Source organism: Rhinolophus sinicus, chromosome 2 (assembly GCF_057876585.1).
Source record: "Rhinolophus sinicus isolate RSI-liver-muscle chromosome 2, RSI-T2T, whole genome shotgun sequence".
Classification (NCBI taxonomy): Eukaryota; Metazoa; Chordata; class Mammalia; order Chiroptera; family Rhinolophidae; genus Rhinolophus; species Rhinolophus sinicus.
Genome location: NC_142502.1, coordinates 186,069,937 through 186,141,865, shown reverse-complemented (window position 1 = coordinate 186,141,865; position 71,929 = coordinate 186,069,937). Strand labels below are relative to the sequence as shown.

Sequence of the window (71,929 nt, the reverse complement as noted above, 5' to 3'; positions counted from 1 at the left end):
TCCGCCCCACCCCACCCCCCAGTGTGGATGTTTTGGATTTGGTTTTTTTCTGTTCTTTTTTTCTTTGTAAAGGGGGAAAGAAGAAACATTTAGAAATCCGTCCTTTACTGGATGAATTTCTTCACTTCCCAGAAAACAAGAAAACAATTGTTTCCTGTAATTGGACAGTTTGATTGGAGGCAGGTGGTGCTGAGTAGAGGCGATGAGCCACAAAGCCAAGTTCGGCTTCCAGCACATTTCCTTTCGTTGTAAGCCCCAGCAGTACAACATGTAAATGGGCTCCACAAAAGCCAACGATAAATTTAGTTTCTACTTCTCTAACAAGCACCTTATCAGCCGTGAAGAGTCTTAGCCATCGGGGACAGTGTACAGAGCTGACGTGATTACAAAGCCACCCTGAGGTACCCCAGCATTAATTTCTCAAACACAGTCTTGTTGCCACAAAGCAGGAAATGATGAGCAATTCTGGAAGCCTCGTGAGCTGTCATTGTAAAGTGTGGTGATATATTCCTTTTCCAGGTTAGTTGGCCTTCGCGTTGCTTGAGTTGCATAGTCTTGGGTTAATATTTGCTTTCAGTATTTTTGAGTAGCAAGCCAAATCGGGTTGGCATCACGGATTACAATCATGGGTCCTGAGAAGAGGCCCACGTCGGCAGCCTGGGGAGGAATGGGGGGCTGTGCTCTCCCCAGCCACCTCAGAGCCCTTTCCTCACGTCCCTTCCCAAGCGCTGGCGCAGTCATCTTACCCCCTGCACGGCAGCTGACAAGCAAGCATATTCCTTTTCAACAGAGGGGGAAGCTGAGACCCAGAGGGGCTATTACCTGGGCCGAGGTCACACAGTAAATCAGGGCAGAGAAGAAACCATAGACCCAGATGCTAACTTCCCAGCCCACTGTCCAAAATACATATTTCTCTAATAATTTCCTCCTTACTGTAAACCCCTAATTCAAAACAGTCATGTTTTGAGAAACTTAGTGGGGTGAGGCAAGGCGGGAGGAAATTTACCTGATAAGTGTGAAATTATTTTCCTTTGTATACTGTCCATATTAAACCAATGACTTCAAGTGCCCAGCATATTTATTGGTCATTTCTGGCCCTGCTGACATTTTTTTAACATGTTAATCTAATGTTTATGTAGATGTTGAGCTCCTTATTTATTTTTAGAACTTGAAAATAATCTTTTCTAATCCCAAATGGATTAATGGCTAAAATAACCTCATTCTTTGACAAATTTCACCTGTCGATGTACATATGTGTATAGAATTATTTTGCAAAAAAAAAACAAAAAAAACAGATTGCAGCGTTTGCTTAGAGCCTTGGAATTGCAACAGTGTTTTCCAAGGTGATTACATCAAGGGAAATACCACTAAGCTTTCCTTTCCAAGCCAATAGATACCCGTGGTTTGAAATCTTGACTTCATTAATGAGCCTCAGAATCTAAACGCGGAAGGTTCAAGCGCAAACAACGACCTCCGCCAGCGACTAGGACACTTTTCCTTTGAAACTTTGACTGTAGGTATTCTCTAAGGCACACCAGTGTGAAACAGAGGTGACGTCTCTCCCAGCCTGTTGGAGGAAGAATTCTCCTGCCTCTTCCCGTGGTATAATTACCCAGTTCTGCCTCAAGACAACAGCTTCATGTGGCCCCTACCCCAGTGGCTGCCGGCGGCCAGCAGGGAGCAGAGGAGATGTGCCCCAGTGCTGTGAACATGTTTTAAGAAGGACTACATGCTGATTAAACCTGTCGGGAGGCAGATTGAGTTTGCACAGGGAGGTCTGGTAGACAGCGAACTCAGAAATCTTGGCTTCACTACAGAACCAATATTTTTACAGAGGTGGCACCGTCTTAAACAACGTCCTCAGTGTACAGGACACAGGCAGCCAGCCCTTTGATTGCTATCCAGCCAGGGTGACTTTGTCCTCCACCTTTTCTGAACAAACAGGCTGAGCTGGGAGGGGGCTTGGGAGCGAGAAGGGTTGGGCAGGACGCAGTGGGGATGGGGCAGCCGTTTCAACGCTCTCTTTCCGTAGATGCACCTCAACGCTCTCACGCCACGCTGGCCAAGCCAGATTTGAGCAGGTGGCCGATCCTCCACAACCAGCCCCTCCGCTCTGTTTGTTTGCTTTGACTGACATGTGTAGAAACTGTGACACAGACCTCCATTGAAGCCCAGAAAGCCAAAAGCACATTGCGTCTCTCCTCCATTGGGTGTCTCTGCCCCTTGACTGCCAAGTGCGGCCAACAGAATCACCGTGCCCACTCCTTCCCCTCCTCTCTGGCCTCAGATCCTTCTGGGAAGGATTCTCCCCCATCCTTCGCAGGGTCTTTAACACTGTACCTAAAAGATCTACTTCTTTGTATAATAGTATTTCTTCCTGAAGTCTCTATCTTTTCCAGAGAATGACGTCCACACAAGTGTTGTTTCCAGAAAACAATAACACAAATATTCAAGCTTTAGACAACTCAACCCAGAACGTTATCAGAACTGGGGGTCCCAGCGGGGTACAGTGGAGATAGTCAGCAGCCGCCCTCTGCAAGCTTGGAGGTGGGCAGGTGGGCAGTAAGCTGAGAAGGGAGCCAAACCCACAGCACAGGGCCCTGTGCCCGGGGCGGGGGGGTGAGGGGGAGGTCATTGGTGACATCAACACACTCCGCTGTATCCACTTCCTAGGGCAGCCACAACCAAATGCCACTAACTGGGTGGCTCAAAACAACACATTTCTTCTCTCCCAGGTCCGGAGGCCAGAAGTCCAAAATGAAAGTGTCAACAGGCCCATTGTCCTCTGAAAGCTTCAGGAGAGAACCCTCCCTTGGTTCTTCCTAGTTTCTAGTAGTTTGCCAGCAAGCCGTCGTGCTATGCACTGAAGGTTTGTGTCCCCCCATATTTATATGTTGAAACCTAACCCCAATGTGACGATGTTTGGGGGGGTCTTTGGGAGGTGATTAGGTCATGAGAATGGAGCCCTCAGGATGGAACCAGCGCCCTCACAAGAACAGGAAGAGAGCTGGTGCTGTGTCTGCCCTCAGAGGACGCAGGAGGAGATGGTCCACACCCAGAAGAGGGCCCTAACCAACACCCAGCCATGCTGGCACCCTGATCTCCAACCTCCAGTGCCAGCACTGTGGGAAATGGTTTCTCTTGTGGATAAGCCACATGGTTCTGGTACTTTGTCCGAACTAAGACACTGGCATTCCTTGGCTCAAAGCTGCAGCCCTCGAGTCTCTGCCTCCATCATCACAAGCCGTTGTCCCCTCATGTCTCTGTGCCTCTCTCCTCTTCTTGTGGGATACCAGTCACATTGGATCAGGACCCACCTACTCCAGTATGACCTCGTCTTAACTAATTACATCTACGGAGACCCTGTTTCCAAATTCAGTCATATTTGGAGGTACTAGGGGTCAGGACTTCCACATATCTTTTGGGGAGACACAATGCAGCCCATGCCAGCCCCCCAAACCTTTCAGTGGCTCCTCTCAGAGAACAAGGTCTACACCCCTGGGCTGGCTCCCGGGCCCACCATGAGCTGGCACCTTTCCAGGTTCACCTCCTGACACCGTCCTCATGCAACAACCCTCCCTCCCTCCCTCCCAAGTCCACCTCTGCACTTTGCTTATGCTCTTCCTTCCTCCAGGAAGCCCTTCCCCACTCTCTCGGCACTTTCAAAACTTGTCCTTTCATAGCGTCCAGCTTAAATGCCCTCCAGAGTTTCCTCACGTGACCTCAACTACAAAGAAACAGAACCCCACGTCTCTCACCCTGTGTTCTGCTTTCCGTCAGAATAATACATAATTTCATTTCTCTAAATCATCTGTGGTCTTTCTAGAGTTTTAACATTCCACCATGGTGCCTGTCAAGCGCAGACACTCCGTAGCTCTTTAATAATGTTGATGGATGTGACACCTATGCTGACATTACTACTTGCCCTCCCGTAGGTGGAAGAAGATGGAGGGAGAATGTTCTAGAGTGGGGAGAGAAGGGAGACAAAGGGGGTCTGAAGAACCTGGGACTGTCTCACGTTGCCAACATTTGCACTTACTACTTAGACACTTTGGCTAAAACAGCAACTGGTCGAGGGGTGACTTACCCACCAAAACAGGAGAGAGAGCCCTGTGAGTGCTCTGAGGTATCCAGAGGATTTCTGCAGGGGTCACTCGCTCAGCATGCACTGCCCACCCTTTTGCAAGGCACCTCCTGGGCCCCAGAAGGCTGATTGTACCCCTCCCCAGTGACCAGCTTTTAGCTGATGGCCTCTGAGCTCACCTACCAGCATGAGAGACTGCATGCTGAGCCACGGAGGGGATGGCTGTCACACAACCTAGACGTTGCTCCCAGGACCTGCCAGACCGAGGAAGTCTTCGTCATGCTGTCATGCGGGAGACCCTGCTCGCTGTGCCATTTGTCATGCGGGGGACCCTGCTCGCTGCGCCATTTGTCGTGTGGGGCAGCCTGCGGGTTCTCTGGTCCCGCTCCCCACGTAAGAACCCAGCCGCCAGCGAGAATATAGTGGTATGCCTCCCCTACCTATGGCTCCGTGGGTGTTCCTTTTTGGCCTCACCATATCCTGCGTTCTTACGTGGGGAGCGGGACCGGAGAACCCGCAGGCCGCCTCGCACGACAAATGGCGCAGCAAGCAGGGTCCCCCGCACGACACATGCATTAGCGGGGGACCCCTGGGCAAACAGGGTGGCTCAGGTCCCATCCCAGAACTGCTCGCTGACCTGCTGGCCCTGAATGATCCTCGTCATACTTTGGTATCCATCTCCTCGGGGTGGAGAGAATGGATCTGCATCCCCGAGAGCGGGTTTTAAAACAGATCATGTGTGTACCGTCTTTAGCACAGTGCTTGCTGCATGCCTGGTGCTCAGTAAACAACAATCGTTGTGAGGATTGTCTCGTCACTGCCAATAGTGGCAGTTAGTCCAAAGCCGTCGGCATTCCCAACCAGCCCAACATGCCATCCTGGGCTCCCAGTGTGTCCCCAGCCTGAAGAGTCAGCGTCATCTCCCATTCTTTCTTGTTCTCATTGCCAAGCAGTCTGCCTTCGCAGTGTCTTTCCATCCTTCCACCCCCTCCCCGCCCCCTGCCATAGTACCCTTCCCACCGCCCACCTCTTCCCTCTACTTGAATCCCTCCTCCAGCCCACAGAAAAATTCAAGCCCACAACTTGCACTGAGCCTGTCCCGGTCCAGATGCCACAGGACGCAGAGAAGGATGAGACAGCAGCCTGACTAGAGACATGACTGTTCAGGGGAGAGGAGCCGGGCAGACAAGGCCCCAAACGTCGATCCGAAATCTCTCCTGCCTCTTCCCAAACCCGCTCCTCGCTGAAGCAAGGACAGTTGCTCTAGTCCTTGAAACACACTCTTTCAACCCAGTGGGCTCTTGCTACACCTTTCCAGGTGTCCTAGCAATGACTCAAGGCCATTGAGCACAGCCTTTTCCCAAAAACCTGAACACAAAGCCATCCTGCCCATTCAGACTTCTTACTTCATGCCACTCAATCACACATTGTCCCCTGTGGTTTTGACCTTCCCATGTAAACAGATTTTCCTCTCCAACTAGAACAAGGGGTGTTGACATCAGGGCAGGACCTGGTCCTCATATTTTGGTATCAGCTGTGATGGAAGGTCAGGGCCAGGGCTCCCCAACGCCTGTCCCCGCCCTTGACCTAGACCCTAACCAAGGACATGCCTCCACGGGAAACAGTCCTGCCCCAATCGCTGTGCCCACCGACCTTCTGCTCAGTTTGGCTGGATTTCGAGCTGGTTCCTGCACACAGAGGACTTCCCTATCTGACGTGTCCTAATGCTGCTCCTCAGTTTGGAAGCCTCTCATTCCCTCCGAAAGGCCTGACCACCCGCCAGACCCTGGGCGCCGGTGGATTTGGATTTCCTCGTGTCACGATCTCTTCCATCTGCTTCATCCTATCAAAAGGTCATCTAGCTTGTTCTTACATTTCTTCAGTGACGTTCCCCACTGATGGTGGCAGGTCAATCCATTCTTAGTTCTCATTGTTGGGGAGGAAATACTATTTACTGAGCTCTTAGTGTACCCCAGTGAATCTAGGTGCCTCCAAGTGTATTTTCTTTTTAATCTGTACAACTACCGACCTTGTGCATTTTACAGTATGTTGCTGTTTCCATAAAGGTTCAGAAGGACAAAGGCAGCCCCAGCATCACAGCAATACGGGGTGCGGTCAGAATGACAGCTGGCCCAAACACATCACTTTTTTTTTTTTTTTACTCCACATTTATTAGTGATCATATTATTAATAAGGCCCCTCATTTTTATTGTGCTAAATTTTCCCGTGGCATATTTCCCCCTCTGTCCTCTGCTCTACATCATCATCCTTCAACCACTATTTTAATCTCTTTTATGTTGATCTTCCTTCCAACACTTTAAAGTAGCCAGCCTGTCCCTCTGACTCAACTCTGTTTTCAGAACATGGCCTAGGCTAAGTAAATAGTTACCCACAGCAATTCTGATGAAGGACGACAGGTGCCCAAACTTGGGCCTCACAACCCCAGCTCCTCAAAGCAGAACCTCCCGGAAGCCGTAATACTGTGTCACTTATCATTAAGCTGTGGATCCTCACCTGTAAAGCAGCGCGTTATGGTCCCTAACTCTCTTCCTTGTAAATATCACGTGCAAGCACATGGCACGTAGTAAGCACCTAGCGCACAGTGGCTATCTTCTCCTGTAACCTGTGTACAGTACTGAGCATCTTACCAAAATACCAAGTGTAAGACCAAAAGTACAGGGAAAACAGAAGCCAACTGGTTCCGACACAATTAACACAGACCTAAACGGGGCAGCCCCTTGTTCTTTTTCCTGATGGAGGAGTGGCTGGGCAGACCATGCACTGATGGGGAAAGCATTGTTCTCAGTGCTCCAGTCGGATGAGATGGGAAGAGCCGCCAAGTGGCTCCTTTCTGGACACCAAGAGTGTCGTGTGGTCTCAGCACAGCCACAGAGGAGATTCTGTAGCCCGCCCTGGATCTCTGAGAGGTTTCTCCTGGCCAGCCTCAGTCGCCAGGACCAGGACTTAGCGGCGTGGGACTCACCTGGACCAGCCAGCATCTCATTTCCCTGCAGCGCCCGTGGCACCCATGCCCAGTGCCCCACCCCACCTTGTCTTCTGGAGCCTTCCTTTGGGTCACCCTCACTGGCTTCATTCCTCCCTACGACCCATTCCTCACAGGCCACGCATTTCTACCTAGCACACGTGTTTCAAGGGTTTCTGCCTTTACACCCACAAGTTGGGAAGAGATTTCTTAGCATAGTTTTGACCTTCATATAGCTAACCAGAAAAAGAAATTACACTGCTCACTTCCAAGCCTTCTTGATGTGACCCTTTGGCAAACAGTGCATTGGAGGCCAAGAGTAACAAAACAGGGAAGCTGTGTACTCAGGCAAGGTGAGCAAATCATGAACTGACTCACTAGAACTGAAACATAAAAGAAGCCGTAACTCAAACATATTACATTTTCCGGTCAAGATGGTGGAATAGGTAAGCTCTGTGCTTACCTTCTCTCACGACCACATCAAAATTACAACTAAACTACCAAACAACCATCATTGAGAATCATCTGAATTCTTGCTGAACCGAAGCCCTACAACTATGGACATACAAAGAGAGCCCTGTTGAGACTGGTAGGAGGGGTGGAAACGCGGAACAAGCTGGTCCCACACCCACGTGTAACATTAAAAATCAGGAGGGACATATCAGCTGCGTGGGTCCCCATGCCATACGAAGCTCCCCAGCCTAGGAGTCCGGTGCCAAGGAGAGAAGCCCCCATAACTTCTGGCTGTGAAAACCAGCAGAGATTGTGGCTGAGTGAGACGAAGGGCAGCTACACTCCCAGCTGTTCCTCTTAAAAGGCCCGAGCATGGACTCACCCACTGATGGACTCACTCGCTCCGAGCTCCAGCGCTGGGACAGCAGCTAGAAAGGCACCAGGGACATATGGGAGGAACCGAGTTGTCTGACTTCAGGGTGATGGCTGGAGGGGCAGCTTTCTCCCAGACAGAGGAGCAGGCGGAAGCCACTGTTTCTTTGCTGGCCCTCCCCCCTTCCCAGCATGCTCGAGCAGGCGGCTGCCATATCTGAGTCTCCATCAACCTGGCTAATGTCACTCATTGGCCCAGCCCTGGTGATTCTGAGACCACACCCCACCCAGCTTTCGGACACACCCAAACTCCTTCCAGTGGCTTTTTCATACAAACTGCCTGCCTTGGCTCATGTTGCACTTTCCCAAAGTCTCTCAAAGTTTCACAAAACCCAAACAAGCAGCAGCTGGCTTCGGCATATCCTCTGCCTCTGGCTGAGCTGCCCCAAGCACTACCAGCAGCTGGCCTTGGTTCACAGCTTGGCCTCTCAAGGTACCTCCAAGCACAGTGCAGGTGGTAGCTATCCACGGATTGCTTTGTGGCTCATGCCAAGTGGCCCCAGGTAGGGCACAGGCTGCAGCTGAACTTGGCCTGCAGTGCGTCCCTGCTCAGGTAGCCCTGGGGCTGGCCAGCTTCCAACTGAGCTGGAGCATCACCCAGCCACCTCCAAGGACGACACACCCAAAGGGCACACTGGGCATGTACCAGGCCCTGCTAAAGTGAATCCTACTCTGTAGGATCAGCCCCTGCACCACAGCTCCTCCACTGTAGTCACGGCCAGTCCTCACAACCAATCAGCCTGAGGGTCAGTCCCTCCCATTGATGTGCAAACAGCAACCAAGGCTCAACTACAACAGGAAGGCACACACACCACATATAAGGGACACACCTGGAGCACCTGGATCAGGTGACCCAGGAGACTGCACCACTGGGTCCCAGAAGACACCTACTAAATAAGGCCACTCTACAAAGACCAGGAGACATAGCAGCCCTACCTAATGCATAGAAATAAACACAGGGAGGCAGCCAAAATGGGGAGACAAAGAAACATGTCCCAAATGAAAGAACAGAACAAAGCTCCATGAAAAGAACTAAACAAAATAGAGACAAACAATCTACCAGATGCAGAGTTCAAACCACTGGTTATAAGGATGCTCAGTGGTCTCAGGGAGAACTTCAACAAAGAGATAAGAAACATAAAAATGGAGACAGAAAACATGAAAGAACCAGTCAGAAATAAAGAATACAATAACTGAAATGAAGAATACATTATAGGGAAGCAACAGTAGATTAAATGAAGCAGAGGCTCGAACCAACAATTTAGAAGACAAGATAACAGAAAATACCCAATCAGAACAGCAAAAAGAAAAAAGAATCCAAAAAATTGAGGAGAGTTTTAAGGGGTTTCTGGGACAATATCAAGCATACCAACATTTGCATCATTGGAGAACCAGAAGGAGAAGAGAGAAAGCAAGGGATTGAAACTTATTTGAAGAAATAATGATGGAAAACTTCCCTAACCTGGTGAAGAAATGGATATTCAAGGCCAGGAAGCACAGAGAGTCCCAAACAAGATGAACCCAAAGAGGCCCACACGAAGACACGTCATAATTAAAATGCCAACGGTTAAAAACAAAGAAAGAATCTTAAAAGCAACTAAAGAAAAGCAGTTAGTTACCTACAAGGGAGCCCCCATAAGACTGTCAGCTGATTTCTCAACAGAAGCTTTGCAGACAAGAAGGGGTTGGCAGCAAATATTCAAAATGATGAAAAACGAGGACCTACAACCAAGATTACTCTACGCAGAAAGGCTATCACTTAGAATCAAAGGACAGATGAAGAGCTTCCCAGACAAGAAATAGCTAAAGGAGTTCATCACCACCAAACTAGTATTATAGTATTAGAAGGAATTTTAGAGGGACTTCTTTAAGACAAAAAAACTTTTTTTAAAGATCAAAAATATGAATAAAATGACAATAACCACATATCTATCAACAATTACTTGAAATGTAAATGGATTAGATGCTCCAATCAAAAGATATAGGATGGCTAAATGGATAAGAAACAAGACCCTTACATATGCTGCCTACAAAAGTCTCACTTCAGATGAAAAGACACACACAGACTGAAAATAAAGGGATGGAAAAAGTTATGTCATGAAAATGGAAACAAACAAAAAAGCTGGGCTAACAACACTTATATCAGACAAAATGGACTTTAAAACAAGGGCTTTATTTAACAAGAGACAAAGAAGGACCCAGTAATCCACTTCTGGGTATTTATCTGAAGAAACCCAAAATGCTACTTCGAGGGGACATGTACATCCATATGTTCATTGCAGCATTATTTACAATAGCAAAGATATGAAGTCAACCTGCGTGTCCCAGAATGGATGAATGGATAAAGAGGACGTGGAACATATATACAATGGAATATTACTCAGCCATTAGAAAGAATGAAATCTTGCCATTTGCGACAACGTGGATGGACCTAGAGGGTATTGTGCTGAGTGTAGGAAGTCAGACAGTGAAAGAAAAATGTCATATGATTTCACTTGTAAGTGGAATCTAAAGAACAAAATAAACAAACAAATGAAACAGAAACAAATTCATAGATACAAAGAACATTTTGATGGTTTCCAGATGGGTGAGGGTTAGGGGTGGGTGAAAAAGGGGAAGAAATTAAGAAGTACAAATGGGGGGCAAGGCCGGCCAGGTGGCTCAGGCGGTTAGAGCTCCATGCTCCTAACTCCGAAGGCTGCCGGTTCGATTCCCACATGGGCCAGTGGGCTCTCAACCACAAGATTGCAGGTTCGACTCCCTCAAGGGATGGTGGGCTGTGCCCCCTGCAACTAGAAAACGGCAACTGGATCTGGAGCTGAGCTGCGCCCTCCAAAACTAAGGTTGAAAGGACAACAACTTGACGTGGATAAAAGGCCTGGAAGTACACACTGTTCCCCAATAAAGTCCTGTTCCCCTTCCCCAATAAAATCTTAAAAAAAAAAAAAAAAAAAGAAGTACAAATTGGTAGTTACAAAATAGTCATGGGATGTAAAGTAAAGCACAGGGACTATAGTCAATGACATGGTAATAACTATGTATAGTGCCAAGTGGGTACTAGACCAGTCAGGGGGATCACTTCTTAAATTATATAAATGTCGAACCACTATGCTGTACAGCTGATGTAATGTACAGCATAGGGAATATAGTCAATAATATTGTGATAGCGTGGTACGGTGTCAGGTGGTTGCTGGGCTTATCATGGTGACCACTTCTGTAGGTATATAAATGTTGAATAACTGTGGTGTATACCTGAAACTAATATAATATTGTATGTTAGCTATATTTTAATAAAAATCTTTGTGTGTGTGTGTGTGTGTACACTAATCCAAGGGGAAAAGAAGCTGTAGCTCAGATTTCAGCTGGATTGAGGAGATGGACAGGAACATACAACATGGCATTCTCAGGACGAAACTCCTGAGCCCCAGGGTGCTGTGTTCTGAGTTCCAGTGTGCTGTTTTCCTCAGTCTTGGGAAGCTGTACCCCTCTGTCCCAGAATCCTGCAGGCTCAATGCCAGCCTGACAGCAAGTCCCTTTGCCAGACAGCTCACATTTCAGAGAGTTACCGGCTGTGGAGCACTTCTACAAGCCTTGTTCATTCCATTCTTACCACAATTCTACCCTGTGTCCCCGAAAATAAGACCTAGCCATACAATCAGCTCTATTGCGTTTGGAGCATAAATTAATATAAGACCCTGTATTATTTTACTATAAGACCCGGTCTTATATTATTTTTTGCTCCAAAAGACGCATTAGAGCTGATTGTCTGGCTAGGTCTTATTTTCCAGGACACACGGTATGAGCTATCACTATCACCTCCACTTTACAAATGGGGAAACTGAGGCCCAGAGAGGTTAAGCAACTTACTCAAGTTCACCTGCAAGTAAGTAACAGAGCCAGGACTCAAGGCCAGGTGGTTGGATCCCAGACCTCATGTCCTGTCTGCCTGAGCCACGTGCCCCACTTATGGGAGTAGACACTGACTGGCACACGTTTTGAGAAATTGTCTGTAGCCATCTGGATTTCAAATAAATATGTTCATATACTTTGACCTGTTAAGTACCTTCTGGGAATCCATCCAAATGAAATATCCCAGAATATGGGGGGTGGGGGGAACGGGGGAAGCTTTACGTACAAGGATGTTCACTGTTTTATTATTTATTAAGAATACACTGTATTCCAAAAACCTGTAAAACACCTAAATGTCCAACATCAGGGAAACGGTGAAGTACATTAAACTATGGCTCTATGTGCTTTTATTAAAAAGATTCTAGTTAGGAAAGGAGGAGAAAAATATATTAGAATTTTAAATGAGAACAGAAGACTACAAAACTGGATATATTTTATTGTTCTACAAATATATTTAAAACCATTTATTGAGCACCAACTGTTTGCTGAGCACTGTACAGGGATAAGAAATAAAATGGAAAATGAGAAAAACGTAGATCCTCTCTCCTGAAGCCTACAATCCAGCGATGATTACAACCAGGAAAGAAAAGTAATGTGTAGGAAAAAAACAGGCCCAAACACTAAACACCAAAGAGTAATAGCAGCGAACTTCTGATTCTGAAAATAAAGCTAGTTTCTTTCTCTTCCCTTTCTACTGTTTGCACTTTTAAATTTGCAGCAACAAGTCCATATTGCTTTCTTTAATAACGTATACTTTCTTGTTTAAAAAAACCTGTGCTCCCACCAGTCCCACACCCACAGCTCTCGGGAGAGGCACCTAGTGCCATGTGGTGAGCTGCCCGAGTCGGGGACCAGGTCTGCTTCGCAGGGGACCAAGTCCCTGCCAGGCCACGGGCATTCAGTAAATGCCCCAGTGGGAGCAACGAGGTTCGATGAAGAATCTCAGCTTGGCAATAGGGCAAGTCTGGGTGCAAACCCCAGGTCAGACGGTCCCCCAGTTGTGTGGCCATGGGCACATAGTTCCCCAAGCCCTCTGGCCCTCATTTTTCTCTCCTATGGGATGGGCAGCCCTGCAGAGGGGTGTGCACACCGCAAATGAAACACGCACAACAGGCTCCCAATTATCGAAGGTTACAGTCTGTTGAAATTAGTCGAGCCCCCGTCACCTTCAGCAGCTGCCCTGGTCTGATTGCTCTGTTCCTGCTTCCATTGGACAAATGTCACGAAGTCCATTCATCAGAAAGACCCAGGCTGAAGCGGCCTGGTCTAGGAGGGGCTCAACAACCACAGAGCCTTCTGGCACTTTCCATGGGAAGTAGGGGTGCACATCCTGCTTCCCTCCTGTGGCCCTCGCCTTGATGCACGTGAAGAAAGGCCTGTGTGCTTGGCCTCAGCTCCTTTCAACGTAAACAAGCCGGGTGATGAGGGTACTTGTCAGAGGAGAGAAGCGTGTTAGTTTTTCTCTGACCTTCACAGTCATTCACACACAATGGGCGGATGATAACATTTAACTGTTTCAAATAACTCCTCCAGACAGCGAAGAATGAACCTAAACAAACAAGCAGAGAAGACTTTTAGAGTTTAAATGTGTTGTTTTCTCTGCATTAGGCACTTCTGAATCTGAAGAGAATCCTTTTCATCCCTTTTCCTGTTCCCCAAATCAGTATGACCTGGTGAAAACCACCACAACCTCTGCTCAGGAGATGAGTGGTTGGGTCAACCCTGCCTCAGGCAAATCACCTTTCCTCTTGGGCCCCATTCCCACCTGAGAAGTGCACAGTCTGGACAAGATAATGCCTAAATTCCACTGGTAGGAAGCCAGGGGTAACCCCTCATCCCACTCCCGTTTGGTAAGACCATTCCCAATTTTTCTCTTTGCTATTTCAGCACCACTTAATAAGTCACTGTGCTTTCCTTCCTGTCACATTTAACTGCTCATTGGAGGAAAATCTGCCAGGGACGTGGAGTGTTTGGGGCAGAGAAACCACCCGCACCTGTCCGGCCGAGAGGCGTCTGGGAGGGGCAGCCTATGGTGAGGAAAGAGACAACAGACGGTGTCTTCTGAGAACCAATAAACGCCAATCCTAAGACCTCAGACTCCAGAAACCTCTCCAGACACAATCTCATTGGTTCGACTCCCAGCCAACTGCAGCCCATGGATAGTTCCAGAGTCCACAATGACCAGCAGCAGGAAACCACGTTTCCTGTACACTATGGAATTATCTCATCTGAATTAGCTTGCCAGGGTTGCCACAACGAAGCACCACAGGCTGGGGGGCTTAAACAACAGAAATTTACTTTCTCTCAGTTCTGGGGGCTGGAAGTCCAAATCCGGGTGTCAGCAAGGTTGGTTTCTCCTGAAGTGTCCCCTTGGCTTGTAGATGGCAGTCTTCTCCCTGTGTCCTCACATGGTCAGCCCCCTGTGTGCCTGGGTCCTAATGTCTTCCTGTAAGGTCAGATTGGATTAGGGCCCACCCATACGACCTCATTTTACCTTAATCACCTCTTTAAAAACTCAGTCTCAAAATATTCACATTTTGAGGTCTGGGTTTAGGACTTCAATGTGTGAATTCGGGGTGACAACTCAGATCCTAATATCATCTAAAAGTTAGTTTACAGATGAGAAAGCCAAGGCTTTTCCTAGATCTCAGAGCAAACTGGTGTAAGAGGCCCGAGTCCAGTGCATGTCCCCTGAGCCTACAGCCTCTGCCTCTCCCATCACCCTTTAAATCATGCTGTCAGCTCTCTGCAGGCCTATAATCAATCACCTTCAATCCCGAATAAAGTTCCCACTTGCTTCGTTGTGGAAGAGTATTGGATTGGAGGACAAAAGGCTCATGGAGCAGAAGCAGTCACCAGCCCTGGCTTTTTGCAAGTCATTTAAAGCTCACCAAGCCCGAATATCCTTGCCTGTGAAATGGGGAGGTTACTACTAAATTCCTAGGGTGTGACGTCTGCAGGGTTCAGCACCCTGCGGGAAGAAGGAAAAGCCCAGAGGTTCCAGATCCTGGTGCCATGTCGGTTCCTGATGTGGAGAGTACATCTCTAGACTTCCGGTCACTCACCTACAAAATCAGAGAAGAGGAGGCACACGCGCTGCTGCTGATGAGGGAGAGCGCATGTGATCTTGTGGCCAGGCCAACCCAACACCTGAGCTCCTGTGCGTCTTACCCGAGTGACGGGGGCGGCGGGGGGGGGGGGGGCAAGTGCCACAGCTTCTCCAAGCATTGGCTTCTCCACGTGACAGATGAAGCTCACCATGCAGTTGTGCATGACAGTGCAATTGCTTACGACAAGTCCTTACGTAAATGAGCACGATGTAGTGTTGTCAGGAGGTTCTGCCAGTATCTGCAGTGTCGGCATTTTATATATATATATACATACACATATATACCGGGGATGCCAAAAAATGTATGCACATGACTTGTATTCATTTTTTGTTATCGGTATATACTGAGTATTACAATTTTAATACAGTTTTTCCTTTCTTAAAATGTGTCTACATTTTTTTGGCACCCTCTGTGTATGTATTAGTTTCCTCATATGTCCCAGCGAGCAGTTTGCATGTGCAAGACCTGCCCCACTCTAGCTTCTGCATGTATTTTAATATCACCCTCAGTGTGCACAGTGCTTTGCAGTTTAGAAAGTTCTCCATGGTGCCCATCATTTAATAGTGTCCCCAGGATAAAACATCGCCACATTTCATTCTCAGGCCTGCACAGGCGACGTGACCTGCCTCAGCTGCCCTTCACTTGGTCTGCTGACTCCAGATCCAGGGCCCTTTCCATGACAAACAAGTACAACTTTTTTTCTTCCCCTGCAGAAAGTCTGGTGAGCTTCCCTGCCTGACACCGGCGCTGGAGTGCTCGGCCCGAGCTCAGACTGCAGGGCGTGCTTGCTGCAGACGACTGGGCTACCTCATCCTTCTGAAGTTCTCCTTGAAGTTCATGTTATTCGATTCCAAGCATTCTCCTAGCTTGGCTCTCATTTCCTTATTTTAAGCTATGTGCTTCCAACCATAAAAATAAAAGGAAGGAAGGAAGGAAGGAAGGAGGGAGGGAGGGAGGGAGGGAGGGAGGGAGGGAGGGAGGGAGGGAGGGAGGGAGGGAGGGAGGGAAGAAAGGAGAGGGAGGGAGGGAGATTATATCTTTAAATCCTCCATTTTCACCTTAGTGTTTTATTTTCCTGTTTCTTTAATGAGATGTGACGATAAACAGAGATTTGAGCATTTCTTTCAGCCTGGAGCCAATCAAAGAAATACACCTGCCCCCCAAACTGCCATGGCCCCTTTCTAACCCTCCTTGTGAGTGTCAGGAGGCATGCAGGTGGGCTGCCTGCAGAGAGGACAGGGAGCTGGCTGCATCCTCCCCAGCCTGCATTCCACTCGGTGAGTCAGGCCTCCCGGCCGGCCTCCCGCTCTATTATCACTGGAATGTGCACGCTGGGCAACACTGATAGTTCCTCGTCCTGTTTGATGAGGTTCCGATAAGGGTGACTCTACCTGTGGCAGGTGTACTTCTTCACACCCGCTCACCGACTGCTGTGGGTGTCGCCCGGCTCCTCCCCAGCCTGCAAGGACAGCCACTTCCAGCTCCTGTGGGTCAGGAATTCAAGAACTGGGCACCGCTGGTATTTGCTCGCAGGTTCAGTGTGTGAGAGTCCCGGTGAAATTCAGTAATAACCCCACAATTTCACCAAAAAAGCATTATAGTCATTACTGAGGTATGTTAGGAGCTTATTTAAGATAACGTCTTATTTGCACAATGTAGTTCAAATAGATGGTTAGCGCAGGCAGTGTGGTTGTTAAACTCCTAAGTACATGAGCATAATCGCTCTGGAAGTGTGTGCTGCTTCTAAACGTATGAACAGCTAAAGCCGAAAGCATAAATCGATGTCATTTAAGGTGGTAGTGCTGTTAGAATAAGAGCGTTCAGGTTGATATGTAAACAGGAATTTAGTTGTGTCTTGTAGCGCAGTGCCATAGGTTGGAAAAGTCTCTCCAAGACAGCTCTGCTCAGAAGGCAGACCTGCTGCCCAGACCGCTGGGTTTTCATAATAATCATAGTTCCTGGGTGCCAACTACCTTCCGTGTGCCCGGCAGTGTGCTGGGCACTGAACGTAAATGCCTCAATTCGTGTACTGATAATACTAAATATTATTCTCCCCACTGGAAGAAGGTAAAGTTGAGGTCTCGGAGGTTAGATGACGTGTGAGGCCACACGGCTAGAACTGACATTCAGACCTCGTTCTGAGGTCTGGGTTCTCTCCTGTTTCCCTGCTCCGTCCTTAGCCACCACCATGTGTGTAGTGCCCAGGTGGCTACACACCACCTGGCCAGACAACCAGTGAAACGTCGGCAGGCCTCGGGGTCTCAGCTGGCCCTCCCCAGGGTGCTCTAAGTGGTCCTGTGTTCCAGGACCCTCACTCCAATACAGAGCATGGAAGGGACCAGAACCCAGACACCTGAGCCACTAACCAACCCCCTGAGCAGCTGCAAGGGGTCCTCAGATGATGGAATGCCCCTGGACCTAGTGACTGTTGGAACTGCCACAGAGGCTCCAGATTCCCACCCTACCATTGCCCACAATCACCCCCCTCTGACCCGGGCAGGGCGGCTCCTATCTGGCTAAGAACCACCACTGCACCAGTGGTTCCTGTACCTCATCATCACCCTAGCAGACGGCTTTCCGGGCTGGATTAGGTCTTTTTCCTAACAGAGAAACACGATCTCCCTCCTTTCACACATCAGGCACCACGCTGCCCTGAGAGGCACAGGGTAACGCTTCAGGGCCTCCTCACCGCACACCAGCCTCCCAATCCCGAGATGCTACGCCTCACCTGCGTTCAGACTATTGCTTCTGAGTTTCCAGGTCATTCGCAGATAGTCCAAATGCTAATTCCCCAATGTCAAGGCTCGCCCATAATTCCTTCCAATGACAGCATCCACCTTTCCCCTCTCTGAACTTACTGGAAGTGCTAACCAGTAGTTACATTGACTAATTTGAGTTTAACTCTGACCCCCTTGCAAGAAAGCTGTAGGGCTGGAAATTAACTGAGACACCAATTATACAATATATAATAGAGCTAATTGTGTGTTGTATTTCACACATAATATCCATTCATGTAATGCAACACCTTGAATTATATCGCAGGGGAGCGATAAATCTGCTAAACTTCTTTAAAAAGTATTTTCTCTAAGCACACTGACCACTCCACGGCAAGGTGATCCCACTGTCCCCGCACCTGCTGCTCAGGAGAGCGTCCTGTTGGCCCTTGGAGCTCTCCACCCTTCACAGGGAGGCTGATGCTCTCTCCTACTGTCTCCTGGCCTTAGCCTGAGCTGCTGACGACTGCACAGGGGGCTCTGAGGCCCCCACACCAGAAGCAGCTGCTACAGAACAGCAGGCCCTGTAATCTCTCACACCACTCAGAAATGTTGGCAACAGATGGCAAAGGAGACAAGATAGCCCCTGTCTCCAGGGGTCCCTGGAGAACCCCACTCAGGAGAAAAACTGTTATCAGCAAGTGGGGCAACATGCTTGCCCGCTCAGCAGCCCTCACCCACAAAGGAATTACCTCCAGGACGTCTGTCTCATTATAGCCAATTTGGAGTGATAAGTGACTACAGCAAAATCACATCTCTGCACAGCGGCAGGTCGGGTCAGAGTCAGGAAGGATTCACATAGGTATGGGCCTTGGTCACTCGAAGGGACATGTCATTGAGATCTCTGTTCACACCCCAGCTCTGCCCTCTCTCAGCTGTGAAGCCTTGGGCAGGTGTCTTAGCACCTCTGTGACCTGGAGGTGACCCAGTACCAACCAGAGAGCTTGGTGGGGATACATGAGGGAGCTCCTGGGAAGCCCCAGCAGCCGCTGTGCCAGCCTTTCTAATCCCCCTGCATCTGGCGTAGCCCCACTGTCAACACTCGATAATGGGATGCGCACAGACCCATTCCCACAGCCCCCAAGCTGAGTTCGGTGCCCCTTGCCCGTATTTCACACTCATCACTGATCTGCAGTCACTTCCACCTCAGACAGTCCTCCGGCTGAGGCCATGCTGCATTTCTCCCTCTCTCCAGTTGCCCTCACAGGGCTAGCACAGAGAAGCTTGGCAAATGCCTACTTACTGAGCAAAGTTGCCAAGCTTTCCCCTGGCTGACGATTTAAGTATACGTACAAGTTTTAGATTGATTCCTCCAATAGCTGGCCAAGGGCGGATTTTAAACTGACAAACACACCTGGGTTTAGCACTTATTCTAAGACTCCACGCTGGTCTTAGAACAATCAGTCTTACCATAAAAACACCAAGAGGAAACTTCAGCTCACGGAATGCCCACAGGCACTGCCCACTGCAGGGGAGGGCACAGGATCGTTGGGTCCTCTGCCCTGTGAGGTAGGTAGTGTCAGCTCCATTTTACAGATGAGCTGACGAATGCCCAGCAAGTCCAATCTGCCAAAGGTCACGCAGCTGCTAAGTGTGATCTACACTTGAGAATAGAAAAGCCTCTGATGTCTGTTCTAGGAATCAGGAAAGCCAATGCTGAGAACACTTCAAAATAGCCCTGTGCATTTTCCCATTCTCGAAACAGGTTTGCTAATCAGGCACATGGCTGAAACATCCAGCAACATGACTCAGTTTCTAGCAAAATGTCATTTCTCCACATCACTGTGGGGCAACCCCAGCAAAGGCTGCAAGCATAGAAACAGAAAGTGGGGGAGAGGAGAAAAAGGGAAGCAAAGGGTGCCTCAACGTGAAGGCCAGAACCATTTCCTCTGTGTCGCCCTGCAGCCTTTCGGTCAACTCGGGGAGCACTCATGAGGCGAAACTGGTGAGTGAAGTGCAGGCTGGAGGGCTCATTTCCTGTCTTCTAAATACACTCGCACACAGATGGTATCTTGCCCCCTGCGTCATGGAGGACACCGCCCTTTACATTGCAAATGTCTCAGGAACTCCTCAACCCAAGGGAAGCTCTGGCGGGGATAGCTGGGCTTCCTAAACGCCTTCAGGAACAGCGTGCTCAGGCCCTGCTCCGCCGCCAGACAGGGTCGCTCTCTTGCCTCTCCTTATTCCCGTCCCTCCTCCTCCTCCCCAGCCAGGACACTTCCGGCCCTCAGGATGGACAGCGAACGTCCAGCCATGCTGCCCTCAATGAATGTTATCAGAGGAAACACTTGAGAAACACAGAGCAAACAGAACCTTTCCGCACCTGCTGTCCCTCGGCCACCTCCGGCGCCCTAGCCTGCGTCCAGGTGCCCTCTTGGAAGAAAGGGCCCATTCAGGACTGTGGCAGGTGGCTCCTCACACATGGCAGAAAGAAAGGAAAGACACAAGAGGAGACGGCAGAGCATCCTCAGGACTCAGAGCCGGGCCCTGCAGACGCCCACCCCAGCTGTGGCCTGGCTCTGTGGCGCTTGGGCAGGTGGCGTGGCCCCCAGCCTCAGTCAGATCACCTGCACATTGGGTTCCTAAGAACTGGGCCTCCTCGTAGGGCTTTATGAGGATGAAATGAGATAAACCACGTAACACAGCTCTTGGCGCTAGGCTTGCAGAGGCCGTGGGTCTGGGACAGTCCCATGATCTCATCCCATGTTACAACTATGCCTCTTTTCTCCTCACAACCAATATCAATATCGATGACTATAGTTCATTTCATTGCTACAGAAAGGAAACCAAGGCTCAGAGAGGTGAAGTAACCTGCCCGATGTCACAGAGCTCGGACGTGGCAAGTCCGGAATGTCAAGGTCAGGTGAACCGAGGCCCCCCTGAGCTCTGCTACTCTTCAGCATATCCCCCCAGACAGTGGGGGCTGGATTATCATGGGGATGAAGGGACACACAGGCTCCCAGGATTAGGGGGCCTGCCACGAGGAGACTGTGACATCACCCTGAGGCAGAAGATGGTCTGAAGTCACATGCGTTCACTGTTCTCTAGAAGCAATGGCTTGTGGGTACCACTCTAACGACTTTCTATCCAGGCCAGTGACATCAGGGACTTGTCCAAGGTCACACAGTTAGTGACTGCCTAGCCCAAGGCTTTTGCCTCAGCTCCACGAAGAAGCTGTCATTTCTCTCATGAGTTATGCGAGATTTCACCAGTAGGTAGAGTGGTGGCCAGCCTAAATCAGCGGTGTGCTGGAGCCATATCACTAGAGCCCAGTGTGAGTAGCACGTCCCCAACGGGCACTTCGTTTTGGGACGGGAGCGGCCCACCACTGGAGCCCATGGGTACACAGGCAGCAGGGGATCCCAGCCTAAAGCGTCCACGCCCATGCCTATCCTTGTCACACCAGGGAGCCCAGCTGGGGACTGGTGGACTTCCAAGGGGACAATGTCCTCTACTACGGCTGGTAGAGTGCAGGTATCACAGGACCAAAGCCCTGGGACATGTGTTCTCCTCCTCGCCCCACCAGTCATGTGGTCTCTAAAGCATCATCTCTAAGGTCACAGAGTGGGCCTAGCCGGAGTCTCCTCATCGGCAGAAGGAGGCTACTGCTGGGAAGAGCATGTGACACAGGGCCTTGGAAATTATGAAGCCCGGCATTCAACACCAGACATTGTCACTTGGGCAGCAATCCACTTCTGTTTGGGCTTCACCAAGCTTTCCACAAGCTTTCTTCCTCCTAATTCACTTTGATCTTCACGAGCTCTCAGAAAACTCCCCAGTGGAGTGCACTTGAAATCTGGAAAACTAAAGAACAAAGAGCTTCTGTTCACAGAAGTGTTTGTAAGAATTCCCAGCTCAAGATTCAAAGTGTGAGCTAAATGATACTGTGACAAATGGCCCCAAAGCTGGAGGCCACCTTCAAGTTTGTCACACACCCTCACTCGACAACCGGGGCAACTGAGGTTTGTTCAAGGCCATGTATGAACATATGGTAGAGCTGAGACCACAAGCACCTAGTATTGCGTGTGGATTTGGGAGAAATGGTTGCTTTTCATAACTTACCCACCCAAAGCAGAACACGTTCCTGAGTCAAAATCTGCCTAAAGAATCAATACTGCAGAAATCTAGTTTAGTCATCAGTACCCTTAGCATTGTCCTATGAGCCAGACTCTGTGGAATGACCCCTCTGACCCCTCCTTCCACCCAATGTAAGAGTTGGAAGGCATTTCCCAGGCCTCCTTGCATCTAGGATTCTTGCACCCAATGACGCCTGCAGAAGGCAGAGGTGAAGTGGATGCCCTCTTCCTGCAGAGCTTGACTGCTGCAAATTAGGTCACGGAGATAGAGGGGTACAGCAACATTAGAGGGCCCATCTCCCGGCTCCTGGGTGTCATGGTCTGTCTTCCTAATCCCTGGATCTCAGCTTCAGATGACCATTCTCCAGGTAGAAGCAGAGGCTGCAGCCAGGTCTCACTTCCAGCCGCACTCAGGGGGGGCCTCAGGGGTTCTCCCCATGGCCAGTTCTGTATTCTAGGAGTCATGCCAGTGGCCCAGTCTAGAACCTACTCCTTCACCCCTTCCATCCATTTTATAAAGACCAAATCCTCTGTATTAAGACCCTTTGTACTTAATATATCTAGAATGGTTTGTGTTTCCTGCAATGAGCTCTGACAGGCACCCGTCCTTGGGTTCTCAGATGTAGGCTACCTGCGCTCTCTGTGTGTTTCAGGAATGGCTACCTGAAATACCTAGGAGCTGCTATCAAATCCTTCCAGAACTCCTCAATCAGCCTCATACACTGTTGAGGGTGCAATGGAGCGACCCTGCCCTGGCTTTTCTATTTGCAAGCACCAGATTCTCATGATACTGGGCTTTCTCACACACACAAGCACAGCAAAGCCACACTGGTACAGATTGATCCTCTACTAAAGAAAAGTTCAGGGTCTCCGACGAAACTCTATTCCACCTTAGACTTTGATGGGGGGAAAACCCCCAATAGACAGAGCAATGGAGAGCTGGGGGACCATTCTACTTCTGAAAAATCCTGCAGCTCAATTTTAAAACCAGGGCAAGGCCAGAGCTTTCCATTCACTGATCCACAGAACATGTCTTGTCTTGAGTCTAGCCATGACATGTCCCCCAACAGGGCGATTACAGATCACTCACTGGACGGGGGAAAAACTCGAGTGGTACTGACTCGGGCAATTGGCCTCTGCTCCTCTCTGGACCCCACCCACATGTGCAGTGGCACAAACGCCCACCGGAAGTGAGACCACTCTCGGGAAAAGCAAAATCACATGTTTCTTTGTTGTCTTCCAATATCACCCCAGTCATCTGATTCAAGGACTGACTGAGATCATGTTCTCGTTTCTGCTTCACATTGTGTTGTCAAGGACACGTGGGCAGCTGGTGGGCAGAACGAGAAACACATGTCAGTCTCTACAGCCGGACAGAAGGGGTTTTCCTTAGATGGTGGTTTCAACACTGCCTTCTGGAAGGGGAGGCAGCAAGAAAGCCATGAACACCCACCAAGTAAATGTTCAAAAGATGGAGTATCCATCTGTCCCCGCTCCTGCCTCTGCCTCCCTTCTCTCCCCACTGTGGCTCATGACCTGGGTGAGCCCCACCCCACTCTCCGCTTCCCAGGACCCACGGAGCAGGGTTTTCCCTCACACTCACTCCTGACCTCAGCCACAGGAGCCCCATAAGTGACCATGCCCCCCACAAACAAGAGCCTTGGGGCTCTCCCCAGATTCTGACTCCTGAATCAACTTGCTGCATCTGCAATATTGCATCCGTTGCATTTCATTATGTTTTTGTCCTGTTTTAATTAAGTTTTTTAATTGAAAAAGTCATACATACACATAGTAACAAAAAAGTCAGAGCATGAAAGAATATTTAATGAAAAAGCAAGCTACTCCCCCCCTCTCAGACCCCACATCCTATTCCCCAGAAACATTACTACCATGAGCCCCCTGGAGACTCTTCCCAACCAGACCTTTACATGCATGAAGCAATCACCATTGGCCGTCTATTGAACGACTTTTTCAGACTCTCTTTCTTACTATAGTAGCTGGAAAGCCAGGTATTTGCCAAATGTATGTTTCTCATCTTCTTTATCCATCCATCTATTGATGGACACTTAGGTTGTTTCCATGTCTTGGCTATTGCAAACAACACAGCAGTGAACATGGGGGTGCAGATATTTCTTTTCGATTTAGTGTTTTCATTTCTTCAGATAAATACCCAGAAGTAGGATTGCTGGATCATACGGCAGTTCTATCTTTACATTTTTGAGGAACCTCCATACTGTTTTCCATAGCGTCTGCACCGATTTACATTCCCACCAGCAGTGTCTGAGGGTTCCTTTTCCTCCGCACCCTCACCAATACTTGCTATCTCTAGTCTTTTTGATAATAGCTGTTCTAGCAGATGTGAGGTGATATCTCCTTGTGGTTTTGATTTGCATTTCCCTGATGATGAGTGATGTTGAGCATCTTTTCATGTACCTGTTGGTCATCTGTATGTCCCTTTTAGGGAAATGTCTATTCACATCTTTTGCCCATTTTTTAATTGGATTGTTCTTCTGTGTTTTGTTTTGTTTGCTATTGAGTTGTATGAGTTATTTACATACTTTGGACACGTGATTTGTCAGACACGTGATTTGCAACTACTTTCTCCCACTCAGTAGGCTGCTGTTTCCTTGGCTGTGCAGACATTCTTTAGTTCAACATTGTCCCACTTGTTGATTTTTGCTTTGGTTGCTTTGCCTTTCGTGTCAAATTCAGAAAATCATCGCCAAGACTTATGACAAACAAATGCTTCCACAAACCCCTAGGTAGATGCATCTTTATGCACACGTAGGAATTCATCTGTACACTAATTTGTGCAATAATAACTTGTACAAAAGGGAGACTACACATCCCCTTGGAGTCTGTCTTTGCTGTCACTCACTCCCCTGCCCAGCCCTGAATCCTGGGTCAGCCACTGCCTTGGCCCGAGCCCTGGGCTCCCACTAATCTGCGAGTCCGTTTGGATAAGCGCCTTCGACCTTCTTGCTCCAACTGAAACTCGTTGCTCTAGGCAGGCCCTCCGTTCGGCCCACTCCCCACCGACCCCCACCCCGTGCTAGACCAGAGGAGTTGTGGGCACCTGTGTCTGCTCGCCCAGCCCTCCCCCAGAACTGTGTCCAGAGCCCGCCCTCCCGATCTGCCCTTTTCCTGCTCTGGTGAACTGGCCCCCATCGGCTGACTTAGCCCCAGTTCCCACAGGAAGCTCAGTGAGAGGCCACACCCCACCTACAGCCAGGCCCTCGCCCCTGGTTTCAGAACCCGTAACCAACCTCAGAAATTCACACCAGAACCCAACCTCACACCCCAACCCCAATCCCAGTTGTTGACAGAAGCTAACAGATACCACTGCTGGGTAGAGAGGGACACAGAGATGGAAGGCCAGATACTAAGAACCTAGGAAACATGCGTGCATATTTGTGCGCCCAGGAAAACAACGGTATTTCACGTTCTATCAGTTCGAACTTGTTCATTATCTCCAGCTTGTGCCTAGCCATCCAGGCTGTGCTGAGCTGACGCACATGGGTGGGGGGAGAGGGGCTCAGCCCAGACGTGCAGCTGACATTTGCAGCGTACAATTTTGTCTTTTGTCTTCTAGGGCAAAAAACTATCATCTCTGATTGGCAGATTGGCGAAGCTGATGCCAGTGGGGCCGGGGCTGGCCATGGGCCAGGCCGCTGAGCTCGCGGTGCCATGCTGGCTGGCCCCTCCCCCCACTCCCCCATCCCCAGCGGGCCTGCTGGAACCTCAGGCAGGGTTCTGCTGAGCTCATGTGGTCCATCGCCTGATTTTACAGATAAGGAAACAAAGTTTCAAAGAGGTCAAAAAGTTTCCCAGTCACTCCGTGACAGAACCAGCAAGGCATGGCAAAGCTATTCCTACGGGCACCTCCCCTATGGCAGGCCCTGCCTCCACGGCCTCCAACGCTCACAACCCTTCTTCGAGTTGTGCAGTGTGGTCTGTCACAGATCACAGGCTGGACAGTGAGGTTAAGGAACGTGTTCTGTCACACAGCTGGTGAGGAGCAGAACTCGGGTACATACTCAGCCCCGATTGGCCATCCCTGCTCCTTTCTCTACCCCGTCATGACATGATACCACGCCTGGGACAAGAGTGACAACCGTGGGTCAGAGAGGAAGAGAGAGTATAAACAAAAGGAATGAATGTTGTTATTAAACAGTGAAAATGCAAATAAGTGCCTAAAACAGAAGCCAGCAGCCCTTCCTTCTTGAGTAAAGAAGGGCCTAAAAACCCAAAGGATGGGGTGTGTCCCGGGACACAGGCGTCAACCCCCAAGTGACCTCAGTGGCTTAAGCTGGGGCAGTGTGAGCAACAAAATAAGGGACACAGGATTGGGTTACAACCCTAAGTGTAAAATACACATGGATGACACCAATATAAATAAAAGATTGAACAAGTAAATAACAGGGAAAAGAGACAGGTGGCCCTCACAGACGAATTCCAAATAATTGATGCAGCTACTGCCCCCTCGGGTGTGGGCTCTCCTCTGTGACTTACCTGACGAGGACACTACAGGAAGTGGGGGGGCGACTTCCCAGGGGAGAACGCTGATGGACCACTGCCTCAGGCCCCAGCAACAGTGATACGTCACGTGACGGTGCCTTCCCTTCATGTGATGTGACGGAGATGGCACCTCACCTCTGTGGTCTTCCCTCCAAAACCCATCACCCCAGTCTAACCATGAGAGGAACAGCAGACAAAACCCCTGACCTCAAAACCATCAAGGTCATCCAAACAAGGAAAGTCTAAGAAACTGTCACAGACCAGAGAAGGCCTCAGAGACATGAAAGTAAATGTAAAGGGGACTTGGAAGAACTAGGGAAATCCTAGTCACCTGTGGAGTCAATAGTGATGGGTGGCGGTTCCTTGAGACAAAAGCACTGTGTCACTGCCAGCTGTTAGCAAGAGGGAACCGCAGTGATGGGGTGACGGAGTGGGGTGGATTCCCTGTGCTGTCTTTATACCTTTTCCGTAAATGTACAGCAAGTCTAAATACGAGCTTTATAGTAAATACAGAGCGGAGAGGTTTGGCTCTCCTACCAAAGAAATGCATCCTAGCTCAGCATGCAGTAGACTGATTCAGAGATGAAAATGTGTGGGGCCCGGGCTCCCTCAGGTCAAGAGAAGGAGAAGTCTTGGGCCGGCGCCTGAGTTGCCGGGGCCTGAGCGTCCGACATTCCCAAGGTTGCAGGCAGTATCTGGTGTAGCCAGCCCTGAGACCACACGCCAGAGTAAGACACGAGTTAATCCAGGGGGCTTCCGTGAGGCAGGTGGAATTCTGAACAAGTTTTAGAGCTTTTGTGGCATGAAAAGGGGCGCCACTGAACTGTCCCCGTCCATGCCCCCCCCTCACCCACAGTCTCTCTGAAGGTTTCATTGTCCGGTCTTTCCCATCTCCTGCTCTGATGCTGCACTGGCTGCTGTTGTAATCAGGTGGTTAGGGGTTCAAATTTCCTCCCAGTGTGAAAATGCAAAGTGACCTGGGCCAGCTAGGAAAAGAGCAGGTGTCCTCTTTCATCCAGCCGGGGTCACTGTCCCCTAAAGGGGCCCAAGTCTGCACTTCCTGCCACACTGAGACCTCAGGCCAGGACTTGGCTGAGCTCCAGGGGGCCATCACCCCAGCACTAAGGTTGCAGCAGGTCCCAGGAGGACTCGGCCTCCAAGCCCAGGGCAGAGGGGGAGGCATTTCTGAGGGGCAGGCTGGCCCCCAGCCAGTGGGTCCGCAGATGCCATGCAACATACACCTGAGCAGGTAAGAGAATAGGTGTGTGTAAACAGTGTTTGAAAAAGAAAATAGCTGTACAAATACAGCACTTGTTAACACAGGTGTTTATAGGTGAAATTATTTTTCCAGGGCTGCTATCTATCTACCCACCTTCTTTGTAAGTCTCAGCTCACACCTGCAGGGACTTTCCTGTTAAGTAAAGGCACCAGGGGAATGGAGAGTCCACATTGTCTTCACGAAGTAGGAGGTCAGTGGTTGGCTTAAGATGGGGCTAGTTTTCACCCAGTTTCCCTTGCTGGAGTTACTTTCATTTTTTTAACCTGCTCTAACAGGATTCGGCCTGCTCAATACTTCCTGCTTGGCTAGGAAATGCTCATGACCACCCGAGGGCAGTCACAGCAAGAAGTACTTTTCTTGGGGCCAGCGGGCGCTGCCTGCTTTCTGGGCACGATCTCATTCTATTCTCTCTCCCCAGGAGAAGTCTCACTATTTAAATTTTATGGGTGACAAAGCCAAAGACCCTTGTCTGAAGTCACAGAGCTAATAAGTAGGAGACATCAAACCTGGGCGGGATTCAACACTTCACCTCGAAAGGGCTCCAGAAGTGGCCCGAGATGACTGACGACAGCCCCGGCCACGGTGCTCTGTGCGGGAGCACAGACACACTTCCCTGGGAATGGAGTGCCTATTATTCTGTTCTCCCTGGTAGAAGAAGGTGGTGCTGTCGGGTGGGGACAAGTAACCAAGTGTGAAAAATTACAAGAGAAACTCAACACTACTGAGCTGCACACATAAATATGGTTAAGATGGTCAATTTACATTCTGTGTATTTTGCCACAGTTTAGAAAACCTTTATGGAAGAGAAACTTAGAACATTCTATTCTGTACAGAGACCTCACACAAAGAGCGTGACTTGCGTTCTCAGTTGGTCTGTTTTTGGTAAGTGCACCGGTGTTTGCACCCTGTCCTCTGGAGAGATGTGCGCTCAGATCAGCCTTTGCTTCATGCAGATGGGGGGGGGGGGGGTGAGGATTTCCCCAGTATTGGGGGGAGGCCCTAAAAGGTGGAATACCCCAAATGTAGATTCTTCAGAGTGAGGTGTTAGGTTTCCCAGTCGCCAAGCCAGGGGCAAGAGCAAGGAGGAGGGAGAGCAGCCCTGGCCACAAAGAAACAAGGAGACTGAATGGCCAGCAACGGACCAGGGGCACAAGCTGAAGCAAAGGTGGCCTTTCCGCTAGTCCTGTCATCAGCCTTCATGAAGCCAGTCGCACATGGCAGCCTGGGGAACACAGGCAGGGCTCTGTCACTAGTGAAGAAGAGCAGGACTGAAAGAGCAGGACTGTGACCAGCTGGCCAGAGGCCACTAGTGGGGAGGGCCAACATGGGGACCTGGCTGGCGGTGACGGGTGAGCAGGGTGGGCGGGGAGCCTCTCACTCCCAGAATCCTCAGGGAAGCCTGAGAGGGGCGGGGTGGGCTGCAGACACACAAGACGGGGCTCAGACGGAGTCCCTGGGGCACCCAGGACAATGGACCCCTTGGGCTCATTTGCCATCTGTAGCCTTTGAAGTCACTATGTCTACAAACCAGGGGGAAACATTATTATTTGGTTTTAGCAGCAAAACCCTTCCATCCAGCTTGAAGAATAAGGTTTCCAGAAATATTTAGAAAACGTTGTTCTATTCCTGCCTCCCACTTTGACCTCCACTCACAGACCAGCTCCATTTCACAGACAAAGAACCTGAGGGTCCGAGGGACAGGGGCAATCACAGACGGGCCTGGCTCTTGAAGGCTGTCCAGGGTACGAGCCCAGGGCTCCCGAATCCTAGCGTGGGTCCTGCACCCTGTGTGACATTCAATCCTGGGAAGAGGGGCGTCCCCGTGAGCAAGGCACTAGACTGGCCCTCCCTCAACATCCCTCTGGCTCCTCCTTGGGCCACCGCCTGTGTGGCAGACTGGCCAGGACATAGGCCTGAGCACACACTGGAGGCCAGCGGCTGGTCTGCTCTGTCACTTGCCAAGCGGGAATGGGGGGGAGGGGGGAAAGAGAGAACACCAGTTGAGAATTTAAGAGCTCACCACTGAGAAGCTGTGAGGTTTTCCATTTGAATCTATGAAAAGATCTATGACAAGCCTCTCAAAGATGGGATGGTGCCTAATTAGACATTATTTTATGTCATTTGGATCAAGATGACCTCATATCATAATTACAGACCTGCTCCGTTACTTGGAAATAATTAGAATGCTAAAATGTTCTCTCTGCCCGCCATGTTGGAAGCTCCAGGCGTCACGCTGATGACCTCCACCTCGGTGGCCTTTCAGAAGGACAGAACATAGCAGAGTTGGGGGACAAGCAGCCATCTGTCCAGCGTGTGTCCCAGTCAGTGAGTAGGTCTTTGGGGAACGCTGTGTGCCAAGGAGGTGTGTGGTACAAAGAAGTGGCTGTTTCTTCAAAGTACACTCTTCCTCTTACTTACTGTCTATCAGTTAGGGGCTACCACAAATGTGCAACATGCACACACACACACACACACACACACACACACACAGTCACACACTCACTTTTCTGACATGAACTCTAGGTGTCCAGTTTTAAACCTAGACCTATGCTCACACCGGGCCACACCTGCTGACCCATTTCTCTATCTCCAGTGCCAGCATGTCACCTGGAGCGTCCTGGGTTCCCTGTGGACATTTATCCCACTGACCAAACCTGAACCAGACAGGCGTCTTCTCCAGCAAATGGTGTGAGAACAACTCTGACTCCGGTTCTAAGGGAGCATCTCTGCCCGGAGCTTCCCGGCTGGGCAAACTGCTTCTCCTCCCTTCCACCCTGAAATGCTACCTGGGACAGCAGCCTATGCATCACACAGCTCGGATGCACCCAGTGACAAGCAGGCCCACGGTCCCCAGGCAACAACAGTCTGTCCACATGTTCCAGGACTGGTGGGCAGCTCACTATGACCACATTTTCATAGCTCCCAGTGCTGACCTCTGACTCTTCGATGTGGTGACATTGGATCCCATGAATAACCAGGCCATAAAGGGAGATCATTAATATTTAGCTTTGCCACGGGGAAGCACTTGGGGGGGAATCGTCTTTTAGTTAGAGAGCTGGTATTTGTCAACTGGAGGGCAGAACTAATTAGACGCATCAGCGGGGATGACAGGGAGCTGAAAAACAGCTTGTCAGCTCCAACGTGACTTCCAGGGACGAGGAAATGACAAATGGCGCAGGCAGAGCCAGCCCACACCCAGGTGGGTCTTCCACTCTGTTTGCACATCCTGGGCTCTGAGGACGGGGAATCAGGGCCCCCACGGCCCAGGCTGCTGGTTCCTTCCCCTTCCTGGGAGCCAGCCACAGGGGTCTCCTGAGCAAAGCCACAGCGTGAGTCAAGTCAGAAGGGCTCACAGAGGCTAAGCCTCTGCAGTGGGCTCAAGTGTGCCCCCCAGCCCCCGCCAAATTCATATGCTGAAGCCCTAATCACCAAGTGTGACTGCATTTGAAGACAGGGCTTTTAGGGGGCAATTCAGGTTAAATGAGGTCATAAGTGAGGGTCGTAATCCACCTGGATTGGTGGCTTCCTAAGAAGAGGAGAGACAAGAGCGCTCTCCAGAACCTGACCATGCCAGACCTTGATCTGGGACTTCCAGCCTATGGAACTAGGAGAATTTCTGTTGTTTAAGCCCCCCACCCCCCACCCCCCACCCCAGTTTTATTAATTTGTTATGGAAGCCAGAGCTGACTAAGACACTTTCTACCCGCCCTCCCAGGACAGAATGCCCTCGATACACCCCCCACTAAGAGGCCATCTGATTAGGCTTGAATACCTCCAAGGATGGGGTGCTCATTCTCACTCCTTTAGCTTCAGGGTAGTGGAATGGAGAGATTTAGGGACTTTGGTCCTCAAAGACTTGGGTCCAAAGTTCCTTTGCCCCCAAGCCCAGCCCTCCTCCTCCATTACAGGGAAGTTCTCAGTGCACACGCAAGCACCCTAACAGGAAGCTGAGTGCCAAGTCAGACGCCCCCCGCTCTCAGCCTCTCCATCCAGTCTGTCTCCTGGTCCTGGCGATTCTGCCTGCCACCAGCCTGCTACGATCTCAGCTTAATCCTGGCTTTTGGCTGCGGCCTCCTAACCGGGGTCCTTCCTCTGGTCCACCCGTCTCACTACTACTCCCAAATCCACACTCAAACTGCTATCAGAATGAGCTTTCCGCAACACACTCTGACCACGCACTTCCCCTTAGAATTGCCATCGTATCTCCTGTGCTCCGCAGGGCAGCAGCCAGGCACCTCAGCACTATGTCCCCAGTGTGCCACACATGGTCCCCAGTACCTGCTTCTGCAGCATCTGCAGTCACAGGGGGACTCACCTTGACCCAGCCTAGCCCCACCCACACAAGTGCATGTGAACACACATGGGCACACGTACATACACTCACACAAAGGAGTACGGGCACACACACGTGCATATATACAGACACATTTTAAGAAAGGAAAAAAACTGTATTAAAATTGTAATACTCAATTTACACCGATAACAAAAGATGAATACAGGTCATGTGTCTACATTTGGGGGCCACCCCAGTATGTGTACACCCACGCACACACATATTTGGGAGTGCACACATTCCCTCTAGCCATTCTGTTTGCTCCCATTTGCTCTGACCTCCAATTCTGCCTGGGCTCCAGCAGCCCTGCCCTGACTGACTGCACAACCTGCAACAAGTCACCGTATGCTCAAGTCTCAGTTTGCTCATCTGTAAAATGGGAACACTACAGTCGTCCCTGTGTCACTAAGGAGTTATGAGCTCTCCATGGAAGAATGCGGCTAACGTCCTTGACAGAGTCTGACATGTGCAAAGAGTCTGGTGAATGTTGGCTGCCTTTCCTCATAAAAAAAAGCCAGGGCTACCTTACAGATCAGAGCGGGGCAAGTGGAGAAAGGGAAAGAAAATCAGAGGGGTAGAGGGAGGGAAGGTGCAAGTTCAAAAGGCAACACAGGACAGTCCAGGCACCCGCCACCCCCAGCAGACAAAAGGTGAACCACCCTTCAGAGCCTCACTGAGAGAAATTGTAATGATTCTTCTGATCATTCAGATTAAAACAGGCACAAGGCAAGCACGTCTGAAACCGAAAACACAATAATTGTTTAGACTAATTTGAGCGTGAGGGTCAGGAATACGGAAGATACACTGAGAGAGGCAGACAGACACAGGATGAGAGGGGGAGAGGAGGAGGCTGAAAGACAAAGAATGGACTAAAATTAAAAACACAGAGGCACAGAGAGAAATAGAGAAGAAAGGAAAAAGGGAGCGAAAGACAGAGAAGGAGAAGAGAGGGAAGAGGGAAGAGACAAAGGAGGAAGGAGGGAGGGAATGACCTCATTTACCCTCCTGTGCCCATGGGGCCGACCCTCCTCTCCAAGGAAAACCGACTTCCCCTTTGTCTTCAGCATCTCTAGGTGAGAGGGTCGGCCTAGTAGCTAAGAGAAGAGTGCTCTAGTTTTGATGACAACAGACCAGAAAGTGCATTTAAGCCCCTCAGCTCTCAACAGGGCAGGGGAGGCCACAGCCTGCCAACCGGGCAGAGGGTGAACATGGCCAAGGCCTCAGGCCTTCTCCTGGTGGACTGGCTGCTTGAGTCACCACATAACTGCCTTGCCCCCGAAACAGGTCTTGCAGGACGCATCCCCCACCAGCCACACCCGTGCTGGACATCCGTCCACTGTCCCTCCCAGACACTAACTACAGCTTGGACAGCAGTGAGATTAGCAACTGGGGGCAGAGAGACCGATTCCAAGGGACACATGGGCTAGACCTTCATGTTCTCTTTTTTAAATTCAAAAGAGAAAGGGGAAAAAGAAGTCCAAGTCAATTGCTGTCTGGTGGCCACGCCTGTAGACTCAGCCAGAAGAAGGTTGGTCTTTGGCATCACGGTTGGATCTGTGTCTGATTTTTCACACAGAGTTCTTAGCCTGCCTGCACACTCCATCAGACTTCTTGGGCCTGGGGGCCACAGGTTCACTGCTTTACACCCAACAACAGCCTTCTGGGTTGTATTTTTATCTCATCTCATGGTAGCAACTCATATGTGATGCTACTTCCAACTGATATGTGATGCTGCATTCCAGACGTGTGTATTCAGGAAGAGCCCGTTTCCAGGTGAAGAGGTGTGGAGATTCGCACCTGAGTAGGCCGGGCTAAAGGTTACCCGGATTCCCACTTCAATAGGTTGACAATGGACTTGACAAGAGTCCCAGGTGACGTCCATAGACCCCTGAAGGTCCTCTCGAGCTCTTTGGGTCCCTGAGATAAAAGGTATTCTCATAATACTACTAAGACAGTAATTATTTTTTCTTCACGATCTTGACATGTGCACAGACGGTCGCGAAGCAATGGTGAGTGAACCATCGACACTATAGCCCCAAGCAAGGCAGTGACATCCAAGGACACCAGTGACCACTATACTCTTCATGGCACACTTGTCAGTTTCCCTGAAGAATGTCCTTGACGAGGCCAGGAAAAGTACTAATATTAGTACATCTCAATCCTGGATAACACATTTTCTTAATATTCCATTTGATAAAAGAGGATGGGCTCCCCGAGCCCTTCTGCTGGACAGAGAAGGGGGACATTGGCTGGAGGAAAAGCACTTGTGCGATAGAGTTACAAGCTGAACTTGCCACTTCCGTTTGTGTAACATCACTAGAACATCTTAACTGACAAACTGCAGCATTTCAAACGTGGGTATTTGGCGGGCATCTTCTTGAAAATAAACACATGAGCCTATTTGATCAAGGAAAACTGAGAGTATGTATTGCCAAGGATCATAGCTGAGATTTCAAGCAAATATTACAATTTTGGACAACGTATATCCATGGTGACTGAGACCTTTCCAAGACTTTTCTGATGAGATCGGTGGTGAATCAATGAAGGTAGTTTCTGGATGTTGTATATTAAAATGTGTCGGCATCTGGAGGAACTGCAGAGCTCAGGACGTCAGTATTTTCCAAATGGCAATGCAAAAATCATGTCTGAGTAAATGATCCACTCACAGAATTAGCCAGACTGCCAGACTTTAAAGTAACAGTACACACATATTGCCATTAACTTGAAGAAACTCTTACTTGTAGAGTTTTAGTGCAGTATCAAAGAAGACCCACAATCATCTGAAAAGGCTATTAAAATACGAACTAAATATCTATGTGAGGCTGAATTTTTTTCATATACTTCAACAAATATGATATATTGCTACAGATCAAATGCAGAAACAGGAGAATCCAGCATCTTCTATGAAGTCAGACATTAAAGAGCTTTGCAAAAATATAAACTAATGCTGTTCTTTCTACTATGTTTTGTTTTGGAAAATATACAGTTTATCTTACAAAAATATGTTCTATAAGGTAATACGTAATGGTTTTGTTAGTGTTTTTTAATGAATTAATAAATGTGTTAGAAATATTTTAAATAAATTCATTAAATAATAATAATATTTTAACAAGTTGTCAGGCATCATTTCTAACGCCGTAAAGAGCAATAGCTATAACCCACATACACAAAACCTCTTCAGGATCCTCAGTTGTATTTTAAATGTACAAAGGTGTCCTGAGACGCAAACTCTTGGGACACACTGGTCTAGTCACTTACTACTCGCAGCAGCTCAGGGATCTCCTTAGAGATGCAGGCTCCTGAGAAATGCAGAATCTCAGGTCCCTGGCCAAACCTACTGAGTCGGACTCTGTGTTCTAACAAGATCACGGAAAGGTTTCACAAACACGCGCCTGTTCACTATGGAGAGGGGCACCCACAGGAGTATTTATGATATCCACGCAATGCTCGTACTGCACTTGCTGGACTACCACTTGTCTGTGACATTTCCCTGTGGAGATATCAACTCCCCAACACACAGACACGAGTCAAGAAATAACCCTGAGGCGAAGCATCTCGGGTCCAACCCATGGAGGCAAGTCTGGGAAGGATGAGACCCCTCGTGGTGAGGACTCTGGGTGGGCCATACAGTCTTCTAGCCATGGTGTCTGCGTCAGTCCTGATTCCATAAACGGCTGCCAGAGAGAAACACAATCATTGCAGTGGAGCCCCACTGGGGCTAGCAGTGGTGGTGGTCTTGCCTCTCCTCCCCACCCACCATGCGGTGCAGGGTCCCTCTGACCGACCACACTCTGGCTCCCTGATTGACTGTCTGCACCCCATACTTGTATCAGCCCATCCCACACCCCGCCTTAGCTCCCTGACCCTAGCTCTGCCCAAAAGCCCACCCTCACTCCAGAGAGACGATGCTGAGACAGGGTCCAGATAGGAAGGGGGGACGTGGAGGGGCCACACAAGAACAAGGCAGGAGCCCCAGGGCTCTGTGCTAGAGGCTGAGTCAGCACCAAGTTTTGTCACTAGAGGCCAGTCAGGACAAGGAAGGGCCACCAGCAGCCAACACAGGGAGGTCCAGGGTCCAGGGTCCTGAGGGGCTGCTGAGATTACACATAAAGCCCGTGGCACAGAACCTGGAACACAAGTGCTTGGCGACCACTGGAAGCTGGGGGAGGGGCCTGGAGCAGAGTCTCCCTCACAGCGGCCAGCAGGAGCCAGCCCTGTGACATCCTGATCTTGAACTTCCAGCCTCCAGACTGGGAGAGACTCCATCTCTGCTGTTTAAGACGCCCAGTCTGTGAAATTTTGTTATGGCAGCCTGAGCACTGACACAACTGTCCGGGAGCTGTGATGACGCCTGCTTTGCAGGTGAGGACACAAGAGGGCTGGGACATTAAGAGATTTGCCAAGGTCACGCGTCTGGCCGCTGTGGAGAGCAGAGCGCCTGGGTGGATCCCAGCCCCACTGCTGACCCCGTGAACTCCAACACACCACTTGTCTCTTGAGCTACCCAAGTAGGAGGCATCCAGTCCAGACCGGCTGGGAACTGCACTGGAGCCCTGGCCATGGTCACCCCTGAAGAAGCAGCTGAGTCAGTTTAACGTGCGCTCTGTGGCCGGTCAGGCGGAAGGGGAGCCAGAGGCCAAGAGCCCTCGGTCATCTCAGCAGCAGAATCAGGACATAGGTCCCCAGCTGCCCGAGCCCTGGGAGATTTCTTAGACTCCTGCCACTTCCCCACTTTTCTCCCTTCTGTCACCACCCTCTGCCCTGCATGGTTGGTAAGGAAGCCCTCACAGCAGCCAAGGCTGGCCTTCGGGGTCAGCGGAGGTCGCAGCTGCAGGAGGCTCCATCCTGCATCCTCCGTGGAGGCCAGGCCAGCCCAGAGGGAGGGGCTCTGGGCAGGGGCTTGGGGGCGGGAGGGCACGCAGGTCGGAGCACTGCAGACAGGGCCCCAGCCCGCTGTGAGAGGGGCCTGGTGAACTGAGGGGGTGAATGACTCCTCTCTCTGGGTGGGGGGGGGCCTGGGTGCTGCTGACCAGCTATCCAGTCCTAACCGCTCAGCAGGGATAGGCCCTGAGCGAGCTGCTCGGGGAGGCCATCTCTGCCCCTGGCACTTTCTTCCCTGTGCCTCCCATCCCATTTGATCCTTCCTCACAAGCACAGAAAGGTCCGGAGGCAGGGCACGAGGAGGGAGACCATCTCACCAGGCCCTGCTCTGTTGTGCCCTGGACCCCAGCAGTTTCACTCAGGCCAGGTGGCCTCTGCTCACCTCGAGAAGGTGCAGGGGAAGTGGGTGAGTGTGGGACAGCAGCAGGTCACTCCCCAAAACACACAGGGATTCATCTGGACCCACAAGAGTGTGCGCTGGAGTGCACACGTGGGCCTTGGGCTGGCAGGATGCCTGTAATATTCCTGAACTAAAAACACAGTTTACGTACATGACTCCCTCTGACCCTCATAGCAATCCCGAGAGGGAGAAATTGTTGTGTAAATACACAGACGGGGAAACTGAGATGTAAACTGGCTTCGTGACTGGGCTGGAATTCAAACCTGCGGGTGGTGCCCTCCAGATGCCGCAAAACCCGTCTTTCAGGATGGATCTTGGCTACAAGGCAGCACCTACTTGTCTCTAAGAGCTTCCGCACAAGGAGTTTCCACGGGGAGCCCGTTCGCGTAGCTAAGCGCCCAGCACACTCCTCTCCCCTACCTCTAAGCAGCCAGCCCTTCAAGCTGGAGTCTGAGCCCGGTTCCCGTGTTCTGTCCAGAACCACCCACTCGACATCCACACTGTGAAAACCCTCACATCTGGGGGCAGCGGTCTGGGGGTAGGAGACCTGCGGGGGGCAGAGAGAGCTCAGGCGAGAAGTCGGCAGGTGCCCTGGTGCCCTGCTGTCCCAACAGCAACAGACCCACTGTCTGTGGGCCACGGAATGAGGTGACCTACAACTCAGCTCTGCGTTGCCACAGGAAAAGCACACGATGAATGGGCCCAGACACAGCAGTACCCAGGCTAGCCCTCCACCCGATGCCCCAAGGGCTCTGCCCTTGGCCCCACTCACCTCGCTCTAGAGCTCACCACTTCCGCAATTCCCCAGGGCCATGTGCACTCAGGCCACTCCTCTCCCAGGCCACTGCCCTCCCCACCCACACTGGGGTCTGCATGGCCTGACAAGTTTCCGGTCCTCTGTCCTGGGTGTTACGACACCACCAAGCAGGCCTGAGCCCTGGAGGTCCCTCTGAGGCCCCCTCTGGGTGGGCTGACACCTGGGGGCTTTGGTCCACCCAGCTTGGGACCCAGAGATCGGGACAAATATGCCCTGTGTCTGGTTTGGGGAGGACAGATGTATGTCACACAGAGCAGAGCAACGGCCTAACTGAATTCAAGATACGTGACATCTATCACTTCCCTGCAATCTGCAAATTTGTCACTCTGCCTGGGAAGATTAGATTAGGGCGAAGCGGTCATGATCAGAAAATCCAACACTAGATACTTAGTATCTTGTTTTCTTGTCTGCGTCCGCTGGGCCGGCATTCTTTTCAAGTGTAGAAACAAAGAGCAGGCTTCTCCTCTCCAAGGTTCTCCCTCTCCCATTCAGCCGTCTCCACAGCATTAACTCTTTACCAGGTGCCTCCTCCAGCCCCTTTCAGCTTTCCAGAACGGCAGCTCAGGCCTGATTCCAGCTACCTCTTGGGGCCTTCCCACTGGCTGGTCATTGCCACCGCCCCTGGGTTTTCTGGAAAGGCCTGCAGTCCCACATGTCACTCCCATTTCTTCTTTGCCTCCCAACTGAAAGGCTTGCTCAACACAACAATGCAAGCCCCCACCCTCCACCCTAGTCCTACCTTCTGTTCCCCAGAATGGGTAACTGAGTGATAAATGCTTTGTGTCCAGTTTGCGTTTCACACGGTTGAGAGAAATTAATAAAGAAATGGTCCTTTTGCAGACAAGAGCAAAGCAACATCTTTGACTAGGATCTGGTAACCAAGTCTCGCCCCCTGGAGAGAATAGAGGACCTTTGGGTTCCACAGTTACCTCCTGGCTGTCAGCCCCGGAGGAGCAGGACCCGGACTTAAGTCTTAGAGATGACTGAACCCCGCGGGGGTCACGCATCCCCTCAGCCACTCCACCTGATATCTCCAAAGGCAGAAGTGCCACTGCTGGGGCCGAGACTGCAGAGGGTGAGGAGCTCCAGGGTCCCAGCTGTGCTGTCCATGCTCCTCATAGTGACCCCTGCCCACGGGGATGCCAGTCTGCCTGCACCCGCTAACCTGTCCCTCTCCCTGACATAAGGTTGCCTGCCCTTTCCCTCCAGTCGCAGCCTAGATGAAAAGATCCAACTCAGGCAGGCTGGCCTCTTCTAAGGGGCTGTCACCACCTGTCTGATTCATAGAGGTAAAAGGGAAGGAGAGAAGGAGGTGTCCACACTGGTTGGGAGATTGAAGTTGACATCCCTCCAGCCAGGAATCTGTGACTCCCCAGGGACATAGGACAATGTCGGTAACCACCCAGCCTGCCCGCCTGCCCCTCCTACTGGCAAGCCACTTCCTGTGGCCTGGGGCTCTCTGGCTGCCTCTGCTGAGAAAATGAACCCAGAATCCTTAAGCAGGGAGAAGACTTTATCCAAGTCAGCTTGACCATTCCACGGCTTTAAAACATCCCAGCTCTTTTCATTCTGTGGTTTCTGGTTTGTCAAGTCCTCTCCTGCCCCAAAACCTACTGCAAGTAAATGCCTGGAATAACTTAAAATTCTCAGAAAATGCTACGGCCCTGCTCCTCTAAGCACATGCTCTCTCCCATTCTTTCTGTCTGTCTGTCTTGCTCTGCCATTGCCTTCTTGTTGCTCTGCCCCTTTCCATCTCTCTCCCTCTGTCTGCCCCTTTCCATCTCTCTCCCTCTGTCTCTCCCCCCCCCCCCCCCCCCCCATCTCCCTCAAGTTTCCATCTCTCCTTCTTGGCCTGTTGGAGCTCTGCTTTTGTGGCCCCTCCCCCCAAATAAATGTCTCAACATTGACAAATAGTAACTTCATTAATTTGGGAAGGACTTATCAGTGCAGAGGTTAATTGTTTTTCCCTGACATGCTTTTACCAAATACATCTGGGTGACAAAATTAATTTCCTCATTAGCTATTTTTAAAAGTGGAACGAGCTAAGGGGGAAATCAGTGCAGAGGACTGCTGCAGTGTGAGCTGCTGTGGCCTCCAGGCCATCCAGGCCCTGCCCAGGTTCCCCTCCCAGGGTGCTCACCCGCCCCCAGGAGCCAGACGCAGCCAGGTCAGGAGTCAGGGGTCGGAAGGACCTCCGGAGGGAAGGAGAGCCTGTGGGGAGATCTAAGGTCTCAGTTCCAGGGCAAAGACTGGTCTCCGTGGTCCCAGGAGCTGCAGATGTAACCCAGTGGCCAGGACTTGGGGCCCACCCTGGCTGCTCCTGACCCCCTTCCCCATGAGGGAAAGCTGCCTCCTAGTTGGCTCTTTTGAGCAAAGTAAGAGTAGCAGATAGAGACACATATATCAAAAGAGCTCTAGCTACAAGGCCTGTCCCGCTGAGCCCAGGGAGACTGACCAACCAGCCCGAGGGACTACAGGGTCTGCGTCCTTCCCTGGGGCCTGAGCACAGGGGCCCACATCTGTTTATGGCCCCAGCCCAGACACCCCAATATGAGTGCCCCTCCCCCGGTGAGGGGGCAAGGAAGGTGTGTGCTCATCCAGGGGTCAGCCCTGGAATTCAGAGTGGAGACAACCCAGACCACCGAATGGAAGGTCACCAAGCTGGGAGGCAGGTGGCATCAGGCCGCTGGGAGCCAGGGTGCCCTGGGCCAGTCACTCAACTTCTGTGGCCTGTTTCCCGGGCTGTGAAGGAAACAGCTGCCCCCACTGCCTTCAACTCTCTGGAACCCGAGGCTCCACACTCAGAGGCCCCAGGAGCCTCCCAGCCACCTGACCCCAAGGCTGCGCCAGCCCCTCCGAACCCTGTGTCACCCTCCTCCCTTTCACGTTATCCCTCTCCTCTCTCCAGGCCAATTTCATCTACGTATCAGTGCTAACTGCTCAGGACACAGGAAATCAAGACTAGGAGACCTGGCAAGACAGGAGTCCAGACTGTCCAAGCCGAGCCCACTCTCCACACCCAGCTCCTTCCAGGCTGCCAGGCAAGTGCTTTGGGCCTCATTCTAGGGCAGAGACAACAGGCGCTGCAGTGGGCCACGGATGGGTCAGAGCCAGAAGCCTCCTCGCCCAGGCGCAGCCCCAGCCTCACAGGGCCCAGCCTCCTGCTATCGGCCCCTTCCTTTCTAGGAAACAAGGCAGCTGGGACGTGGAGCCAATGCAAAGCCTGGGTTTGCTCTTTCTATAAAGTGAGATATCACATGTGTGCGTGCACACACCTGGGGGACGTCCCCATGGCCACTTCTGACCTAGCCCAGAGAAATTGCCATTCTGCAGCAATTTCAGGAACAGGAAAAACCAGATTCAAGGAGCTGTCTGAACGTCACAAGTGTCAGCCTGGGGCTGCCAGCACCACCTCGCCCCTCCCTGTCGGCCTCTCCTTTCTCAGGGCCACCTCTCCCTCCTGAAGGCATCTGCTCAGCTGGAGCAGAAGGATCCCTGGTATCAGGTCACCTTCCAGCTCTTCCCTAAACTGCTGCCCTGGCAAGTCACCGCCCATCCAGACCAGGGCTTAAATGACAGAGAGGGCCCTTCGGGACCAGCAACTGCCCCAGGACAATTCCCGGACTAGGATACACAAGCAGGAGGGGGTCAGACACTGCCAGGAGCCTCGGGAGCCACATTCAAACTGCTTTGGAACCCTTCCCAGTAATCCTTCTGGCCCAGCTCCAATCTGCTTAAAACCTGAATGGGCGTCTCCCTCCACCTGTCCCCAGTCTTGTGACAGGTCCCCTCCCTGCTTCCAGCCAGCCTGGCCCAGGGCTTCCTGGAGGAGGAATTCCAGACTTCCCTGTGGAGGGTACAAATCCGAATCTGGCCTGAAGTGGGATGAGACCTCAGGGTACCTCATGCCTCCCTGCTGCTGAGCCAGAAGATGAGGGAATACAGGTGGCCAGGAAGGCTTCCCAGCAGAGGTGGTCACAGAGTTGGGTTCTGAAGGATGAATAGGAGTTTTCCGAGCTGATCAGAGGAGAAGGGCGTGCAGGGAGTGAGGACATTTGCAGAGGCCCTGAACCCTGAAAGGAGCCCAGCCAGAGCAGAACTTGAAGGACAGCCCCTTCAGAAGGTCGGGGAGGGTGGACAGGAGATGGAAGGAGCCCTGGGTGTTTCTAAACACAGTTGCGTAGGGCACTTAAGCAGGAGAGAAGTAGAGTCTGACTGTGGGTTGGGCCAAGCACTGGGGAGGCAGTGCAGAGGCCAGGCTGGAGCGGAGAGCCACAGTGACACTTTAACCAGAAACCAGGGGCTCTGCTTCGTATGGGATCACTTCCTCTAAGAAACAGAGCGGAGCCTTTGTCAGGAGGATTCTCAGAAAACCTCCGGGAGGAAACTAGAAGACGTCTGGTCCCAGGTCCCAGCAGGCAGGCAGGTTCCTAGCCAGTGAAGTGGTTTGCCTGTGAGTTTTTGTGGAACCAGAAAAGTTAGATCTTGCCCCATTTGAGAGATGGGGAAACCGAGATAGAGGGAGGCTTCGTATCACAGTAAGTCAGTGCCTGCGCCCGGCCCCGCGCTCGCTTATGCTGGACTCCCACACTGGACCACACGCCTTTGATGTGGGCGCAGCAGCTGCTCGCGTGTTCCTGCGAATGCACCTGGGTTGCTGCATAGCCTCCAAACGTGGGCGTCTGGGTGCTTCGAGGTGCCCCACCTGAAATGCCATCGCCCTCCTTCCGAAGCGAGTAGAAGAAAGGGGTTTGTGCAAAACCCAAGACCAGAAACAAAATTCCTGAGGGAGCTACTGCTGACTGTGGCCCTGCAGGCCGGGGCGCCCCCCGGACCCCCGGGGGCCCTCACCCCCGTGTCCTCGTCCACGCCTTCCTGTGGTTATTTGTTGAACGGCCCGTCCCACTAGACGAAGCTCTCTGAGGACAGGCACGTGGAAGGGGCCGGCAGTCACGTGGAGGATGAATAAAGAACGCGTGTGCTGAGCTTGCCCTCAGGCATATGGGGATGAAGATGGTGCTTTCCCCAGGACACCCTGGGCTGCCTCCCAAGGCCTCACTTGTCTGCTACCTGCTGCTCTCCTCTCTCCGCGGTTTTCTGGCTGGAAAGAACAAATCCTGGTCAGCTGTCTCCGCATCATGGTTCAGAGCTGCTCTGGCCAGCATGTGTGGAAAGCAGGTCACTCAGGTGGGCACTTCCAGAGCTGGTCCGTGGCCAGTAGGGTTGGTCAGCACCCCAAAAGGCATAGGCATCAACAGCCAAGGTTCTTGTCTTCTGGGCCTTGTGACTTTCGAGAGGGAAAACAAAAGAGTTATTCTGCAATCTTGTTCTCAACCCAAAGGAATGTTGCTGTGGAAAGGAGTTGGATTCTGCATTTGGTTGAAAGGATCCAAAAGTACAGCGATGGAGGAAAGGGGTGGGGGGGGGGGTAGTGGTGCTTCTTAGGATGTACGATGTTTTTTCACACACATTTTAAACATGATGATAGCTTGAAATATTAATGATATGTGTGTCGTGTGTCTTATGCTCAGCAAAGAGCCTCTACCAGCCTAAAAGGAGAGATGACAGTATTCTCCTCACGTCACTCACCAGCTTAAAATCCTTCAATGGTTCCCTAGTGCCCTTCTAGATGCAATAATTATTCTCTTTATTGAGTTTAGTGAGGGCTGTGCTAAGCACTTTGCTTGTACAGTTGACCCTTGAACAATTCAGGGGTTAGGAGTGCCGACCCTCCCCCCACCCACAGTAAAACTACAGCCAGTCCCCTGATCCATGGATTCCCAATCACAAATCAAAATACAGTTGACCCTTGAACAGCAGGCTTTGAACTACACAGGTCCACTTACACGTGGATATTTTTACATTGGTACAAAATGGACCTTTGCCGTTCAGACGTCTTGTTGAAGGGTCAACTGCATTACCCCATGTAACTCTCCATACAATCCTAAAGGAAATATCATTAAACCCATTATACAGATGAGAAAACTGAGACTGAAAGAAGTGCAAGGACTTGTCTGAGCTTACTGCCAAACAATGTGAGAGCCAGGATGAACCCCAAACCTACTCAGGCCATTCTCAACATCCCACTCCCTCAACACACACACACACACACACACACACACACACACACACACACACACACATAGTATTCTCCCAACTTTCTCCCTTCACCTCACCTAATTACCACCAAGGACGAAGTAGTTCAGGTCTCATCTACTACCCCAGGGAGCCCCTTCCAGACCCTCCCCAAGCCTCCAGGTCCATGTCTGATTAGGCAGCACCCTTATTGTTCCATTTATCTGCTTCCTCCACACAGGGACCCTGAGGACTGGGATTTGAGCTCTGGGTGCCAGGTGGTCCCTCGCTGCATCAGGCACAGAGCCTGGTACCCATGAAGGAGGGCAGTAAATACGTGTGGAATGAATCATTTAGTTCCTTACTAGAGTATCAATTTTATTCTTCACAACCCACGTCTATCAAGAAAGCTAATAAAATGTACCAATGAAATCCAGAGTGATGCTTCTCACGCCTGACGGCAGGACAGGACCACCTGGAGAGTCAGGTAAAACCCAGGCTGCTGGGTCGCCCACAGGCTCAGGCTCAGTGGCTGGTGCCACTGGTCCTGGCCTCACCTTCCCAGTAGCACCTGCTCCCCAGACTGGAACCGTCATTTAGGAATGACACATTAGACAATTAAAGACACGAAATTAACTCAGAGCTTACCACCATTTGAAACTCTGGTCCACAGCATAAAACTATGAATGGACCCATTGTAAGTTTGCTAGCTGAAGGCGTATTTGCTGCAGAGGGGCTTTTCCTCTATACTTTTGGAAATGCCAGGAAGTAGAATTTTAACTGTGACTACAATATCCTAACCTGTGCCCCTGCAAGCTCACCACAGTTACACCTCAGAGAGGACCCGGGGCTCCCCGTGAGAGCAGCAAAGCTCAGCTTGGAGTTATGCTCTGACTTCACAAAACATGATACCATTTATTTTGGCCTGGGTGCGTTCAAAAAAAATTCCCTTATATCACACACACGAGCACACACACACACAATCAGCTTTCGGTTCGCAATGAATACACGGGTCTTTTCTGTGTCTCACTCAGGGGCTGAGGGAAAAGCCCGGGGGACACAGGAGGTGCTGTCCCTCTGTGCGGGTAGGGAGATGCCCCTCACCGCCCGTCAGCGTCCCTGTCAGCCGGAGCTGGGGAATCACGCAGCCCCGTGTCCTTTTCCAGTCACTGTATCTATCGGAGCTGACTGAAAAACCAGTAGCAGCTGTCAGGAAATGGGTAAGAACACTGACCACAGATAAACTGTAGGACCCAGAGAGCAGCGCCGATAGTCTCTGGGACAGGAAGTGGAGCTGTAAGGCCTCAGCTCGCGGGCCACTCCCGGGGCCTCTGAAGGGTACACACAGTGAGAATGCTCCGGGACACAGCTGTGGGTCATGATGAAGTGAGACGCACGGCAGACTGGCACCAGCCCACAGCCCTGGAGGCACAGCAGTGTCCAGAAGAGAGAAAGAGAAAGATGCACCAAGAAAACCCCTGGCTGAGAGGTCAGCGGAGGCCGTGGTTCTGATAATGTGGCCTGCGATGAATGTGGCAGGCGGTCAGGATCAAGTTAACTCTGGCCCACGCATTTCTTACCCAGGGTCCCTGCAGCAAAAAAAAAAAAAAAATGGCCGACTTGGCGAGGGGAGGGCGGTGGGGAGCAGGGCCCATTAAGAAAGTGAGGCGGGAAGTACTGCTTTTCAGACCAGAGTTACAGACCCAACATCTTAAAATACTCTTGCAACTTTTCAAGCCAATTCAAAGGGCAGGCCCTCTGAAGTTCACAATGATGGAGAAAACAATAGCCAGGCAGGCAGTGTTCCAGATCCTTCCCACGCATTGCCCTTATAATGCTCACAGACATCCTAGGAGGTAGGTCAGATTATCCCCGTTTTATAGATCAGCAAACCGAGGCTCGGAGTACAACAAATACCTTGCCCAGGAACACAGAGCTCAGAGGGGCAGAGCCCAGACTCCAGATCTGCCTGCCGTCTCTGTGCTGTACCCTGAGTTAAATCTCCCATTAGTGCTAAGGAGGAAGGGGAGCAGAGCGGAGGTGAGCAAAGCCGAGCGATGTATGCTGTGGTCAGTGTTTAGTAACATCCTCTGTGGCCCCGGGTGGGTGCCAACCCAGTGAGAGGGGAACCCCCTTTGCACCCCAAAGCAGACTCAGGGTTCTTCCAGAGGCAGCCAGAGTAGAGTGGCCTGCTAGTTGCTCACTTCTCTGTCACATACTTTGTGACAGCTGTGTTGGAAGCTCCAGCATCTGTATTTGACTCATGAACCCGGTCACAGCCTCCGAGGAAAAAGCCTCAGCTGATAGGGCTGCCTGGGCCCCTGAGCCCTCTGGCTCTCCCTGCAGTGGGCACCACTGCGGGGTGTCCCCTTCTTGTCTCTGAGAAGCAACTCAGTGCACCTGCACCTAGGGTGTGAGCCGTCCCCTCTGCTGGCACTGAGGCCATCTCTCGGGGTAGCAGGAGGGGGAGTTCAGCTGGGCGACTGACTCACCCTTGTTCCTGGAACTGTCTGAAGGCGGGAGAGGATGCTGTGGGCAGGTTCTAACTGTATCATCTGGGCTGGGGCCGGTAGCAGATGGTCCTTATTAAAAAAATTTAAAAAAAAATACTTCCATGTGGGCTTAAAATAGTACAGCACTCACCATCAGCTGAATGGAGAAATGTACTCGCAGGGCATCACGTGGGGGTGGACGCTGCAGGCTGCAGGTTGGGGCATGGGGCCCAGGCCTGGAGGCCAGAAAGGGGAAGCCTCGGGCACACACTGTGTGCTTGGCCTCATGTTAGGCAGGTGGCACAGTAGGACCCACGCAAGCCCCATGGCCATCCTGAGCCTGTGTGACCCACTGCCACAGAGAGGACCTGGAGCCTGGGGGACACACAGCAGGGCCATGGTCGCAGAACCAAGTGCAAGGCCAAGGACGTTTTGGAGCCTGCCCGGGAGTAAATCTCAGATCTGTCACTCACTATTGGCATGCCCTGGGGCAAGTCATTTCCTCTTTCTGTGCCTCAGAACGGAGTGAACATAGCAACATTGGGGGGGGCGGGGCTGGAGACAGCCTTCCCAGGGGCCCGGCTGCTGGGCAAACAAGTGGTGAGATCCAGGCTCAGGCAGGGCGCTCCCTGACACAGGAGAGAGCCCTGCCTTTTGTCCCCTTTTTTGAAAATTCCTTTGTGTCCTTATTTAAACCACGCTACATGTTGGCAAGTAGAAGTGACAGCTCTGAAAGTCCGAGTCTAAAGTTACACCTCTGGGCTGATGCTGTGTGCGCTGGGAAGGAAAGTGATGACAGGAGAGCCACCGCAGGCGGTGCAGGGAGGTTCCCAGAACGGCAACAGGGTGCAGCCAGGCTCAAGCCTCAGCGCGGGGCAGCAGAGGCTCCCCAGGGCTCCCCTGACTCCCTCCTGCCCCCCACAACTCAGCAAATGGAGCCCAGACCATGCAGTCCGAGGGGTGAAGACCGCCCAGCAGTAGGACCAGGGTGGGGACACTGCAGGGGAGTCAGGAAACCCTCGGATCGCTGGTCCAAGACAGGTTTGTCTGGGCTGGACGGTTTCTGCCCAGTGCACCTTGGTGTCTTTGGGGGATGAGCAGTGCGCTGCGCTGGCAAACCTTTAAAAACTGGCTCTGCAGGGGATTAAACAATAGCTCTGATTTGTGCCAATTTCTACGGTGTAAACACTCCCACTGCAGCCAGTGTCATCATGGAACACGGGGCTGGGGAGAGACCACATAATCACCTGCCAGGAGCGCCAACGGCCAGCACCTCACTGGTGATAAATAAACCAGCCCCCAAAAGAAGGCTCACCACCTGGTAGGGGGTGGGGGCGGACAGACAAAGAACAATGACCCAGACTCTTCAGTAAGACTCTGTAGTTAACTGTGCCTGGTTAAATCTCTATTCTGTTTACTAGCTGTGTGGCCTTGGGCAAGTTACATACCCACTCTGGGCCGCATATATGAAGGGAGGCTGTTCACAGTACCACCCTTGTTATAACATAACCGTTTTCTTGTAATAATCTCTGCATATGTGGGCTCTTAATTTCAGGTCAAACATGTGACCCTCCTAGCCAGCTCTCCTCTGGAAGGAGCCTGTCAGAAGCTCTCCCATTCAAAATTCAACAAATACACACCTTCCCTCAACCCCATGCCCCCCTCCAGCTACCGCTTTATCTCTCTTCCCCTCACACACTTCTTCAAAGCATTGTCAGGCCGTCCGCATTTCCTCTCCTCCCTCCCACTTGTCCACCCACTGCCACAGCCTCTGTGCCCAACCAGCCACCACATCAGCTCCTGCCAACGTCACCGATGACCTCATTTTCTAAATCCAAGAAACATTTCTCAGCCATCCTCATACTGGGCTTTCCACACCACGAGGCTCTGCTGACCACTCAGCTTTGGAGACACGTGTGTCCCTTGGCTTCTGGGACCGTTCTGTCCCATGCTGTCCCTCTCTTGTTCTCTCTCCCCAACTGTGTCTGGGCCGTCTTCCTCACCTCGTACCTCAACTGTCTGGTGGGGCCATGTCTCCTCTTGCGTAACGCCCTCTAGGCGAGCTTATTTACTCCAATGGCCTCCATCATCTGTATCTACACCAATGTCCCCCAAATTCTACCTCCACTCAGACCTCCTCTGGCCCCCACAGTGGCACCACCGAAAGTCTCTTCCACCAACACTCTTGGTTGTCTCAGAGTCACCTCAGGTTCAATTTGTCCAAAACTGAGCTCATGACTCCCCTCCCAGACCTGTTCTGCTTCCAGAGTCCGTAACTTACTGAATGGCCACTGTCACCTGGTCACCTTTGCCTATAATTTATCTCAAGCCCTGCTTCCCTCCTGGCATCTGATAAATCCATCCACTGTATCACCTTCATCCTATCCCCCAGCGCGAGCAAGCACTGTCTCTGGGACCAGGCTGGGCTGTAGCCATCTAACTGGTTTCTCCACCTCTACCCTTCCCCCAACCCTCACCCCTCCCGCCCCCCCAGTCTGTCCTCCATAACCATCCAAATCTCAGGTGTGGTCAGGGCACCTCCTGCAGAAAACTCTTGGGACACAGACCAAAATTCAGCATGGTCTCTTAGGGCCTATGTGCCTAGCCTTGACCTATTTCTCCCAGGCTCTCTCTCTCTCTCTCACCCCGCCTTACTCTTCGCCACCCCTACCCTGCATACAGGCCTCACTCACCCCTCAACCTAGTGCCCCACTCATGCTTCCGATTTCAGCCCAACGTCTGCTTCCTGGGGAAGCCTTCCTCCTTCCTTACACCCACCTCCACCCACCCTAGGAAAGATCTGTGCTACTGCTCCTCTGAGCTTCCGGTACCATTTTCTTCCTAGCAGTTAACATTGTATGTAGTTATTCACATGTGCACGTGGTTAATTGATTAGCATTTAGTTCTCCCTCTGGGCTCATGGAGCTGAGCACATTTTGAGCAGTGTAACGCTCTACCTTGGAGTATCTGTGAGTGCAGGAGGCCCCACCCCACCAGTTGAATGCCTGCAGCACCCCAGCCTCCTGCCCTCGAGGGTAAGAGCCGCCCAGACAGGAATGCCGTTTGGCGTGCCCTGCCCCCATGTCTAGTCGGCCCAGAACGTGGAGGACACTTAGAAAACACATGTGGAGACGGGATGGCAGCTGCTGCCTGTCAGTGTTTGAACTGCCATGGCAGGTGCTAACAGGAAGCCCGGGGTCCAGGTAGCCGTCTTGCCTATGGTGGACTAGGCGGTAGCCTAAGCACCGTGGAGATCGGGTCGCCTTGTGGTACCACCCAGAGCTCAGTTGGGCAGGACTCAGGGTCAGTGCTGTCACCTCACCGTCTATGCGCTCAGGGGGCAGGTGACCAGACAGATCCTCCCTCGGCCAGCGCCCAGGAAGTGCCACTGCTCCTTTCCCTGCTTGTCCTCACCCTGCTTCCTCCCCACCGCATGGCCAACCCTCTACTCTGTCCTGCCTGGTGACCTGGCTGCCCAGAAGAAGCAAGTTCAAATGCACGAGCCAGAACCTCAGGCCACAGCACTCAGGCTCCTGCCCGAAGCGTGTCCCACCCCCCGTGAGGAGCCTCTTTCTCCATCATCAAAATTCCAACCATGTCAACCAGATTCGGTGACCCTTCCCGCCATCAGCCAGAGTTACACTGGGCTTCGTGTTCCCTTCGCTCAGCAAACACTTGTCAAACGCCCCCTTCGTGCCATCGGGTCCCCCCCCTGCGGGGACCTGCGTGTCCCCCTTGTTGGTCTCATGCACAGAGGCATGGCCTGCCTGGTGACTTGTACCTGCTCGCTCCACCCAGTTCAACAAGACACTTTCACACCAGTGCTGTCCTGGGACAGTGCTGGGCCTGCTCACACAGCACGACCCTGGCGTCCACGATTCACGGCTGATCCTGTTTCCCTCATCAGCTGCCCACACTATTTAATCCCAATCCCTTATTCTGTGCCAAGCACTGTGCTGAGTCCTCCTGGAGACCCTTCAGAGCTGGGAAGTTTAGACATTGAGACCATCAGAGAACGAGGGTGTGCAGGGCAGACAAGATGCCATCGAAACTCCCAGAAGCCGAGGTCAGCATGGGTTGGGGTAGCATAACAGAAATTGTAGGAGAGGTTTATGTCAGATTGGCCCTTAAAGTATTAATAATAATGGCAGCTAGTACTGACCAAGTGCTAACACTGCTCTAATCAAGGTATAGGAACTCTCACCTCATTCTCACACTCACCCTCGGGCATAGCTGTGACTCTTACTGCATTTCACACATGAAGGCACATGGAATTAAAAAAGGTTGTCCGGCTTGTAAACAGCGGGGCCAGGATACGAAGCCATGCAGCCTGGCTTGGGGGACAGTCCTCCGACACCATGCAGAGGGTTTGGTGGATTAGCTATCTATGCTGTGTAACAAATGTCCCCAGTTAGCAGTGCGTACGCGTTTACTGTCTCACACTTCCTGTAGGTCAGGATCTGGGAATGGCTTAGATGGTTCCTCTGGTTCCTGGCTTCTCCCTGCAATCAAGGTGACAGTCTGGTCACCTCAGGGCTCAATGGGGGGGATGATTTGGTTCCAAGCAGACTCCTGGGGCTATTGGCAGGCCTTGGGTCACCGCTGGCTGTGGGCTGTAGACAATTCTTTGCCTCGGGGGCCTCTACAGGACTGCTCACAACATGGCAGCCAGCTTCCTTCCAAGCGAACAAGTGAGCAAAGGACAAGACAGAGGTCATGGTTATTTTCTAGCCTAACCACGGAAGTGACATTTCATCACTTTTGCCGACGTCTGTTCATAAGAAGTTGCCAGGTCCAGCCCACGCCCAGGGAAAGCAGATTGCACAAGGTCATGGGCATCGGAAGTGGGGGCCGCTGGGAGCTGGCAGGAGAGACAGAGGTCCACAAACGTGAGGTGTAAGCTTGTCATCTTTTCGTTTGACTCCCCACCCCAAGAATCCTAACTAGTGTTTTCTTAAGCAATAATCCTAGCTTCGAAGTGAACTAAAACTGGACTCCTCGCCTGAGACAATTCTTCCTCCTGTTCTTTCCAGAAACTAAGTGCCAAAGAAGACGAACACTTCTTAAAGATCATGTGCACATGTGCTTATGTAAAGAAACACAAGTGTATTTGTATTTCACTGGCGTCAGGCTGAAAACTTGGCACCACTGTTCACCCCTCCCGCTCCCTCACCATACGGCTTCGGTCAGTCCCTAACACCTCTAAAGTGCTTATTTTTCCATCTTTCCCCTTTTTTCCCATTGCCCATAATGAAGAAATACCTTAATGGTTGCAGTCTTAGAGTTTCCCCCTTCAACCATTTCCAGGGACCACCATCCATGCCACCTTTCGAAAGCCCCTATGTCCACAGGCCAGGTCGCCACTTAAAGACCACCCATGGCTCCCCAGAGCCAAAGGGCAGGGCACAAACTTGAACCTGGCATTCAAGACCGTCTTGTAGCACAAACCTGCTCCCCACACACCCCCTTCGCTCCCGTGAGGCTGGCCCCCGTGCCTGCGTCTTCTGCCTCTCTCCCTCTGCTCACTTCACTTTCTAACCTTTGAATGCTTTTTCTGCTCTCCTCACCCAAATCTTGGTCAATCTTCATGGTCAAATTCATGCCCCATTTTCTCAATGAACCTCTCCATCTCCACTCCAACTCTCCAAGACTGGACCCAGAAGCAGGCAGTGTGTGCCCAACAGAGTCAGTAAGTAAAAATGCTCATGGGAGTGAGCAAACCACTCCAGAAAAGTTGTCTGAGTTCCCTTTCCTAAACCCATGCCCTGCACACATCTTCACTACCCACTTACGCCCCTGGGCACCCGGACTCAGCTTTCTACCTCGTCTGGGCAACGGATCCCAGGGTCCCTCATCGGACCACCAGCTACCACACAGCCCCCCCGTTCAGGAGATGGCTTGCTCCAGGACCTGCACATACATCTCCTGCTTCCCAGCTATTCCCGACTGGACTCCAAGTACTTTCATGGCAGGGCTATGCCCCACCCATCTCTGAATCCAGGACAGGGACGAGACAGAGGTAAATATTGTCCAAAATGAGGAGGAAGATGAGAACTGTCGCTTGCTAGGACACCCTCTAAAAACACACCCAAGACGCTTCCCTCTAGCTCTTCAGCGCTCAGAAATACAAAGATCTATTTCCACTGAAAATCTAAGACCATAAACTCAGTCTGCTCCTGAGGGGGAGGAAAGCACGAGGGTGCTAGAGATCAATAACGCACGTTGCCTTACGCGAGCAGCTGCAGAGCCCGTTGGAGACGTGTATGTGTCTGAGGCCCATTTGCAGACAGTCCCAGGTGAGGCAGCCAGGTAGCAAACGCAGAGGCAGACGTGAAGCAGGTCTGCAGGACATATCAGGAGCGTCACACCAGTATGGCCTCCACGTCTTCCTGGTAACAATGCCTCCCGTTCCCTGGGCACGGCTGGATGACACTCACATTACTCACTGTACACTTACTCTTGAACTTTATGTTCTGCTGTTCTCTTTTCACACATTGTTCAGAAATAAATACTGGTGCCCACATTACATTTTGCTTTTAAATAGCATGCTAAAGAGGAGACATGCCCCATGCTCTCAGAGCCACACCAGACAGGGTCTGGGCCATTTGCATAAAAGGCAGAAGTTAGCTCCGGGGAAAGCCGACAGGTGGAGGGCCTGTGGAGACCTGCCCTTGTTCCTGGCACAGCCACCACACACCTGGGGCCGGAAAGGAAGTCTCTTAACCTGTTCAAAATTGAGGTTGGCTTTTCTGAAAAACACCTTATCTCAGACCACTTTCTACTCTTAAAAATTATGGAGCGTCCATCTGGGTTATATTTGAAGACGTTTACAGTCTTAGAAATGAAAAGATCTTCTGCATGTGTAGCTACATAAAGAAACATGTGTATTTGGATTTTTGAATACTTATCAATTTGGATCAAATATAACAATGGTAGATTCATTACATATTGGCACAAATGTCATCTTTTAAGAAAAAACAAACCATATTTTCCAAAAGAAAAATAATGGTGAGCAGAATGGCAATCGTTTGTCCTTTGCCCAAGTTCAAGGACGTCTGGATTCATAGAAGACAGCTGGCTGCTCACAGCACTTCTGAATTCCGTTGATTTAGTTGAGGTATGCAAAGAAATTCAGCCTCAAACAAATAAGAGTTGGAAAATTAGAGGACAACTTTGTAATAGGCTTGTCAGATCATGGTGGGTATTCTTTGACTAGGTTTTTTTTTCGCTTTCTCATTCCCGAATCCCGAGAAAAGTTGGTCGGGAAATCAGGAAAATCAGCTCTTTGAACCCAGTAATACCCACAATGGGAAATAAACGTACTACTCACAATGTATCTCTTAGACATTTTTCCTATTTATCGCTAGGGTTTCTGGGCAGGAATTCCTGCACGTTCTTGGGAATTATTTTGCTTTCCGTTCCTGAATCCCAAGAAAAGTTGGTCAGGAAATCGGGAAAATCGGCTCCTTGAACACAGGTGGTTGGTAGTATCGGCCATCACTTTGTGGAAACGATTCATCATGGAGAACAGAAAACAGTTTATATCTCGGGATTCAGGAAAGGGAAAGCAAAAACAATTCCTAAGAACAGGCGGGAATTCCTGCCCGGAAACCCTAGCTTTGATGCAACACCAAAGTCAGCAGGTGGTAGTCTCTTCAGAGTTCGTAGCAATGCAAAATCTGAAACCATATGAATTAATTATATTAAAATCTACTTGCTTTCATGCACTTTGAATAGTTGGGTTTTTTTCTACCCATCAACATCATGCATTCATTGGTCATTGGGAAAATACTGATTCATTGAGTCCTGCAGACCTGTGATCTATTGACGCATTTCATTATATAATATCCAGAAATCACAGCATTCACATGACCACTAATCTTGTCTGAGAAGTAGATGTTAGGAAGCTATCAAGGTCACCGCAATGGATACAAGTTTCCTAAAATTCCAGTTGTCACTCAAAATCTTCGATTTTATGACTGGCAACAAACACTGTCAGTTATTTTTCTTGAAGTAATAGGCTCACTTTGTTTATTTGCAAGAAAATGTCTGCCAAACACCCCATCTGAATTCCTAGCTTGTCGGTCAACCATCTTTCATAAATATCATGCTGCATGGAAAAGCCTAGAAAAGAAACCTAGACCCTTGCTGATGACCAGCAGGGTCTGGCCTTGTCAACACAGCTTACTTCATACCTCAGAAGCAATTCCATTTAGGCAAAAAAAAACCTTCCACAATGTTCACAAACATTTCTGTTAACATATCAAAGAAATCGGTTGTGCTTTTAGAAGAAATATGGCCATCTTTCATGGAATTAAACCATTTTGTTCATTAGAAGAAGAATTCTTCTGCATTTAATGACCTAAAAATTTATATAACGCAACTTTCATCCTCATTATTTTTCTCTGTTTGAGGAATGGCAAAATGGCAAGGTGGGTATGGCCATCGACTCGAGCTGGGTTACTGGAGTTGGAATCCTGGCTCTCTTACTTATTAACCATGTGACTAGGTCAAGTTAACTGGTTACTCTGTGCCTCAGGTTCCTCAACTGTGAAATGGGTCAATAATAATAGCACCTACTTAGTGGAAGCGAGCTCTTGTCAATGACGCTCTCAGTAGAAACAATGGTTATCAGCATGACCTCCCCATTCCCAAACATGCTTATCTCTGCCTTCTACTCTGTGGGAAATCCTCCGTGACTGGCTGGCTCTCCCACCCACCCAGGCAGTACACGGCCCCTGTGTCGGGTGACAACATGTCCAGGAATCTAGAAAAGTTAACGGGCATCCTCTCTCCTCCTGTCAGTAAGGATGACAAATCCGGGAGGGAGGGGCCCTTCAGTCTGGAGGAGCTGGGGGGAGAGTAGAAGGGGGCACCCAGAACTACTGCTTCCTTAGAGCTGCCCCAGGTGATCCACAAGTCATCACCTTCTACTGTGGGCACGTGTGACAGAAAGGGTTAATGGCCTAGCACCCACAGGTGTCCATCCAGTGGCCCAAGCGCGGAGCAAGGTGACACCTCTGTTTGGAGGGAAGCTGTGTGAAAGCTCCCACCACAACCGGTGTGATCCCTGACAGCAGTGGAGCGCACCAGCCAGCCCAGCCCAGTTCCCCAGCGCCTCCTCTGTAGGGTTTGTAAGGGAGTCTGCCGCTGGGTGGAGACTCACTGCGGAGCAGGGGCCATGAGGCTCAGTGCACAGAGATGGCGTCATGGGAATGGGCAGCGAGGGGGAGGGGAGGGCTGCAGACTGTAACCTAGACTCTCGGACGGGCATGGACTCAGCACAGCCACCCAAACAGGAAGTACCTGCAAAACAGGTAGTAACACCCAGAGCCCAGACACACATTATGCCTGAGAAAGAGGGGTCCAACAGCCAGGGAGCTGCCAGTGGTTGCTCGTTCTCAATCCATGAGGCTCTTCAGGTGTGCTCTGAACTGGCTTCTGTCCCATCCAAGGTGTCATTCATGAGGAACTTCGGTGACCCTTGACTTGCAGTGACCCTGGACCCAATCTGAGTCTCTGTCATATGAGGTCTTTGTGAAGCAGTCTTTAAAACATGGCCACAAATCCTTTGACCCTTCTTCCATTTAGAGATGGAATCTGTGTCCCTTCTTCTTTCACCTGGGTAGAATATGACTTCCAACCAACTGAAGTGACACCATGTGACTTCCAAAATGAGGCCGTATAGCTTTCTCCTTGTTCTGCTGGGACACTGGCCCTTGGTGCCCTGAGCTGCCATCAAGAAGTCAAATGACCCTGAGGCCTCTGTCTTATGAGGAAGCCCAAGTCACCCAGAGACCACACAAGGTGGTCCCGGTCCCAGCTGAGCCCAGCTTCTCAGGCAGCCCAGCCCAGGGGTCCAAACACATCAGTAAAGAAGCCGCCAGATGGTTCCAGCTCCCTCTGGTCACCCCTCCCCAGCCCACATGTCTCCCCGGAGGCGTCACACACGCTATCCCCATCCTGCCCAAGTTCCGCATCTTCAGAATCCAGGAGTCTGCTGCCGCTGACAGCAATGAGACGCCATTCACTGGTGTACTGAGACTCGAGGGACACTTCCCACTCCCCAGTTCTTTCCATTCTCACATGCATTTTTCTCTCATTCAAAAGAGATGAGATGCAGAAAAATCAAAGAACAGAGCCCGGAAAACGCCAGGATGAGGTTGGCATCTGCTCAGGGGGGAGCACCGGTCGGCCAAGCCTGACCAGCCTGAAGCCCCCAGGCCAAGCCTGACCGGCCTGAAGCCCCCAGGCCAAGCCTGACCGGCCTGAAGCCCCCAGGCCAAGGCGCCTTTCGTCTCCTCTTCAGGCCCCAGTATCCATCCACTTTTGGGTTTGTTTTGCTTGTGTCAGTCACGTCAGGTCTCATCAGCCGTCCCTTGGGGCAGCAGCAGAGGTTCCTTTTCTCAGGTCAATGACAGGCCCCATAGACTCTGAGCTCTCCTTCCAGCCTCTCCTGGGCCCCCGCCCGCCCCGTTTTGGTCCTTGCACTCCTGACCACCTCCGTCACCCCACCCGCCATCTCCTCCTCACCCAGCACCCTCAGTGCACACAGTAGGCTCTCAACGAAGTCTTCTTATATTGAACTAACTCCCTGGACAGCTACAGGTGCTGCTCCTACTCTAGCAAAACATCAGGGCCATTTGCTACAAAGAAATTCACCAGCTAGTGACACGTTCTCGGGACCCCAGAACATCCAACTCCTTGATGCTCTAAGCTCCTTGTGGGATTTTGTTTTTTTAATCTCCTTCAGTTCTTGAAATGGCCTTGACCTTTCAACCCTGTGCTGTATGTAGATTCTGTCCTTCTGAATCCTGCCCAGTCACCCAAGACACAAAATAAAATCAGCTTTGGAAGGCAGAACCCGGCATGAAGAAAACCCCACGCTAAAATTTCCTGGACGGGGCTTACTTTCCATGACCACAAAATGTAGGCATGCTACCTGAACTACTGAGCTGTGCACTTTTGAACAACCTGTCACCACAGCAGTGCTCACATCCGCCATTACCTCAGAAGGAGAGAACACCTTGCGAACGAAATCTGCTTAGCAACATGTCAACTTCCGTGCTTCTTACGGATTCTCTCAGGAATCGAGGCCTGCGTACCCTGGGGTAAATGGTGCTTTCATGAACAATCTAGAAGGCACTGCCACAGCCAGAAGTGGCCTCTTCCTCAACCTGTCCCCACCTGTGCTTGGATGAGTCAGGTGTGGGGCTTCCCCAAAGCCACAGCCCATTGGCTCTGCACGCAGGGCAGTTACACAAGCCAGTTGTTATAAAAATAATAGCTGGTGCTTTGCAGGCACAATCTCACTTAATCCTCAGGACAGCCTAAACAGCAGGCGTCACCCCACTGAGCAATGAGGAGCCGGGGTGGTTCCAGTGCCAGCCCCAGAAGCTCTGGCCCTCCCCAGTGCAATCCGCTGCCATCATAGGCCACCATCCATGCGCTGTGGCTCTGAGCATCTTCCCAGCTCAGTAAGAAGGCTTTTCTATCATCTCCATTTCAAACCAGGGACCACTATCTTGGAGAAGTGAGGAATCGGGCCCAATGCCCCTCCAGGAGTCAGTGGAGGCGCAGGAACATAGGCTGTCCTCCACTGGGGGACCCTCGGGCCATATACCTTTGTCCGGAGGTTTTCAATGCCTAGCCGGGGGCCCAGGCTGCGCCCTCTGAGCCCAGGAAGAGGACACCAGGGCCCACTCCTGCTCAGCTTAAGAATAAACCCCAAACTCTTGCACTTGCTGAAAATCTTCCCAAGCAGGGTGGCCCACTGGCTGGGCCATCAGTTATTCCAGACCTAATATGGAGCTTTTCTGTGTATTTGAGAGGGATGAGGACAAAGGAAGCACATGAGAGACTGGCAGGCCCACGAATCACCTGGGGATCTTGTTAAAATGCAGGTGCTGGAGGAGGGGACTCAGGGGGACGGGTGTTGAGAGTGCATTTCCAGCCAGCTGCCCACTGAGGCTTCTGGTCCTCGATCCCACCTTTAGGGAAAGGGGATAAGGCCCCTCTGCTGAAAAGGAAAGATGCTCGGTAAAAAGACCTGGTGGTGCTCCCAGGACAGCGCAGGACGTCTACGGGCTGTGTGTTAACAAGCTGGTGTTGCTCAGGAAGCCTCAGAGGAGGGGAGGAAGCCTGGCTCTAACCTTCAGGAGACTGACTGCTCCCAGAGCCTCTCAGGCTCTGAGCCCGCCATTGGTAACAGGATGTCTTCTCTGTTCTGATTCCCCAGTGCCTGGACGTGCACCTGGGATGTGCTAGATGCCCAGTAGATACTGACTGAAGAAGAGGAAGAAGGAAGAAAGGAAGGGTGGGCTCTATTTTAAAAGATAACACTTTCATCAAAGAAGCCTCTGAGATATTATCTATGTTTATGAAACTACGCCACACTTGCATTTGTCTCAGGTGGGCAGAGAATGGCTACTCCACGCCAGTTGATTAATTGATAGAAAGAACTCAGGTTTGCTTAGGAAGTTTTACGCGTTGTTGTCGCCCCACAGGGTCTAGAACTCTACCTTGCATATATCACATCAGACTTCTAGAACCAAAGAAACTTCTGAATATTTGAAAGATGGAATCTTAGGGGCTGCAATGATTAATTTTATGTGTCAACTTGGCTGGGCCACTGTGCCCAGATTTGGTCAAACATTATTCTGAATGTCCCCACAAGGTATTTTTGAGTGAAATGAACCTTTAAATTGGTGCTCGCCGAGTAAAGCAGATTGCCCTGCATAATGTGGGTGGGCCTCCCCCAATCAGTTGAAGTCCCAAATAGAAGAAAGACTGAGCGCCCTCAAGCAAGAGGGAGTTCTGCCCAGCAGGCGGCTTTCTGACTTGAACTGCAACATCAGCTCTTCCCCGGGTCCCCAGCCTGCCAACCCTCCCTACAGATATGCCAGCCTCCGTATGCATGTACTACACCTTGTAACAGATGATAAATACTGCTTATCCCAAAGGATATTAAAGGATAGCACACAGACTTGAAAAGAGAGGCTGAGGATATTCATGGCTGATGAACTAACAAGTCCCAGGACATCTCTGACCCAGGGGAACATGGGTTATACCTTCAAATAGTACATAGCAGCAGGCATACTATTAAAAGTGTGTCTGCCCCAGCAACCCTTAGTCAGAGCATTGAATCCATACTTAGTTAAACCCACCTCCACCCCCAGAGGGGTTCTCAGATCACCCTGAGAACCAGTGTGGAGCAGCTCCCGTGGAGGAATTGTCTCAGTCAGAACAAGGCAACCGACACATTCTAATAACACCAAGTTCTGCACGGCAGTACAGGCAGACCTCAGAGATATGGGGGGTTCGGTGCCAGAACACCACAATAAAGTGGGCTGTCATCTTTTTGCTGGTGGAGGGTCTTGCCTTCAATTTGTAAAAAAGAAATGCAACCTCTGTGAAGCGAGGTACACCTGTACAATGAGGTACGTCTGTAATTATGTGCCCTCAAACTACTAGGTGGACCATATGAAACCATATTTGACCCTCTCTGACTCTAATTCCGCCTCAAATTTTAGCTCATATCGAATAAAGGGCAGTCCTCTCTCTTGCAGATCCTCTAGGACGTTCCCCATCTTGCCATCCCGTCAGCAATATGGCATGGAACACACCCATGGGCCTTGGGCAAGTCACTTCCCCTCCCAAGTCTGACTAGTGACAACTGTGGGACCTCAGCAACCAACATCTACCAAGTGCCAGGGGATTCTGGACTCTGCAACAGGAAGGGTCTCAGAAAGCCGTACTGGGAGAGAGAGGAAGGGAGGAGAGACGGGGCTGATGACAGTGTCCCAGGAGAGAAGCCACCCCGTGGACGAGGCCAGCCCTCACTCTAGTCATTTAAGGAGTAATTAAGGAGCTAAGAATACAACACTGTGCAACCTCAATTAATGATGGGTAAAGTGACAAATACTTGCAAACAGTGTCCTTACTGAAGACTTCCCTTTGGTTCTGTTTAGTAATTACTATTTAGAGAAAGTCACGAACACAAACACATACACACACACACACACACACACACACACACACACACACACACACACAAGCAGGTGCTGCATTTGAATCCTGTTCCTGAAGACATGCAAGCAGTGGAGAAAAGGAAGATCACGGGAGACCAGAAGCAACTGCGCAATTCCAAAAAATTGGCTTTCATGACTACAAATTTCAGAAAAATGTCCTCAGAGTGACCCCAGAGCCTAATTCCTGGCATACAAAAGCCCCACGTGGATTTGCCCTCCTTGGAAAGGCAGGTTCTGTAGCTATAGCCGCTCTAGCTCAGTTTGTTTTACTTTCATGAAATAGAGGCTCAGCCAGGGGAGGGAGGTTTGTTTACTCATAGGTTCTTTCATTCCCCCGGGAACACAACGCAGATTGTATGGGGGCAAGTCCTACAGTACAGGGATCACAGAAGCGAGGTCGGCTGCCCCACCAACGTGAGCCGCTTCTGCGTCTCGCCTCGGGATTTCTCTCTCCACTAAGGACCACATGGCAAATGTCATGATGGCTGCTTCCCCTTCCACCCACCACCCTAAACGACAGAATCTATGGCCCCCTTGGGTTACCAGAAGGCACCGAGTCTAGGGCAGGTGCCTTGGAGCTGTCCTGAGGCCTGAGAGCCTCTGGGGCCTGGGAACCTTGGGTCAGACACAGAGGTGACGGGCCCTGCAGCCAGCTGCTGTGCAGTCAGGCCTGGCTTTTAGAGAGCAGCCGGGACGCGCATTCACAGGCACAAAAAGTCACTGGCAGCGCTCAGCAATGTGGCTGGGCACCCAGACTTTCTCACCACCAGACGATGCTGGCTGGACATCACATGCCTACTAACGAGCACATTTCATTAAACAAATCAAGTGCGGATTTGGTACCTTTAGCTTCCTTAGAGACGCGGGGCTTTTGCAGCTGAAGGAGCCTGGCGGCTTAGAGCCTAACCCTTCACACGGCCACAGGGCAGCCATACACCCTGAAAGAAACGAGAACACAAACACCTTTAAGGGAAATGACAGCCACGATGACTGAATATCACTATTCTTCACCCTGTGTTGTCCCCTCCTTTGTTTTTTCTATCTTTTTTCACCCTGCTTTTAATTTATGTTCTGTGCATATATTTTTGTAGCCATAGAAGCCATCTGAAATCCTTTTCTTTTTTGGACAGGAACAAAGAAATACATGAAATGGAATGAGATGAGATGACCGAGGAGCTATCCGATTGTCACCTGACTAAGGAGAGCACTCAGACGCCCAATGTGACATCCATGCACGTGTCCCCGATGGGGCAGGTCCCTGGCAGGGCCAGCTGAGAATGGGTAGTTTCAACAGAGGGCTCCTCAGCTCCCACAGAAGCAGCAATGTTAGAGATTTTAAAGGGTTTTCAGCTTCAATGGCTCCCAGCCCCAAGAGAAGTGTTTCTGCTGTGTCAAGGACCAGCAGCGTCAGAATTTTCTGGGGTGCCAAACACCCATGTGCACAAAACTAAAATGCATGTTCCTAGGCCCCACTGAGGAAAAACATCTCCCTCAGGTGGATGCGATCTTTACCAGGTAACTCCTAGCTCAGTATCACATGAGCACAGCTGCCCTGTAAACGACAAGTGCCCAGCCAGCCTCCACACCGTGTCCTCAGGCCTCCAGGGTGCCCGTCAGGAGGGCTCCCACATCCCCACCTCCGAGCTCTCACAGCTTCCATGCTCTGCCTGACACCCGTTCCTCCTCGAAACTGGTACCCTCCTTTCTGACCTATACCTGCACCCTTCTCCCACACATCCCTCCCTGGCACCCGGGACACGATGGGGGCCTGATGGGTTGGTTCCCCCACCAGCTCACCAGCACCTCCCACAGCCTCACGTTGGCCCTCACGGAGCTTCAGACAGGGTACATGGCAAGTAAGTGTTTATTGAACAAACAAATTTTTACTACTCTCTTCCAGGAACTCACTTGCCCCAAACACACAGTGTGTGACAGAACAAAGCCCAACTGGACCTCTCACTTGATTACCGCTTGGGAGCCATGTGCATTTCCATGTCTCTCAGCCTGGCTCCCATCTTTCTCCCTCCTCTGTCCCTGATCAAACATAACTTAAGTTTCAGCCGTGGCTTAAATGCCGTCTCTTCTAGGAAGCCTTCTTCAATTTCCTCTTATTCACTCAACAATCATTCCCTGAGTGTCCACCCACCCTGGCTCAGACACTTGACCGGGCCAAGAACAAGCAGAAGCGGTCACTGCTCGGAGCCCCAAGGGGTAAGTAAACACCACTGTGACTCCCGGGCCGGCCTCGCCCAGTGCCTCCGCCACAGCCCTTTCCCCAGTCCTCTTGTTTCACGCCTACATCTTTATAATTACATCTCACACACACAACACACACTTAACAGACAGTAAGAAGGGCTGAGTCCTCACTTACAAGGAAAAGTTCCTCTGGAAAGGTTTGTTGAATAAACAAAGCATAGCAAGAAACCAGGCCCAGAGCAGGGGGCTCTGGGGAAGGTTAAAAATGAAAATGAACACGCATTAAAACCACAGTGAGATACCCCTCAATACCAACCTATCAGAACGGCTAAAACCCGGGACACTGGCAACGCCAAACGCTGGTGAGGGTGTGGAGCAGCAGCAACTCTTCCTTCATTGCTGGTGGGAATGCGACCGGGTGCAGCCACTTGGGAAGACAGCTTGGCCGCTTCTTAATAAACCAAGCATATCTCACCATGCGATCCTGCCGTCATGCTCCCTGGTATTTACCCAAAGGCGTTGAAAACTTAACGTCCACGCAAAACCCTGCGCACGAATATTAATAGCAGCTTTATTCACAATCACTAAGACTGGGAAGCAACCAGTCGGGGAGCCCAAGATGCCCCCCAGCAGGTGATGGATAAATAATCTGTGGCCCATCCAGACAACGGAATAGTCTTCAGCGCTAAACAGAAATCAGCTCTCAAGCCACGAAAAGACATGGAGGAACCTTCGATACATATCCCTAAGTGAAAGAAGCCAGTCTGAAAAGGCTGCATACAGCATGGTTCCAGCTACGGGACGTTCTGGGAAAGGTGAAGCCACAGAGACAGTAGAAAGACCAGCGGTCGCCAGGGGTGGGGGCAGGGAGGGATGAGTAAGGGGAACACAGAGGAATTTTAGGGCAGTGAAAACATTCTGTAGCATATTGTCATGGTGGCCACGTCACTGTGCCTTTGTCCAAGCACAGAATGTACAACACCAAACTTGACCCCTAAAGCGAACTATGGACTTTGGATGACAATGGTGCCCCAGTGTACACTCATCCGTTGTAACATGTGTCCCACTCTGGTGAGGGCTGCGGAGAGTGGAGGAGCTTACGCATGTGTGGGGAACAGGGGCCTATGGGACATCTCCGTCTTCCTCTCAATTCTGCTATGAACCTAAAACTGGTCTAAAAAGATCAAGTCTTAAAAAAATGTTTTTAAGAAAGAACACCCGTAATCACAGTAGCCACTCTGCCTTATTCTTACTAGTGACAAAATCGAGGTGCCCGGTTGTAAACGTCTGAGTTAGGAGCACAGCAGCAGCTGTGTCAGGCTCTGAGCACACAGGCCCTACTAACCCCAGCGCGAGGTCCTGGTGCAATCATGCCAGCTGCTTGGGACCCACTGGGGATGTCAGGACACAAGAACGGCTGCGGGCCCTTGCATGCACAGCCTCGGGGGACAGCCTCCTAGGGCAGCGACGTCCTAAGCAGAGCAAGAAACGGGGACAGCACAGGCCCTGGAGCCCGACTGCCTGGGTGCAAACGCACATTATTTGGCTTCTCCATGCCTCAGGTTCCCCATTGGTAAAATAGGGGTGATCATGCTCTCAACATTGCAAGACTGTTGTGCTGTTTAAACGAGGTGGGACTTGCAAGCCTCCCACAGAGCCGGATGTAGGCGACCAGCAGGGAACCACCACTGCAATTCCTGGTAGCTGCCACTTACCAGGCACCATCCCAGACCCTGTATGTGCCTTGTTTATTGAGACCCCACCCCGCCCCCAAGGAAGCATTACTGTCCCCGTGCTCAGAGGACTTTCCCAAGGCCACCAGGTCATGAGAGGGATTTGGACCAAAGATCCCTGCCTTCCAAGCTACCGTATGGCTCTGCCTTTTGGGGTCAAAGTCCCCTGGAAGGTGCATCCTCCTGCAGCTGCAGGGGGCACCCACCTCCCCGAGGTACATTCCCCTAGTGGCCGTGGCCTGGGAACACTGAAGTCCTGGCTGTGGGGAGGGGCAGCTGGACAGAAAAGCCCCAGATGATGCACATGGGAAATCTAACCGCCACCCTGCACCTGGTGGTTTTGCATTTCCTGAGACAGCTGAAGGGACTGTGTGTGAAGCTCCAGGCCACAGAGGAAACGAGCCCGGACGCTGGACTAGGCCCCAAAGCTACTTCACGTCCCAGCCTGGAAAAGCTGCGATGCAGCCTGCTGAAACGCTGTCCTGCCCTCGGGTGACCTGGAAAACACCTGGGAGGGCCCTCCAAGGGCATCCTGCATCCCAGGACTGGGGAGGACTCTCTCGGTTCCAGGGAGGAGGGAGTAATTCTGTCCCCCACAGGCTCTTGGGGAATTAAAGGGAAATCCCAAGCCACTTCTCTGGGCTGCAGACTGTCTGAGGGTAGCCACCCCCAAACTGCCCCCTGCACCTCCAATTTACATCGCTGGGAACCCTGTGCACCTGGCTCCTTCTGACACCAAATATGAGGGCAGCATACCACAAAGACACAGGCCCCACGAGGGACGCAGGCTCAAACAGCCTGTGTAGCTTGCGGGAGGCCGCACGTAACTGCAAGAACCAGCACTCAGAGCCAGGCCTGGAACCCAGGCTCCCGCACTTTCCCTGAACCTAAGTGTCGGGAACTGCAGCCACCATGGCTCAGCAAACCGAACCCGAACGTGTAGCCAGGCATTGGCCACCCTCTGGGGCAGAGCGCAAGCCTGGGAGCTCTGACGAAACCCCACACACCAGACGATGAGGGCCAGGGCCTTGAGTTACACTAAGTTGTAGGGCAGCGGTGTAACTGTGTGCAAATGACCAGAGCCAAATTCCGGCATCAGCAGGGCTGGCCCAGCTGTGTCAGAGGGACAGACGGGCACGTGCTGAGTGGTCAGGGCCTGGCGGGGCTCAGGAGGCCTCTGCAGCTGCGGGTGGGGAAATGCAGCCAGCAGCGCCTGCCCGCCCGCCTGGTTATAAGTGCTGACACCCGCCCACCCGAGGTGGCTGCAGAGGACAGGGAAGTACTAGCGGCGGCCTGGCCACAGCCAAGCCCAGGCCCAGAACGTGGCTGCAGGGAGAAGGTGGTGGGAGCCTTCCAACCTGGTCAGACACTTCCATTTCCTAAGAAAGGCGGGTGGAAAGCACCCTTACAGAGACGCAAACCCAAATCGGTGCTGGACAGGAAGCCTGTGCAGGGAGGATCCGTGTTCGTGCTTGTGGGGCTGGGGGGTGGGGGGGTGGGGGACAGAAGAAATGCCCCCTCTGGTGGGCTGAGCTGCAGTGCCCAGATCTGCGTCTAGCTGTCCCTGGTCTGAGCCCCACTGCTCCCCAGCCCCCAGAAAAGGTACAGCAATATCTGTTTGATTTATCTATTTACACTTACCCAAAATAGGGCCATGCCCTGGGGCGTTCCAATTCAAGAGGCTGCTCAGACTTGAATTACCAACCTTCCCTTCTACTGGAACCCTGGCCTCTCTGAACAGACGACAGTGGCACTGACAGCTATTCCCCAGTAACAAACAGTTCAAGGGCGAAAAGGCAAATCAAGGACAGATGTTGAGTAAGGGGCTTCGCAGTTGATGAGAGGAAATCTCCAGCTCCACTCACAGCTGAGCAGAGGGAACACCTGGCCTGTCCCCCTGGAATGTGCGGCCGGCAGCCTCTGGCCCCCCCAAGTCTGTGCCTGTCCTCTCACCTAGCATGCTGTCCCTGCAGTCAGGATACCTTGTCACCTTGTGGATTCAGAGGACACAGCTCCTGGATGAGATGACACCACTTGGCACGCAGCCTCCAACTTTTGCTCTGACACCACCACCTACATTATCAGGCAAACTGCCAGGAGCTGCTCCCACAGGGGAAATGGGCCAGGCACATGAAAGCAAAAACAAAACCAACGTTGGGTGGGTTATTTTTATCATCCTATAGACTTGTAGCAAAGACCCTGGCAGCTACCGGGCATCGCAGGCATGGAGCAGATTCTCTCACTCTCTGTCCCCTTCCTGTCAGACTGCCCTGCCCACCCCTCGTCAGGAAACTGAGGAAGTGGATCAGGTCAGAGCAGAGCAGTCCTCATTCTGCCATCTCCACAGGAAAAACTAATTAGTCGCCAAATATTCAGAGTGGGTAATTGCTACCTGTATTAATAAGGGCAAACAGTGGCAAGAAAACAGTGGTTTACTATTTCTGAGAGCCAGCCTCCCTTCACCCAGCGTTCCAGGCTCTACTGGGGCAGGAGACACGACTCCCGCTGACGGCCTGCAAGAAGGGGGAACACAGGAGCCCGGGGCTGCCCCTGTTCCCGGGTCAGTTCAAACACTTCTGGGGCTGAGCCACCGTTTGTCCCCTCTTACACACGCACGCACTGCACGAGCACATTCACACACACACTCTCACAATCACACCAGGGTTCCAAGGAGAATGTGTCAAACCAAGATCCTCACCTGGTTTTTCAACAAGTTGCCCCAAATTCCTCCGCTCTCACAAGGGAATTTGTAGACCAAATCCAGGGGTGCGGGCAAAAGGAAGGAGCAGGGAGAGGAAGAGGAAAGTGGAGACGACCCTGAGGAAAACACAGGCAGTAGGAGAGTCAGAAGACACCAGCTGCCTCCCAGTCCCCCCCTCCACCAGGCCCAGACTCCACGGAGCCGAGAGCACGTGGCCCTGGGGAGCCTGCTGAGACCACGCACAACCCCATCACTACTCTGCTGTGTGACCTCAGACTGGTCACTCGCCCTGTCTGGGCCCAGGTTTCTGCCTGTGTAGCAATGCAGTGATTTGGTGCCATCATTTGAACAATTCTGAGGCACTGCCCTCCGGGAAGACTTCAGTTCAAGTTTAGGTTCACCGCAGGTCATGGTGTCCTTCAGCCCCTGCCCTGGCTCTGCTGGAGCCTCACACAGCACTTTCCCTGAGTGTCAGCAAGCAACTTCCTCTGGGTGGCCATTGTGCTCTGCAGCCGTTTCCATGTCACCCGCAGCTGGGGCCAGAGACATCCAGCCACTGAGGCAGCCGTCAGACCCACCCAAGGACTCCTGGGCTGTCTGGATAGGACGTCCGTGAGGCAGGCGTATCCCTGCGGAGCTGCTACGGACATGAAGTATGTTCCCAGGACGCAGACAGGCTGTCCTTCAGGTTTGTGTTTAGTGATAGGTTGTAAGCAGCTCTCGGGGCTGCCCAGAGAGAGCCTTATTCTAAGAACCAAACACTAATTCTATACAACGGCTGTATCACAATTCAGCCATGTTATACATAGTACAGCTGTACCCCCTCTGGACCCCTATTGAGCATATTTCATTTAAGGTATTTCCAATCATTGGCTTTTACAAACATTGCGGTAAGAAATCTTGTTACCCGTACTCATTTTGTGTAAAGAAAAAGTTCTGTGTGCACAGAGCTCTACATACATCCTTTAAAGGTTCATATTGGCCTAGAAACAATGTCTGAAATGCCACACATCAAATTATTAACTGCGGTCACTTCTGAGGATGGGATTCCGGAAGAAAACACAAACTTCTGTAAGCAAGGATCACTTCATAACTTTTTAAAAAGGAAGGAGGAAAGGGAAAAAAATAAACAAAATGCAGTCACTATTTAAACCTCCTTAGAAGTGGTTTTATTAGCTGGTATAGAGCTGGCAGGAGGAGAGCCACGTAAACCCAGAGTGAGGGCGGAAGATGGAAGTGTCGGCCCAGGGAGAGGCCAGGTGCCACCTCCTGGCTCTGAGAGGCCAGCTCCCCGCTGGTGGAGAGGAGAGGACCTGGGTTCAAATCCCAACTGCAAGCACTAACGGGCACTAACTGGGTGTCATTTCGTCTCTCAGCATGTTGGTTTCCTCGTGTATAATATGAGTGATCCCTATGAGATCAACCATGAGAGCGCCTGGCCCACGGGGCTGCCATCAACACTCTGTCCTGCCTCTTCCTTCCTTGCATTGGTACAGAGAAAAAAGAAAAACTGAATCTCAGGCTGCTCCTCAAATCCTCTGTCCTTTCCAGCTTCCCTCGGGGCCCTCCACAGGCGGCGAGGCAGGTGGCAGGTCATGAACCCTGCAGCCTCTCCGGGAAGAAGAACTCTTAACAACACTTCCACTTATAGCACAAATGCCAAGCCGACTTGACCACGTCTAGAAATCCCAAGATGATGAATAATTAAGACAAGCCTCTTTGTGATAAAAAATACGGCAATAAAACTATTGGCCAATGTTTGTAAGTATTTTGTTTCCTTTCTTTTTTTTTTTCTTCAGGAAAACACATAAGCCCAAGAATGCAGAAACACAGCAATTCCAGGCTTGAGCAGGAATGTTTTCAATAATCCCCATGGTGTTTACAAAATTAAATTATTTGCCCCATCACATCGATACACCCTAGGTTAGGAATCAGGACTCCTGCAAATTCAGATTCAAAGGGCGATCTAGACGGGTGAGTGACCCCACAGTGCAGTGGGCTTACCACATCTGTCCTGCTTCATCTCCAAACGCTGACCAGCCCACAGCCCCCAAGGATCCCACAGTCACCGTCCCCCAACCCAGCCACTAGAATCCATCCATCTCGCCCACCGCTGCGGGACCTTGGGAACCAATGACTTTAGCCAAAGGCCCAGGTTCCTCCTCTGTAAGGAAGTGTCTCCTTCCTCGTGGGTTTTGGGGAAGATCCGATGAGATAAAGCTGACGAGCTAAGGGCTCAACACATGCATGTGGGTGGTGGCTGGTGTCACCACATTCCCGAAGGTCTCAGGGGGTATTAAATGGGCAGATGAGCTAATGTCTGTGAAATAACTGTGGACTATGAGAAGCTGGGCAGAGAGATCTGTGTCTCTTAAGGCCTTCAGTCACCCCCCTGGGAGCCAGACCTGGGCTCCCAACCCAGCAGAATCCCCACAGCTGGGAGGGAAGCTGCCCAGAATCGCTGTCAATCATCACAGGATATGTGACTACATTTCTCCACGCCCTTGACCTGTTCACCTCCCACTCTCCCTGGCCGGCCTGTCCTCCAGCCAGGCCCTCACCTGCCTCCTTCCTGCCCCACGGGCGTGTGTTTCTCGGGGTCCCAGGCCACCCAGGGAAACAGCCTTGGCCCTCTCCCAGGAGGCACTTGGAGCATTTCAGGTGCTCACTGCAGGAAACATCAAAGACACTTCCTGTTGCGTCCTTAAACTCAGCGACCTGTGGAAGTCGAGCCACAGAGCACCTGTCGGACATGACCTGGGCGCCTGGCTTTGATCAGTGAGTCAATGCCCCCCCACACACACCCCCGGGCCCCAGATTCATTCCATGGACAGGTGACCTGGCTCCCCTGATGGATTACTCCTGGAATTTGCACCTTTATCCCACTCAATAAATAGCTGCATCTCTATAAGCCTCTTCCTACTTTATCATGGGTTCATGGGTTAAAGATTTTTAATTTTAAGAATAATTGCTAACAGTTGAATAGCGCGCCGTGGCTCCAAGTGTCCTGGTTCATATCTCCCCATGCATGGGGACAGCAAGATTTTTAGGTCCTATTCGAGTTACCTACCCTGGCTGCAAATGAAATATTAATTAAAGGTTATGCTCGCAGCCTTTGGAAAATGGTTACTCAAGACAGCAATTACATTTACCCCCTTTCTGTGTAATAAAACTGTATCTTGCTGTGCAGGAGGAACGGATACTTCTGAGCCCTCTTGTTACAGAGGCGGCATCAAAGTGGAAGCAAGCGCCTGCCTAAGAGGTGAAAACACAGCCGCCTTAGACCCACAAAGAAAGTGGGACTTCAAAAGAGCAGGATTGCAGATTAAGGTTTCTCAAGGTCATTAACTATCCTAGCTGACTGAAACAGTGGCCCAATTACAAAGCATACAGAGAAACAGAAATGAGAACAGGGCATAGCGACAGCTCAGACTCAGGGTCGCTGACAAGCAGTGCCCGGCTACCGCCTGGCTTGTCCCTGCAGTCAATCGGCCAAGTCCCCAGGATCCTTCCAAGGGACTCAAACACTCAGGACAGCTGGCTGATTGAAGAGCCAATGGTGGAGCAGCTTCCCAGGCAACTGCATGGGAGAAGAAAGAGGACAGCGTATAGCCTAGAAAATAACAGTAAGCATAGCTGCTACTTACTGAGCACCTACTATATGCCAGGCAAACTCAGTGAAACAGGAATTCCCATTGTCATCTGATAGACAAATGCAGTGAAGCTCAGAAATATTAAACAAGGACCCAATGTCACAGAGTAAACGGCAAAATTGGGATTCAAATCAACGGATGCACTATTCCCTGACGACAGATTGTGTCCTCAGAGTCCACCCAGCCGGTGCCGGTGCCGGCACAGAGCACACGCTCAAGAAGCTTTACTTAGTCAATACATGAATGACTGAACTCCCGAATTGATCCCCCGTGCTTGGAAGGCAAAACTCTGTAGCTTCTCAACAAAGTAAACTTTTAAAGAAAAAAGGAGTTGTGACTTTAAATGAGTCTCAGCCTTGAGGGAACCAGGAGAGGTGGAGGGAAGGGCAAGCGTACAGTTGGTCCAATTCTTCCCCTGGAGGCACTGACAAACATTTTGCATAAGACAAAATGTAAAAGTACACTAAATTAGTGGTATATACTATGAAACAATGTTGGCTGATTTTGCTCTGTGACATGCAAAAATCCGAAATTTCTCACAAAGCTCCCTTGGAGAAACCTTCAGTGACCACACACTGACCCCGAGGAGAGCTTCCCGCCACCCTTACTGCACTTTCGGTAACTCTGGGGCAAAGGAGAAAAGCCTTGAGGACGTGGGTTAGAGGAGAGGGTTGCAGGCTACAGCAGAACAGAGATTTGGGGAGCTGTGACGCTGTGTCTCCAGATCATGTGGCCGGGAGCAAGGGGCCCAACAAGCAAAGGAGAATTTGCTGATCCTATCCGAGGTGGGAAGAGCTGCTGAGGCAGGAGGAACAACGTTGCCCTGGGGTCACTGAGGTGGGAGGGCAGAGAAGGGCTTCAAGAGCTGGGCAAGTGGATGGCAGGGGGCGGGCAGCTCCAGGAAGGCAGGAAGCTTCCAGCGGGGCGGTGGGTGGATGCTTCAGGTCCAAGGATTCTTCTGCAAGTGGCAGTACCTCTCTGTACACGTGAGGAGCTGGGG

At 51.2% G+C, this 71,929-nt stretch overlaps 1 long non-coding RNA gene across 1 annotated transcript; it reads right to left on the bottom strand.

The window, feature by feature from the left end:
- Window positions 1–12,277: 12,277 nt before the first annotated feature.
- On the bottom strand, window positions 12,278–67,590 carry LOC148758974 (uncharacterized). The gene is made up of 5 exons (XR_016020505.1): window positions 67,274–67,590; window positions 66,529–66,675; window positions 61,490–61,584; window positions 14,160–14,307; window positions 12,278–13,410 (listed from the first exon to the last, which is right to left on the bottom strand). It is a non-coding gene; the product is annotated as an uncharacterized LOC148758974 (long non-coding RNA).
- Between the last annotated feature and the right edge of the window lie 4,339 nt (window positions 67,591–71,929).